Source organism: Bos mutus, chromosome 11, assembly GCF_027580195.1.
Source record: "Bos mutus isolate GX-2022 chromosome 11, NWIPB_WYAK_1.1, whole genome shotgun sequence".
Classification (NCBI taxonomy): domain Eukaryota; kingdom Metazoa; phylum Chordata; class Mammalia; order Artiodactyla; family Bovidae; genus Bos; species Bos mutus.
In genome coordinates this window covers 97,572,683-97,644,771 of record NC_091627.1, presented here as the reverse complement: position 1 = coordinate 97,644,771, position 72,089 = coordinate 97,572,683, and positions in this window count along the sequence as shown.

Here is a 72,089-nt window from a genome sequence, read left to right as displayed (position 1 = left end):
GGAAACTGCATTTTTTTTTTCTTGAACTTCAAGTCGGTTTTCCTTCTGGTGCACAATTTTGAATCACCTGCTAATAAATACAATGACTTCCAGAATCTGCCTTTTAGAAAAGTGCAAAAGAAAAATGTCAAATATTTTTGCATCATAGCATGAGTTAATGATGTTTATAAAATAAAATGAATTACCCTAAGTTATCGCGAGCCTGAAACCACTTCCCATGCACGCCCTGTGAGGCGGGTATTGTGTTTCAATTCAAACAGCGTTTCACAGACCTAAGAATCCAAGCATAGCCTTTTGTGTACATCTAAGAGGGGACGACAGAGATGGTCCTTTTTGTCCCTTCCCCTTGAGCCTCTGCCCGGTTTCTCTGAAGCTAGGCTCTTTCTTTGCAGTTTTAGAGAAGGCCCTTTCAATGGAGCAGGCCACAGGCGCGGGCGGGGGACCGCGCGGGGAGTGAGTTGGGCTGGTTTCCTCGTTTCCAGGAGGAAAAGTGAAGAGTGTGGCATCTGGGGCCAGCCTCCCTCGCTTCTCTGGGAAACACTCTCACGGGGACAGAACCGCAGCAACACACGTCCCGGACAAACACTAAGAAGCAGAAAGCTAGTGGCTCCAGAGGCGAGGCTGGAGTGGTACCCTGCTGCCCAAAGTATCGCCTCCTCCTAGAAGCTCTGCAGTCGCGCATCTCCCGGCCAAGCCACCGCTGCCCGCCCCGCCGGGGCCACGGCCCCTCTCCCGCAGAGCGGGGCCCAGCCCTCTTCCTATCTGGGCCGCCCTAGCCCCTGTGCCCACGTTCACCGGCTGCCTTTTGGTTCTTGGTCCCTTGTGCTTCAGTTCTTTTTACGGCAGATCTTCGGCGGGCACTGGTACTAAACCCCAGTAAGAACCACCACAGCGGCCAACTGCCTGGGGTCGGGGGTGGGCAGCCCGCATCCAGACGCGCGGCGCCTGCGGGGTACACAGCCTCCGGCTCCATCCCCGCTGCGCGCTCGGCCCCGCGCGCCGAGGAGAGATGCCCGCGCGCCTGACCGCCGGGATCGGGGAACAGGGGGCGCGCCGGAGCTGCGGGGACCTCGGGGGCCCCACCCCCTCCCGTGTTCGAAATTGGCTGCGCAAAGCCGAGGTCTCGGTAGTCCAGGGACCAAAAACTGCCGCTGAGGGCATGACTAGGCGAGTCAGGACCCGCCTGCCTGGAAAGAAGCGGCGCTTTTCCACATCTCCTTCTTGGGACTTAGAGCAGCAGAGGTTAGACAGGAGGGACAGTTGCAGGATCCAAGAGCGAATTCCCGGGGGAAGCGGGCCCCCTGGGCTCCCAGGTCGAGCAGAATGCAGAGGACAACAGCTGAAGTCCAGGGACCAAGGGGGCCATCCTGGCCCCAAAGCCTGGGGTGAGCCTTCTGCGCCACCCCAAGGAAGCTTGGCCCCAGTCTAAGCAGGAGAATCCTGCTGCTCGAAGAGGGTTTCTTCTCTTTTCTTTTCGTTTCCTTTTTCTTTCTTTCTTTTTTTGCCCTGTCTTTTTTTGAAAAGTATTTAAGTACAGATCTTGTCCGACAGGGACAAGATGGGAAAAATCACTAGATTGGGTGTTGTATGTGGGGTTTTTTCCCCCTTATGGAAGATATACATATAATGTGAAGTACCTTTTGAAGTGTTTTTATTTTAAACCAAAACAGTTTTCTAAGGAAAAAATACTGTTTTGTTGTTGTTGTTGTTCAATCTCAGGGAAATATATGACAACAGGTTGCTCATTCTGGTTTTTATTTTGCATCAATAGGGGTCTTTGTTTCTCCAGGGAACAGAAAGAGCAAAAGAAGCAGAAACAGTGGGGAAAGAAGGGGAAGCTTACAGGGAGAGGATTTAAGTGAGATTTTCAACCCATTGAAAAAATGGGTTTTTTAAAACGTTTGCCAAAACAACATCAATAAATGTTGCCAGATAGCTGGTTTAAATAAGATGATTCAGGTGTTTCAATCTATTGCTGGCTGGGGAGTGGGGGATGGGAGGAGTTCCAAAATCCTACACCAGGCGGTCCCCAAACTCAGGAATGTCAGTTAAATGAGCCCAAGAGTTGATTGCTGAACATAGTAAGTGTTTATCTCTGAAACTGTGTCTGCACGCTCTGGCTAGAGGAGGCATCTTCTTTTATCCCATTCTTTTGGGGATGAGAATGTGACCCTTGGAGGACAAAGGGTCAGCTGAGAACTGGACGTGGGGATGACAGTGTAGGTTTCTTGTACCTTTGTTCTTGTTATTTAGTTGTTAAGTTGTGTCGACTCTTTTGTGACCCCATGAACTGTAGCCTGCCAGGTTCCTCTGTCCATGGGATTTCCTGGATAAGAATACTAGAGTGGGTTGCCATTTCCTTTTCCAGGGGATCTTCCCGGCTCAGGGATGGAACCCACATCTCCTTCGTTGGCAGGTGGATTCTTTACCACTGACCCACCTGGGAAGCCCTAACACTAAGACTTGGGTGTGAACAACTCAGGCCAGTACTGAGCACTGTGCACCCCCCCACCCAGCTCCGTGTCTTTTCCCCTGAAAGGGTATAACTCACATCAGGCCGCTGAGACATGAGTCTGCAGACACTGACCTCCCTTGTCTCCCGGGTAAAGGGACCCACAGGTTTCCACTGCCCTGGGTCAGGGTGCAGACAATGCAGCAGCTGACCCCTCCCCTGCCCCACCTGCAGCTGCAGGCACCTGCCTTAGCACCAGGACACAGGCAGAGGGGAGGCAGACAGGGATGTGATGTCATCTACCCTCCTATCCCCACCACCACCCCCCAGAATGAAGGCAGGGGAAACCCACTGGAAACTGCAAACTGCATCTTTCACCTCCCTCCTTTGTCAAGTAGAGAGGGTGTGTGGCCATGAAAAGCTAGGAGTGGTGAGGCAAAGAGGCAGGAGGGGATTGGTAGCTAAAGAAGGGAGTTATGCTTTTGTTTTACTGGAATATGATTGCTTTATAATGTTTGTGTTTGTGCTGTACAATGAAGTAAATCAGCTATATGTATATATATATCCCCTCCCTCTTGAGCCTCCTTCCCACCTCCCACCCGCATCCCACCCTCTAGGTTATCATAGAGCACTGAGCTGAGCTTCCTGTGCTATACAACAGCTTCCTATCAGTTATCTATTTTACATGGCAGTGCATATATGTCAGTGCTGATTTCCCAGTTCACCCCACCCTCTCCTTCCCCACCTGCGTCCGCAAGTCTGTTCTCTACATCTGTGTCTCTGTCCCTTCCCTGCAAAGAGGTTCATCAGTACAATTTTTCTAGATTCCACATACATACATCCTTTAATATACAATATTTGTTTTTCTCTTGCTGCTTTACTTCACTATGACAGACTCTAGGTCCATCTGCGTCCCTGCAAATGACTCTGCTCTGTTCCTGTTGCTGGCTGAGTAACATTCCGTCTTACATGTGTGCCACATCTTCTTGACTTAGGGATAAGCTGAAGGATGCCTTGCTTGCTTGCTTGGTTTTCCAGTTTTATAACTCTCTGAAATCAAAGGCCTAAGGTTGCTTAAAAAAAAAAAAAAAAGGTGAGTTTTTCTTTCTATCTCCAATTTTCCTGGTGCAGGAAGAGCACTTTGAAATAAAGAGAAAGAGAATTTAGGTGGGAGGAGCTTCTCTAGGAAGAGATGGGCCCTCCTTCTCTTCATACAGAGCCAGTGAATTAGTTAAATATGTGTTTGAGTCTTACTTCTGGAAATCTGAAAAAGAAAACTTACTTCCAAGGTAAATAGGATTGGGTTCCCCTCTTAATATGATTACCTTCAAAGACATGGCTGCTTCCTGATAACTGAAATCTTCTCAGGGAAAGGATTGCTGAAAAAAACAGGCAAAAAACAAGGGTTGTGTTCCACATTTGGGCCCTACGTTAAGCTGAATAACCATCTTCCTCACATTCTTCAGATGCTTTTCAAAGATCCCTGTAAAAATCACATTTCCTCATAATGTATGAGTTGCAAGAGACACAGTTCGATCCCTGGGTTGGGAATATCCCCTGCAGAAGGAAGTGGGAAGCCACTCCAGTATTCTTGCCTGGGAAATCCCATGGACAGAGGAGCCTGGTGAGCTAAAGTCCATGGAGTCACAAAGAGACAGACACAACTGAACACACACACATTATTTATGAATACAGTATTGATTTCTCCAAAACATACCCAAATGCAGAATTCTCTAACCATTCCCAAAATCTTACACTGAAAGCTCCAGTGTTCCTTTTAGAAGGACATCGAAAAGAGTCTGTTCTCTGAGACGTGAAGCCAAGAAATCCTTTTCAACTAACAACCTTTATGCAACAGTTAATAGTATTTCTGTACCCTGGAGTAGCTTTTTAAAATGCTATATTACAAAATAAACCTGAAAGGTAACTGGAAATTCATATTCCTACAGACTTCTGCTGCAGTGACTCTAAACAATTAAAAGAACCTTTGAACTCACAGCACTTATTTGTGACACCATTAATATTCATTCTTCCCCTCTATTCTTTAAGCATATGTGAGTAGAGTGCATGTGTAGCTTTCTCACTCGAGTGCATTTCCCATCTGCTCGGGAAAAAGACTAGATCCACTTCTGGATTCTTCAATGATTCCACTCAAGCATTCCATGTAAAAAAGCTTGAATGACTTCTCCGTTTCCCACCTACTTCCAAGTTGTTGAAATAATACATTTTAAAAGAGAAAGACAAAATAGAAGAAAGGATATTATTATTCCGACCTTGTATTATAAGCATGTCACGTGTTCTTAAAGAATCCTTGGCAGAGTGAAGGAGTAACAAAACATGACAGGTGGAAGAAAGGAAACGCAGCCAAGGGGCCCTACTGCTGCTCGGTCTAAACAATAGGGAACCTCTAAGGATTCCCATCCGAGATCCTGGAGCTGCCGGCAGTGCTCTGTATGCCTTTGGGTAAGTCACTTAACCTTTCTGGCTCTCAGGTTCCCCACGGGCAAAATGGCAGTTATTATAATAGCACTCTTACCAGTATTTTGCAAAGAACAATGATTACAAATGAATGCAAATCATCCTGTGTGTGTTAAGAATGACATACAAGGGCTAAGAAATAGCATAAGCTTGTAGTTCACAATACACTTTTCCAGAAACAAGAGGATGTTGCAAGCGTGGCATGATAACAAGAATAAGCGGCCACCAAGCAAATTAGAACCAAGAGGATATTTTAGAAGGAATTCATGATGAGCCAGTGGTAGGAAAAGGAGAATGAACTCTCATTTCTTTCATGTAAATGATTGTCGAAAAAACAGTTTTGGCACAACAAACCATGAGGTATCTTTAATACAGTTAATCTAACATTATTGTGGAAATACTGGATGGGTGCTTTATGTTTGCATGTGGAAGATACATATGCAATTAGAGAAAGAATTTTCTGTTAAAAATATGAGATCTTGTTTAGTACTTATAATGCATATCTAGTCTGTGAGTGAGAAGGGTTTCACATGCAGCTTTTTAAGCGGATGAAAGACCATTTAATGATTAACTAAATCTTCTATAATGTTTTACTTGGGTTTACTTCTGAAGAATCAAAATTACCAGATTTAAAGGCAAGTTATATTTAAAAGCACAATGTAAGTCACATATTTCTATTTTTATAAAAACCTCAATTTTGAGGCAAATGACAACTTAGGAACATATTAACTATTTATGACAACTAAAAGTTAACAGCAGGCATGCAGGCAGAATTATTACAGACCGATTTTTTTAATGAATAATGTATTAGGGAAAAAAGGGCAACTGACATGAACAAGCAATTAACAAAATAACGTACAATTGTCTAACTCACATGTGAAAAAATGTTAACCTCAATAAGAAATAATTAAAATACTCTGTGCCACGCCTCGGGTGCAAAAGAATACCCTGACACCTTCTGAGGACTAACCAGAAGTCGTTATTAAACACTATAAAAAGTGCTGGGCCTTTATTCTGACTCCTTCACTTCTAGGAGATTATGTTAAAAAATATTATTTTGCCCCGAGATTTAACTATAAGGATGACTCTTACAGCACTGCCTGTTGTACTGTGTAATTGCAAACCACAACCATGACATGTGTATAAATAACTATTATCTAACGAGAAGAAAAGATGCCGTGGTTTTAAAGAATGCATGCTGAGAGGAAGGAGACCTGAAATGTGTTAGATGGAAAACTGGAGAGAAACAAGGCAAAAGGTACAATCCTATTTTGAGGAAAGAAAGAAGGATATCAGCCAGGATAGAGAAGGGAAAAAAGGAGCAGCAACAATTTGAAAGGAAAAATGTAAGACACACATACACGGGCAGACTTCTGCAGAGAGCTCAGTCTGCTTTGCTGGTGAACTGCTGTCTAACCTGGGCACGTCCCCATAGTATACTCACCCTCAGACACACTGGGGATCGGCCGGTTGATGGATGGCCCCACTTCTCCCAAAGAAAACTTTGTCGTTGCTGTTGTGCAGTTGGTCAGTCATGTTTGACTCTTTTGTGACCCCATGGACTTGCTTTCACTTTCACCAGCCTCCTCTGTCCATGGGATTCTCTAGACAAGAATACTGGAGTGGTTTGCCATTTCCTTCTCCAGGAGATCTTCCCTACCCAGGGATCGAATTCACGTCTCCTGAATCAGCAGGCAGATTCTTAATCACTGAGCCACCTGGGAAGCCCAAACGAAAGCTTCAGTTCAGTTCAGTTCAGTCGCTCAGTCGTGTCCGACCCTTTGCGACCCCATGAATCTCAGCACGCCAAGCCTCCCGGTCCATCACCAACTCCCGGAGTTCACTCAGACTCACGTCCATCGAGTCGGTGATGCCATCCAGCCATCTCGTCCTCTGTCGTCCCCTTCTCCTCCTGCCCCCAATCCCTCCCAGCATCAGGGTCTTTTCCAATGAGTCAACTCTTCACATGAGGTGGCCAAAGAACTGGAGTTTCAGCTTTAGCATCGGTCCTTCCAATGAACACCCAGGACTGATCTCCTTTAGGATGGACTGGTAAGACTCAGCAAATGTACGTCTGTGTTCTGATCAGTCCAAACATACTGAAAAACCTGGAATTACACCCTCCAGAAGCTTTCTTGTCTTCATCACTTGCTAATGGGACCCCATGTGATTTCAAATTCATTCCTTTCACTTATTTTTATTTTCAGATCATCTTTAAGAAACTAATAGTGGTCAAGATTGCTTGCCACATCCTTTGCAAAGGCCTTGAAACAACACACAGCCATACTAATTTCAGCTCCAGGACAGCAGGGTAACACACCCAGGAATCTGGAGGCAGACCACTGGGGTCTGAATTGCTGGCAGATCGATCTTTGACAGGTTGTGTGGCCTCTCTTCCTCTACTGATCCATCCACAAAATGGGGATAATATCCCTATGGTTTCCACAGGGCTGTGTGTAAAACTCCAAATCTCTAAAGAAGCAAAAATCCTGTTTTCAAATTCAAAATAAAGACTGAAGTCAGCCAGCTATGTGCCAATCTCCATCTGATGTTTAGGGAAACGATGGTATATTTCCTCCATCTTTTCTCATCCCTTCCTCCTTAAAAGAACTCTACCTTGCAGAACGAACTTGTGGACACAGCAGGGGAAGGAGAGAGTGGGACGAACTGAGAGAGTAGCCCTGAAACATGTACATTACCATGGGTAAAATGGATAGCTAGTGGGAAACTGCTGTATAACTCAGAGGCTCGGCCAGGTGCTCTGTGATGACCTAGAGGGGTGGGAGAACAGGGGAGGCAGTAGGAGGTTCAAGAGAGTGGGGACATATGTACACACAAGGCTGATTTGTGTTGTTGTACAGCAGAAATTCAGTCGTGTCCATCTCTTTGGGCCTCTTTGTGACCCCATAGACTATAGCCCACCAGGCTCCTCTGTCCATTGAATTCTCCAGGCGAGAATACTGGAGTGGGTTGCCATTCCTTTCTCCAGGGGATCTTTCCAATCCAGGGATCAAATCCAGGTCTCCTACACTGCAGGCAAATTCTTTGCCTGGTTTGGGAAGTTCTTCTGGAGGAGGAAATGGCAACCCACTCCAGTATCCCTTGCCTGGAGAATCCCATGGACAGAGGAGCCTGATGGGCTACAGTCATATGGGGTCACAAAGAGTCGGCCACAACTGAGCACAGTAGCACAACACAGCAGAAACTAGCACAGCATTGTGAAATCATTATCCTCCAATTAAAAATAAATCAGAAAGACAAAGAACTCTACCTTGGAACTATCCCCTCCCCCTCTTCATATTTGCGCAAGCCACTGATTTGTAAGGAGAAAAATACAAAGACTTTCACATTTTTGCAGCTCTATCTCCCAAATCAACACTCCACTGCTGAATTTAAGAAACCAAGCACCATTCCGTGTTTTAAGTGTGAATAGAATATATAAAAATTAGAATGGCTTTGACAAGTTAACATCAATTTGAATGAGACTAGAGAAATGAAATTCTGTAGATGAGTGTTTTCATTTTAAATGGTTTTACCAGCTTTCAAACGATTAGACAATTTTGTTTCATTCCCTCCAAATTTACAAATTAATATTTTTAAGAGGTGGCATTAATAACCAGTTGCATTAAAACATATTAAAAATAAAGGTTTCCTCAATTGAAGTTTGGAGTTTTGCTATATAAAACCGACTTAGAGTTACAATAAAAATAGCAATATCATGCAAGACTATGTTTGCATTTCTCAGTTCAATTGCTTTTTATTTTCAAACTATAGGCAACTAAGACATGCCTGAGTGAAACTTCCTAGGAGCCAAATAATTAGTCCAACATTTGTCCCTGACGCTGAACAAAAGTACAGACTTCTTCAAATGACTATCACACCTTTGATGGTGATATACAAATTGTTTTCAGCCTTAAGCTTAAAAAAAGTGTGTCGTAAAGTTTTCTGATTAATCAAGAAGAACACCTTGTAATTTGTTATGTTTGGAATGTAGGTACCTAACTCCCTGAATATTTTAACAAAATACTTGTAAAATTACACCACCAGAACTGTACCTCCACGGAGCAAAGGGACAGGAACAGTGCCAGTACCAACAGCCGGGATGAGGAGGATAAACCTCAGAAGATTCTAGCAGTTTCTGTGCACCGTGCACCTCAAAGTGAAATCAAGAATTGAAATGGATTATAGGCTTAAAATTCAATTAAAGTAAACACTTTAGACTCAATTATTTTACTATGTGGAATAAAAAAAAAATCTGGTCAAATGTTTTGGTTCTCTGCCTCTTTTTTAATTTTTTCATATGTGTGGTCTGATTTTAAAGTTCCACGGAGGCAATACACATATGCCAGCCAGAAAATGCCAATATTACGGGATTTTATTCATAACAGGCTAAATTTGTCTCTTGTGAAAGATAAAAACACTTTAAAGTTGATGAGTCTATGATTTTAAGTAAAATCCTCATTCAAATGTGATTGCTTTATAGGTTTAACTCTGGTCAGAGTAATTTGTGTTCTTTCTATATATATTACTCCAACGATAATAAAGCTGTTTATGCAAATGTGAAATTGTGGCTATTGCAGAATTTTTCCAACCATGTAAGGTTCTAATGTTAAACTCCCATTCAAGATCAAAATTCCACATATTTACAACCTGCAAACATCCAAAATTCACACTTCAACATCTGTGTGGCTGCCAATTTCTACGGCAATCATATCATGCTTTTTCAGAAGTGGAAGGAAAAAAAAACTTGAGGTAAGTACAATTCAATAATTATAGCAAATATTTACCAAATGTTTGCTATGACATAGATTTTATTAATTGATAACACTTACAAAGTGCATTAGGCATGCAAAAGCCTTGAAAGTTTGCAGAATTCTAACAGCAGACTGTGGTTCATATATTTAAAACCTGACAAAACCCCACAACGTGTACGACTCTCATACATAAACCTTAAAGGGTGTTTCATCTACACTTACATAGTTTCTCTAAATTCCTCTTATTAACTTTGACATTTTTCTGATAATGTGCATGTTTGCACTCAATAAAGGATTTGTTTTTGCATATTCCCTCCAATTGAAAAGTCAAAAATTTCCATCACATCTGTTAGACTAAGTGCCTCAAAGTGAAAGTGAAAGTGAAAGTCGCTCAGTCTCTTTGCAACCCCAGGGAGAGCCCATGGAATTCTCCAGGTCAGAATACTGGAGTGGGTTACCATTCCCTTCTCCAGGGGATCTTCCCAACCCAGGGATTGAACCCAGGTCTCCTGTATTGCAGACAGATTCTTTTTACCAGCTGAGCCATCAGGGAAGACCAAGAATACTGGAGTGGGTAGCCTATCCCTTCTCCAGGGGATCTTCCCAACCCAGGAATCGAACCGGGCCCTCCTGCATTGCAGGCGGATTCTTTACCAAATGAACTACTAGGGAAGCAAAATACCTTCAAAATCAATCATTTTAAATGATTTCGTTTGTAAACTATTGTTCTCAGATCTTCAATACCTTAACCAAGCAGTGAGGATTAAGATCACCAATAATTATTTTACTTTTACACAAGGTACCTCCCCATGTGATACACTGAGGACAACATATCACTTCTGTGGTATTCCTGAGAAAAATGTATAACCTGAGCTATGAGGCTGTATCAGAGAAACCTAGATTGAGAGACATCCTATCAACTAAGCGGCCAGATTCTTCCAAACTGTTAAGATTATGAGCGACTTAGAAACTGTAGCAGTTTGGAAAAGACTACAGATGTGAAACAAAATGCAACAAATAAACTGGACTAGATCCTGGACCAAAAAAGAACATATATGGGACAGCTGCTGAGATTTGAATAATGCCCCTAGATTAATTAACATTATTATATCAATACTAGTTTCCTGAGTTTGATCATTATACTGTGTGAAAGGTTAAAATCTGGGTAAGCTCAGCAAAGGATATACAGAAATGTGTATTCTTTCTGCAACTATTTTTTTTGTAAATTTTATAATATTTCAGAGTAAAACAGTTTTTAAAGGAATATAAATGCACTAAAAGTATACTTTCAAGGCTTTTTTTTAACTGTTTAAAAGATATTAACTTAAATATGGGTGATGAAAGCCCTTCCCATAATAACCATGGGCAACCCGATTTCTCTGCTCATTCTTTGCCTTCATCACCTCTGTTATTCCTTCAGTGGTAGTATTCTGGTCTCCCTGAATTTGGAATTAAAGGAGGGCAGTAGATTCTGAAGGAGCAGAGAGTAATGTGGTTTGCTGCTCAGACACAGGAGCCAATGGCTGACTTTGGAGGAGCGGGCATTACAAACTTCATAAGAAAAGTGACTCCGCCTTTCTGCCCATATATCTGATCAAACCCAGATGTCTTACTCTCCTTCCATGCTTGAGCCCGGCCATCCTAGCTACTCTGGCTCTCCACCTTGGAAGCCTCTCTACTCTTTCACCTACTCACCACAAGATTCAATTCATAATGCCACCTCTACCAAAGCTAACATCTCCTCCCATCACTGCCTTTCTAGAACCTCTGTCATTTTTTTGTTTTCAACTTTTTAAAAACTTTTTAATTCAAATGTATTTATTTTTAATTGGAGGATAATTGCTTTACGATACTGTGTTGGTTTCTGCCATATATCAACATGAATCAGTCACAGATATACATATATCCCCTCCCTTTTGAACCTCCCTCCCACCTCCCACCCCATCCCACCCCTCTAGGTTGTCACAGAGCACTGGGCTTGAGGTCCCTGCATCACAGAGCAAATTCCCACAGGCTATCTAATTTTCCATATGGTAATGTATACGTTTCCATGCTACCCTCTCAATTCGCCCCACCCTCTCCTTCCCCTGCTGCGTCCACAAGTCTCTTCTCAGTGTCTGCATCTCCACTGCTGCCCTGCAGAAAGGTTCATCGGTACCATCTTTCTAGATTCCATATATGTGCATTAATATACGATATTTGTCTTTCTCTTTCTGAACTTACTTCACTCTGTATAATAGGCTCTACCTTGGTAGAACTGAGTCAAATGTTTTCCTTTTTATGGCTGAGTAATATTCCATTGTATATATGTACCACAGCTTCTTCTGCATTGGTTCTAACATTGTCTCTGTGTGGCTATTAGTCATTTAGCCTCTCTGAGCCTGAGTTTGCTCATTGGTAAAATATGGACAAATGCAGGCCTACCTCCACATAAGTTTTGTATGCACTGGCAAACCAAAAAATTCATAAGATGGACTGTCTTATAATATTTGATTTATTGTAATAGCCTGCAACAGAATGTGCATAAACAGCCTCTGTGATAATAATAACATCTCCCTTGTTATTTATTTAGTTATTGCTACTTTTGTGATTCCCCTGTACCTCATTCACTGACAGAAGTTAATTTTGTACAATGACTAAATGCACTGAGAACATTGGGAAAAGACTATGGTGAGTTTTCTTTATCGTATGATGTGTTTTCCCCATATTTTCTAAAAGGAATTTTTGCTTAATATATAAATTTACATACTAAGAGCAAATGTTCATGAAATCATAGATAAGCAAAAGAGAAAGGAGGCTCTAGGGGAGGTCTCCCTGCAGAGGAGTGGAGGCCTGAGCAGCCCCAGCTGCATGCTGGTGTCCTGCCTGCTCGGGAGAATGACTCGGGACCCAACAGGCCCAGAGGGAGAGAGGGCCCTTACCCTGGAAGGAGGAGGGCCCTTACCCTGCAAGGAGGAGAAGGGTGGGGCTGAGACCCTCACTGAAGGCATCTCCTTCCTAGAGAGGAACAGGGACGCCCTTCCCAGAAAGAAAGGGCAAATGGATGAAGGGGCTTTGCTTAGAGGCACGGAGTGAGGGTACTGAAGAAATGCAGCTCAGGAGAAGCTGAGAGATGCAGCAGGGACCACTAGCCAGCTTTGGGAACGTCGTCAAGACCCAGCCTCCGGAATGGCAGCTTCATGCATGTTAGAGCCAGGCATTCTCTTTTTGAGTCTCCTCTTCTTCTTCTTCTTTTTAAATTAATTTTTATTGGAGTATGATTGTCTTACAAAGCTGCGCTGAGCCCCCTCATCTTTCCCTCATCCGAATTTGTCTAGTCATCCACTGAGCAACGGTCACGGTCAGAAGACCCCCCGCCTGAAGCATTCACATAACAGCTTCTTCGTGAAGGCATGATGGGCAGAATAAGATGGTGGCATTCTCAAATCCCACAGGTGAGCAGCAATCCACATGTGCTCATGAACTCTGGCTAAATCATAGCGGACGTATTTAGTGTCTCCTGTCCACAGAGGAGAAGATGCTCTAACTACAAGGTCAACCTCACAGCAGGTTTATCTCCTCTTTCTTCTCAAGAAGATAGCTTCTGAATCTCCTTCACAAACGTATTTGTTTTTCAGTCAAAGAAATACCTCACTTCATTTCTTTAAGTAAACTGCTTCTTCTAAATTTACCTGAATTTTCAAAACAGTCCAGAACTGAAACCTCCACTGTAGCCTGGTAGGAATGGGACTTCCTGAGAGTTTTGCCAGGAGTGCTTGGCCTCAGACAGACCAGGAATACCATAGTGCCCTTTATTACTAGGTTTCAGTATTTCCATTTCAAGCCCTGGTAAATACAGGGCTAGGAGAGAAAAAAAAAATTAATGGGAATATTTTCAAACCTTCGGAAAACTCAGGATTTGATATTTGGCAGGAGGGCTAAGAGGGTGGTTAAAGAAAAAAAGTGCAAATGCTCAAAACTTTCTTGAAGGTTGAGTCGGAGTCCAATTGACTCCGTTCTCTTTTCACACTGGTGCTAGTGAGGGTGCATTTTTTTTTCCCCCTGCTAACAACTCTTCTCTTATTCTATGGAATGTTTAATTTGCCCTTTGAAAGAAAGTATGATTTGTTCCATTTTTCCATGTGCAATTTCTGTGCTATTTACAGACTGAGATAAGAATCAAGAGGGATTCATATGCCAAAAGCAGAAATTCAAGGCTGAGCGAGGAATTCAGAGTCCCAAGTCCCAGCTTGAACCGACTCACTCGATTTCTCCCCGGGACAGGGCCTCTTAGCGCCCCGCTGTCGCTGGCCTCAGGGGCACACAGCGAGCCAACAGGGACGACGGTCCCCGGCAGCCACCGAGTCGAAGCACGGTCTACACCAAAATCAAAGCATTCGTCCAAGCGTCACGTGTTCTAGAAGATTTGCCATACAACGCTACCAAAGACGCACAGCAATTGCAGCGTGAGCCAGCCTGCCCTCGCTACTCAGTGATGACTGTGTGATTGGGAAACAGTCACTGTTTCACAGGTGAAGCACGACTGTCACCAAACAGTTCAAGTCAAAATCCAGCCCCACTGCAGGGAGGGAAGGGGAAATGGGGTGATTGGGGAGAATAGCACTGACACATATACACTACCATGCATAACCAACTGCTCAGCCACTAGTCCTGTTCCACCCTTACCCCCATGGACCACAGCCCACCAGGCTCCCCCGTCCCTGGGATTCTCCAGGCAAGAACACTGGAGTGGGTTGCCATTTCCTTCTCCAATGCATGAAAGTGAAAAGTGAAAGGGAAGTTGCTCAGTCGTGTCGGACTCTTAGCCCCATGGACCATACCCCGCCAGACTCCTCCGTTCATGGGATTTTCCAGGCAAGAGTACTGGAGTGGGCTGCCACTTCCTACTCCAGCGGATCTCCCTGACCCAGGGATTGAACCTATGTCTCTTATGTCTCCTGCATTGGCCGGCAGATTCTTCACTACACGCACCGCCTCAGAAGCCCCACGAATAAACCAGTTAGTTAGTGGGAAGCTGCAGTATAGCACCAGGGAGCTCAGCTGGGTGCTCTGTGATGACCTAGAGGGCTGGAAGGCAGGTCCATGAGGGAGGGGATCTATGGATACTTACAGCTGATTCACTTTGTTGTAAGGCAGAAACTAGCACAACATTGCAAAGCAATTATATTCCAATAAAAAATAAAGATAAAAAATTCATCCCTGTTGATATAAGACAACATCTAACTGGGGACTTCATTTTCATAAAACTGAAGAAACTCAAACTTGTGACCAAAACAACATGTTACACAAGTTAAGCAAAGTAGGAAGGAAACCAGGGAAATCTAATTTCACAGCACCGTTTTGTTAACCAATCCAGCTCTGAGTTCTGTTTACCCACGCTCTGCCTTCTCCTTGGCGTCTCGGTGATGGGTTGTTTCGTGGCTTTTCACCCTCCTGAAGAATTTACGTTCCAGTCCAGCCTGCCCTGGGCTGTCAGGCCCAACATGAGCACTGGCGGCCCCCACGCCAGCCTCCCCCATGCCACCCACTGTCCAGTCTAAGGGGGCAAGGTGCCCATCACTGCTCACAGCACAGAGAAACCACTCCTTGTTGGTTCACACAAATGTATGAATAGCCATCACACTCATAGCAAAAGGAGGGATTTTCCTTTTCACCCTGCTCTGTACACAAGCTGAGATTCAACACAAATCTCCATCTCACGGTCCCATGTGAGTCTTGTCTCTTCTGAACGCTGTTCACTCTTAGGAGATTGAGATTAACGTGTACGCACTGCTGTATATAATAGATAACTACTAAGGACCTGCTGTATCGCACAGGGAACCTACTCTACACTCTGTAACAACTATATGGGATAAGACTCTGAAAAAGAATGCACATATGTATCTCTATATATAGCTGAATCACTTTGCTGTACACCTGAAACGCAACATTGTACCTCAACTATACTCCAATAAAAAATTTTTAAATAAAGCTATAAGAAAATTATATCAGTAATTCAACACACCTACTGTGTGCCAGGCACTGAGAATGTAAAGATTTTCCCTTACCTCAGCTTTAGAATATTTGCTGAATACCTTTAAAAAATATACATTAACAATTAACTTTGAAAAAAACAGTATACACTCTTTCCAACAAACAAACAAACAAACAAAAAGCCTTGGCCGAATAAATGCACAGTGTATAGGGTTGGCCGAAAATTTGTTTCTGGTTTTTTCATAACATCCCATAACAACCCAATGAATTTTTTGGCCAACCCAATATATATTCATATAAAATGCACCATCACCATGGTGAATTTAACTTTTCATATTAGCCTGATCAGGTAAAGAGCAGGTGATCAGAGGGACTCAAAAATATCAGGGCATCTGTAAGTAGCAAGTACAGCATCTTACGACAAGGGGCAGTGCTCCTCAATTCAACTACTCTAACTCTATTACCAGCATCTTTTCTGCCATGGATTATTGGGAAGCACTGTAAATTTAAAAAAAGAAAGAAAAAAGAAAAAAAAAGATGTCATTTTTGATTCCTATTTAAATGTCAAGAGCAAATTCTTAGGCAAAGCCAATGGCATGGACCCAGAGTTGGTACCCAAGCATGAGTGAGATTAAAGGGGGTCTCCGTGCAGCAGAAACCATGCTCCCTAGTTCCTGGGGATGCACTGTCCTCCCACACGCAACAGGGAAAGTGGGACTCCTAGGGCCAAGGGGTGCAGATTAATCACCAAGTGAACGATATTAGTTCAATAAACATTTAAAAATAATGAAAAATTAAAAAATAAGAATGCTGTTCATAAAATAATTGCAAGCTGCATTTATTTTTTTCATACTTACATATTTATAGACTTTCAAGTTCATTTTAGTACTCCAGAATAATTTTCCAAAGGAAACCTGTCCTGAAGGTCTATTCTCCTGAGATCATCCAAAAGTCACTCCTAGAATCAAAACTGACAAATGGAAAGTTCTATCAGGTCTCTTGTCGTGAAGATGATGTGTGTGTTTAGTCGCTAAGCTGTGCATGCATATGATGCCATGGTCTGTAACACGCCAGGCTCTTCTGCCCATGGAATTTTCCAGGCAAGAATACTGGAGTGGGTTGTCATTTCCTCCTCCAGGGGATCTCCCCAACCCAGGGATCAAACCAGTGTCTCCTGCATTGGCAGGTGGATTCTTTACTGCTGACCCATCTGGGCCTCCAAAATCAGATTCTGTCCATTGCTCATTAACGGTCAAGGTGTGATAAAAACTCCTCTGTCTTACTGCAGAGAATATAAATTTAGGGCAAACTTCCTGGAACTCAGATTGGCACATGGATCAAGATTCTTACAAATGTTCTGATCCTTTGACCTAATAATTACGCTTCTTGGAATTTATCCCAAGGAAATTATCAGAGAAACAAAGAATTATGTACAAGGATGTTCACTGCGATGCTATTTATAATAGCAAAAAATCGTCACTGCCTAATTAACCAACAATAGAGACTGAGTTAAGAAAATTATACTAAATACATAGAATAGAATGCTATTCCACCATTAAAAGCCACGTGTTCAGAGAATATGAAATAGCTCAGGGAAATGCTGACGAGATAATACTGAGTTAAAAAGCAGGCCATGGCACATTCACTGCAGTGTGACCCCTCTTTTGTAAATACATACACATGTATATCGTATGCAATATGCACATGTAAAAACTGGAAGAAAGGATAAAAATAGCAGACTGAGTTTCCTAAGCACCAAAGAATGCGATAGAACTTTGAAGGAATTATTTCTTTTAGTCACGAAAATAAGTCACAGGAGGGATACTTTTCTGCTTTTTATTTCAACAGTGATGAAAGTCTAGCAAAGAGAGATTCAATTGTCTAGCATCACACAGCTAATGAGCAGTCAGTCAGTGTTGAATGCTAGACAATCTAAGTCCTACATAACCTTCTCCACCCTGCGTTCTAGTGCTTATTTTTTCCCTCCTATTATTTTTGTATCTGTCCAAATTTTCTCAATAAGCATTTTACTTTTGTAACCAGATTTTTAAAAGTTTATCATGGTGTATAGAGAGTAACTGACACAATGATTGAAATTAGGGCTTCCCAGGTGACACTAGTGGGAAAGAATCCACCTGCCAACGCAGGGGATGCAAAGAGTTGGACATGAATTAGAGACCGAACAACAACCAGTCACCAAGCAGAGAAGTAGATGCCGTGAACCCTGGGCCCTAAATCCAGAGGGCAGACCTAGCCTCCTCCTCTCCTGAATGCTATAACCTCAATCAAAATTTCTGGTGAAATATTTATTTTATTTTGCTTTTAAACTTTTTATTTTGTATTGAGGTATATAACCTCTACCTCAATAGGACCCAACTGAGCGACTGATCTGAACTGAACTGATATAACCTATTAACAATGTTGTGATAGTTTCAGGGAGAACAATGAAGGGACTCAACTATGCGTATACATGTATCTATTCCCCCCCAAACTCCCTTCCCATTCAAGCTGAACATTTCTGGCAAAACATTTAAATCTAAAAACTTAGTTTTATTTCCCCACAACCATTTCTTACATCTGTTTTCTGCACAATCAGATCTTAAGCAACCTGAAGCCAAGACAGTCGTGAAGATTTCACGGGGGAAGAATTTCACAGAGCATCTTTTGTTACCTACTGCTTAAGGAACTGACTCACTGGAAAAGATCCTGATGCTGGGAAAGATTGAGGGCAGGAGGACAAGAAGGCAGCAGAAGATGAGATGGTTGGATGGCATCACCAACTCAACGGATATGAGTTTGAGCAGACTCCAGGAGACGGTGAAGGACAGGGAAGCCTAGTGTGCTGCAGTCCATGGGCTGCAAAGAGTCAGACACAACTTAGCAACTCAACAACAACAAAGCCATACAGACCCACACCCTGAAGTACTCCATTCCAGCATCCTCCAGCTGCTCCTGGGGAGGCTATTTAAACACAGGGTATTTTCTAGAGCGCTACACTCTTAATGTGGATCCTTCATCGTATTCATTACAGCCCATTTACACTCATGTAAACTGATGCTCCCAGAGTAACCAAACTTTAAACTGTTAATATAAACATGATACCTCTTTTAATTGCAATAGACACATTCTTAAGTCATTTAATCCAACAGGACCCATTACCAGTAAACAAAAAGCACATTTTTGGCCGCTTCCCCGGACAGTACAAAGGAAGGAGGAAAGTAAACGTTTTCCCCAGTGAGTGGCCCTGTCCCCTCTGTGTTTTGAGTGGGGATTTGTAGATGTAAACTCTGGTTCCAGGCCAGTGGCATAGGAGATGGAGAAACTCAGGGAAGTGTGTGAACCGGCTAACTTCAGGCTCGTGGGTGAGGTGTGGGAAGGCACAAAGAAACTCTTCTCCACACCATCAAGGATGCTTACTGGACCTGTGGCCCAGACGGCACCCAGGTAGCCTGCAGTGGAGCCAGCCAGTGGGTAAATCCATCACCCCCCACCCCCCGGGGACCATCAAGCATAGACTGAGCTGACTGCTGCTCGTTTGGAGGGCTTAAATAATGTGCAGTTTCAAGGGAATTTGCTTTTATTAACTAGTTGGATAATTTGATGTGACGGGACTGTGTTCACACGTAGAAAACTGAGAGGCATTCTTGCCGTCCACTGAAGAGGCTGTTTGACTTTTTATTGCAATGGATTTCCTTTCTCGAAAGCTAAAAATCTTTTCAACATACTCCTGTGTCTACATGATTCAATTTAGGTTTTAGTAAACTAATTACCAGACAGTTACCATTAAATTGGTTTCTTCCTTTCCAATCTTGGTAGAATTGTCATTCTCCACCCTCCTCCCCACCCAACCCACCCAGACTGTGATGTTGGCACAGGACAGAGATCTTGAAAAATACAGGGCTTTGTTAATATCATTTTTAAACATTTATTGGAGTATAATTGCTCTACAACGTTGTGTTACTTTCTGCTGTACAGCTAAGTGAATCAGTTACAGGTATACATATATCCCCTCTTTTTTAAGGATTTCCTTCCCATTTCAGTGACCACAGAGCATTAGAGTTCCCTGAGCTATACAGTAGGTTCTCATTAGTTATTTATTTTATTCATAGTATCAATAGTGTATATGTGTCCATTCCAATCTCCCAATTCATCCCACCCACCCCCTTCCCCTTTGATATCCATATATTTGTTCTCTAGATCTGTGCATCTATTCCTGTTTTGCAAATAAGTTGATCTGTACCATTTTTCTAGAGTCCACATATATGTTTACTATATGACATTTGTTTTTCTCTTTCTGACTTATTTCACTCTGTATGACAGTCTCTAGGTCCATCCACGTCTCTGCCAATGGCACTGTTTCCTTCCTTTTGTGGCTGAGTAATATTCCATGTTACTCTCATAATACATGTACCACTTGGAGATCTGTGTGCTTCCACCAGCAACTGGTTTCTCAGAGCAGGTTCACTTTCAGTTCTGGGGTGCTGGCTTTGGCTAATTTGTGTATCCTCATTCTATTTCCAAATCCATCTCAGAAAGGCTCTCTTCTGCCCCAGTGATGGATCAAATTCAATGATTGTCAGTATGACATTCACGTCATTGCGTTGAGTGACACTGAGCATAAACGAGGTTTGAACCTGCCTCTGAGCTTTGAGAAAAGAGCAGCACAACTGCAAGCAGTGACACTATCACTTTGGTGTTTCCAAAAGTGGTCTTCCATCAACACTCGATGACAGCATCTCTCTTTAGATGGGCAGGCTCCATTGAAATATAATTTTTAATGTCATTCAGTGCAGTTCAGTTTAGTCGCTCAGTCGTGTCTGACTCTTTGTGACCCCATGAATCACAGCACGCCAGTCCTCCTTGTCCATCACCAACTACCGGAGTCAACCCAAACCCATGTCCATTGAGTCAGTGATGCCATCCAACATCTCATCCTCTGTCGTCCGCTTCTCCTCCTGCCCTCAATCTTTCCCAGCATCAGGGTCTTTTCAAATGAGTCGGTTCTTCACATCAGGTGGCCAAAGTATTGGAGTTTCAGCTTCAACATCAGTCCTACCAATGAACACCCAGGACTGGTCTCCTTTAGAATGGACTGGTTGGATCTCCTTGCAGTCCAAGGGACTCTCAAGAGTCTTCTCCAACACCACAGTTCAAAAGCATCAATTCTTCGGCGCTCAGCCTTCTTCACAGTCCAACTCTCACATCCATACATGACCACTGGAAAAACCATAGCCTTGACTAGACGGACCTTTGTGGGCAAAGTAATGTCTCTGCTTTTGAATATGCTATCTAGGTTGATCATAACTTTCCTTCCAAGGAGTAAGTGTCTTTTAATTTCATGGCTGCAGTCACCACCTGCAGTGATTTGGGAGACCAGAAAAATAAAGTCAGCCACTGTTTCCACTGTTTCCCCATCTATCTCCCATGAAGTGATAGGACCAGATGCCATGATCTTAGTTTTCTGAATGTTGCTCTTTAAGCCAACTTTTTCACTCTCCTCTTTCACTTTTATCAAGAGGCTCTTTAGTTCTTCTTCACTTTCTGCCATAAAGGTGGTATCATCTACATATTTGAGGTTATTGATATTTCTCCCGGCAATCTTGATTCCAGCTTGGGTTTCCTCCAGCCCAGCGTCTCTCATGATGTACTCTGCATAGAAGTTAAATAAGCAGGGTGACAATATACAGCCTTGACGTACTCCTTTTCCTATTTGGAACCAGTCCGCTGTTCCATGTCCATTTCTAACTGTTGCTTCCTGACCTGCATACAGGTTTCTCAAGAGGCAGGTCAGGTGGTCTGGTGTTCCCATCTCTTGAATAATTTCCACAGTTTATTGTGATCCACACAGTCAAAAGCTTTGGCATAGTCAATAAAGCAGAAATAGATGTTTTTCTGGAACTCTTGCTTTTTCAATGATCCAGAGGATGTTGGCAATTTGATTTCTTGTTCCTCTGCCTTTTCTAAAACCAGCTTGAACATCTGGAAGTTCACGGTTCGCATATTGCTGAAGCCTGGCTTGGAGAATTTTGAGCATTACTTTACTAGGATGTGAGATGAGTGCAATCATGCAGTAGTTTGAGCATTCTTTGGCATTGTCTTTGTTTGGGCTTGGAATGAAAACTGACCTGTTCCAGTCCTGTGGCCACTGCTGAGTTTTCCAAATTTGCTGGCATATTAAGTGCAGCACTTTCACAGCATCATCTTTTAGGATTTGAAATAGCTCAACTGGAATTCCAGCACCTCCACTAGCTTTGTTATCAAACTAACTACAAAACTGAAAATGTTAATATAAAATGGCTTGTATATAAAATATAAACATTTTTAAAAGGATGTTAACTTTAAAGAGGGAAAATTCTACCCAACCTTTATGAAATTCATCAAGTAAAGAACAAAATCATATTGCCTCACTGAAGTATAAATCTTGTAAAGGCAGAGAGAGACATAGCAATAATGTCAGGCAGGGGGTTAACAGAGAAGTACTGCAGAGACAGGCAAGGTACCGCTAGGATTTGTAACCATACATCCCTAAGGTTGCTCCACTGTTCTGGTGTTTGCCAAGAAGTAATTTTGTGATGCGGCAAAAACTAAGATCCAATCCCAAGTAATTCTCAGTCCAAAGAGCCATAGGAGCCAGTTAGAAGCAATGTGGAGATCCCTGAGGTCAAGCTCAGAAAATTGGGATTCAATGTTTCTTCAGTTCCAATTGTTCACGTGGTGAATCCAACTCCTTCATCTCAACATATTGATAACGACTTAGCAGCAAGAACTGGCGATCAGACACAGACAGTCATCACGAGCAAGGCAGCTGAACCTCAGGCTCCTTGGCTGAGTCCCTGAAGCGCTACTAGCCCCTCGCTCAGTCCAACAGGCAGAGCGTAAGGGGAGGGCTCCGGGCTGAAAGAGGGTGACCATAAAGGAACCAAATGGAGTGAGGAGACCACTTTAGACCTTGAAGGAGATGCAAAGTTGATGGAAGAATTAGACACTGAAAATAAGGAGCAAAAACCTCCTTCAAGATCCAGGACCTCAGTGTCACCAAGTAGCTCCACAGTGAGAAAAACTTTTGGCAAAACAGTGGAAATCAAGACAGAACTCCTGACCTCCCTCTGTTGCCGTCTGCTAAGTGTCTGTATTTAAATATCCTTTGTGATTGGTAACAATGAATAGAGTCCCTGTCAGTTTTCCTCATCCACAATCCATTCTCTTCTCTGAAGTGTGACTGTGAGAATAAATTTGACTATATCCACTAGGATTTGGACTTCCCTGATGGTCCAGTGGTTAGGAGTCCACGTGCCATTGCAGGGGACACAGGTTGGATCCCTGGTCTGCGGCGATTCCACACACCGAATCGTCTAAGATTTGTGTGCCACGGCTCCAGAACCAAAGCACCCTAGAGCCTGTGCCCGGCGATGAGAAGCCCTTGCACTGCAACTAGAGAAAGCCTTCTCAAAGCAAGGAAGACGCGGTGTAGCCAAAAATAAAGTAAGAGATTTAAATTCGCCTGTATATTTTAATACACGATAGTAAAAATTACATTTTACATTTAAATATAATAACAGTAGACATTTATTGAGCACTTACTATGTCCCAGGAATTGCTTTCAAAGCTTTCCAGATATTCATCCTCACAACCCTATGTGTGAGCTCTATCTCTAACCTCATCTTGCAGAAGCACAGAGAGGGTCCGTAACTTGCCCAGCATTGCCCAGCTGGTGAGTGAAAGAATCAAGATACAAACAGAGGCAGCTGGACCCTAGAGACTGAATTTGTTCACAACTACTTTGTTGTTTATTTATTTTCTTTTTGCAATGTTGTGTTAGTTTCTGCCATACAACAAAGTGAATCAGCTATATGTATACATACATCCCCTCCCTCATGTGCCTCCCTCCCACCACCCCACCCCCATCCCACCCCTCTAGGTAATCACAGAGCACCTAACTGAACTCCCTGTGCTATACAGCAGCTGCCCACCAGCTATCTACTTTACACATGGTTCAGCTACATCCTTCCTACACATATCTGCTAATATTTGCTTTCTAACTGAATCCTGGGTGCAAGGAAAACGTTAACATCTGCAGATACTTTCAAATAATGCAAGAAATAAAAACATGAAATTTCACCTGTGAATCGATCCAGAAAAAAAAAAATGAGGAAGAAGTAAAGTAAGTTTTTAAATGTGCTATGTGTTAAATTTGAAATCAAAGACATTTCTAAGAATCCTTTCCAAGGATACCACTCAGAGTACAGGTAACTAAAGGTGATCAGCTGTTTCTTGAGGCCCATTGATTCTGGGCTTCTGGTGTGATTAGGTGTAAGTAGCAAAGATTTAAAGATTGAACTACATACGGCTCTTCAACCCATGGTGGTATCCTGGTGCCATTTTTCATTAGCTCTTTGCAGTATCACGAGGTGTGCCCGATAAAACACACACCAGAGCTCCCTCTAAAAGAACCACTTCTACAATTACAGAGTTTAATATTTTCTAAATAGCACTAGGTTACTGTCAGTAGTAGGCTTCATTGATGGTTCAGATGGTAAAGAATCTGCCTGCAATGCAGGAGACCTGGGTTCGATCTGTGGGTCGGGAAGATCCCCTGGAAGAGGATGTGGCAACCCACTCTAGTACTCTCTTGTGTGGAGAATCGCCATGAACAGAGGAGCCTGGCAGGCTATAGTCCTTGGGATCTCAAAGAATCGGACATGGCTGAGCAACTAAAACTTCCTTTCACTGTCAGTAGTAAGGCATGCACCATTTCCTGAAATGATATACAAAAGTATTTCATTCGGACACATTGTTTTTCTTTTCCTTATCTATCACATAGTAGGGACTCAATAAAAATGGAATAAATTGAATTGATTTGAAAAGCAAATCCTAAGTCAAATACAAGGAATGATGGATTTCCTACAGGAATTATTACCCACAGACTTCAAGGGAAATGTTTTCAGATGTCTTTCTAAGGGATTAATTTTTTTCTTCTGTTTCTCAAAATTGTTATCTATGACTGATTTTTCATAGGTATAACTCAAAGTATATCAAATTATAGAGATTTGGGGAGTGGCTCTTGGCAATTCAAGCCTACATTTTCAGCCCCTGAGAAAACTTTAAATAGTTTCTCTGCAAGTTTATAATCACCTTGTTCATTTTCGGGTCCACAAAAACCCTATATGGAGGAACAAAGAAATATGCTTATTGAATAGGTGGCATCCTGAAAATAAAGAGTATTTGCTACCAATCCTGAAAAAGAATTTGACTAAAATGGTGGGTGTTGAACAAAGGTTACGCAGAACTAAGCAGATCAATAATGGAATGCAGGAGAGAAGCTGAACCGCCCCCCAAGGAATTCCCATTGGTTAGAATGTTCCTTAGCTTAGCATCCCTCTGTATGGTCTCCAGAGTTAATGTGCCATATTCTCCATGGTTTGATGAAGACTCCAGAGCCCTTAAGATATGAATTGCTATAATTCCTAAATCAAACAGCATTCAATTCAGTTCCAGACCACTGCAGGGTAATAAGACCGGTATTTCTTATTTTAATTAGTCATTTTCTACTTCTAACAACTTCTTTGACAATCTTGGATTACTTGTTTGTTTATATGTGATAAAAGCCATGTTTGGCTAAAAATATGAATGCCACATTTGAATGTCCATTTACATTTTAGTAGTTATAGAAATAAACTTTCTAGGCCTTTAGATTATAGCTTTTTATAGACACTGAATACAATCACCTAATCTATTTTAATATTATCCCTTTCAGCTGCCTCATGAGTATCTCCTAACACAGCAGAGAGATCAAGTTGATAATATAAATTCAAGACAAAATGCCTGAACACTCATCAGAAACTGTCTTTTAGTTTGCAGAGAAATTTGCTTGTGACATTTGGAATTTTCAAGACAAATTAAAAAGTCATGTGGCTACATAAAAGTATTGTGTGTTTTTACTGGATTGTATGCTCCTTAAGTGTGAAGACTATCTCAGGTTCCTGAGTCCTATCTCCTGCTCAATAAATATTTATTGCAGGAAGGAAGAGAGTTCATACCATTTTTCTCAAAGAGTATATGCCAAATAGTGAGAGCACCCCTGAAGCACACAGAACAGCTGCAGTTGCCCCTCTGTATCCACGGAGCGTTGGGTCCAGGACTGGTGGCCAAACTCTACCTACATTCTCATTCCGTAGCCCACCCTCAGCTCGTGTGGTTCTGCATCCCACAGAAGCTCATCGTGGCCCCCAGGGGATCAGACGTTTTTGCCTTCACAGGATTTTTCCTCCAGAAAAATAAGATTAAAAAATTGCATTTCCCAACTGTTTTTTAATATAAAAACAAATATGCATGCATGCTAAGTCACTGCAGTCGTGTCTGACTCTTTAGGATCCCATGGACTGCAGCCCGCCAGGTTTTTTCTGTTCATGGGATACTCTAGGTAAGAATACTGGAGTGGATTGCCATGCCCTCCTCCAGAGGATCTTCCCAACCCAGGGATCGAACCCACATCTCCTGCATTGCAGGCGGATTCTTAACCTGCTGAGCCACCTGGGAAGCCCCCAAACAAATATATTAATACTGTATAGCCAAATACTTTATTTGACTCAAAAGCTCATTATTTTTTTCTTCTGAACTTAAGAACTGAAAACATTTTTGTGAGCTCCTGAAAGCCCTGTGAGCTGTAGGCACAGCTCCCCTTCCCCACCCTCATCCCCATGTGCCTAGTAGGGTCCTCAGGCCTGGCCTCGGGAGGTCCCTGCTCTGGCCGTATTCCCCGTGGCTCTCTGCTGCTGTGTTTCCGTCCTCAAAACTGATAACTGATCGCAGGCATGCCGTATGTAAGCTCAAAGAATGAAAACCTCCAGTACTTCTCTATGATGTCAGAGAATTCTCAAACCTAGAGCCATGATTTTAATCTCTCTGCTTTTGTCACACACCCAACAGTTGAACTGTCACCAAATACGTTTGTATCACAAAATATCTTTAAATCAGCTGAGCTCACCCTTCCAGCTGTTGCAATAAATGAACAAACTAAAGGAAAACCAAAACCCCAAGTGATGAGGAATGATTGATTTCTATTTCTCTTTCCTCTTCCCCTGCGTTTGGCTGCATAGACTCCATTGCCTCCCAGTGTTTTTGGACCTTGAGTAAGAGCATGCCCTTGCCAATGTGAAGAAATTGAGCTCCATTTTCATGCCTTGGAATGAAGAGTACCATGAGTACTATGAACTCAGCCCCCAAGCCTTCTGAGCTTCAGCCGTAATTAGTTGCAATGTGTTTATGGGACCAGGAGAATTTATAACATGCAAGACATGAGTCCAGAAAGGATGATACCAAAATCCTTGTTTATTCTGGGTTTTAGTCTAATCTCATTGGGTTTTCAAATACATCATTGTTTTTCTTGAATATTAGTGACACGGGGAGGAAAAAAATCCCCACACAATTGATTCACTCAGGCCCGGTACCCAAATGAATCAGATTTAAAAGGGGAGGAGCTGATGTTGCTTTAAATTCACACCCTGGATATGGGCTCAGCCCTGAAAGGCCCTGTTTTGTTTTCCTTTCATTTGGCGAATAACCTGGTAAATATTTGCTCTCATGACCAAAAATCGTCTTGAAATGTATGTAAGCACGCTGAATGCCAACAAGAACAGGCATCCTTTGAAAAAGTGTGATGTCAGAAGCAAGTGTGACATCAGGAAGCTGGCTTCACTCTCTGCAGCCCTTAAAGCAGGCTGGCGTGAACTCTGCACACAGCGGTCCTCAATCCATGCTTGTTTCAATGACCCCTTGTAAATTCCTCCATCTTCCATACCTCACAAATGCTATGAACTTTTTTCTGAAAACTAAGCCAGGGGTGGTTTCAGAAAGCAGCAAAATAGACCACTAACTCCATAGTGTAATTTATGAACCTCCAAAAAACATACCCTTTCCCCAAGAGAGGCCATCCCACACTCCCCAAGTTTCCACCCCTCAGACTTACCACCAGGTCAAGATTTCATCGTTTAAAATATTACTCAGTCTTAAAAAAGAATTCAATTCGGACACAGACTACAACACAAATGAACCTTGAAGACATTGTGGGTGTGTGCTAAGTTGCTTTCAGTTGTATTTGACTCTTTGTGACCCATAGACCATAGCCCGCTGGGCTCCTCTGTCCATGGGATTCTCTAGACAAGAATACTGGAATGGGTTGCTGTGCCCTTCTCCAGGGTCTCTTCCTGACCCAGGGATCAAACCTGAGTGTTTTATGTCTCCAGCTTTGGCAGGCGGGTTCTTTACCACTAGCACCACTTGGGAAGACATTATACTCAGTGAAATAGGCCAGTCACAAAAAGACAAATGCTGTAGAATTCCACTTATAGGAGGTCCCTCGAACAGTCAGATTCACCCAGACAGAAAGGAGAATGGTGATTCTGAGGAAAAGAGAAGGCCTGGGGTTGCTGTCTAGCAGGGACGGGGTTTCAGTCTGGGAAGATGCAAACGTTCTGGAGATGGATGGTGATGATGTGAACAACAGTGTGAATATACTTAATTTTTTAGAACTGTATACTTAATCATCACGAGGGTCAGTTTTATGTTATATATATTTTGTTGTTGCTGTTCGGTCAATAAGCTGTATCCAACTCTTTGAGACACCATGGACTGTAACCCATCGGGCTCCTCTGTCCATGGTATTTCCCAGCCAAGAACACTGGCGTGGGTTGTCATTTCCTTCTCCAGGGGATCTTCCCTACCCAGGAATTGAACCTGCGCATCCTGCATTTGCAGGTGGATTCTTTACTACTGAGCCACCAGGGAAGCCCAATATATATTTTACTGCAGTTTTAAAAAAAAAGATTCCAGCATTGATGGAATCCCGAACCCACATCAGTCATCGATTTGTGCCTTGATCCACTTAATAAACGCAGAGATAGTAAGGCTGTCAAATACTGTCAACTTGACATTGAATTCCTCTTCATACCCTAACAATATCCAGCAAGCTTTTACAATTAACTAATTAAACAACTAACACATAACACTGAAAACTATTAAAACAAGAGTGAGCAACAGACAGCAAATAGCTGTGTTGAGGAGGAAAGTCTTGGCTTTCTTATCCTGAGTATCAACAGTCGCAGGTCTTTCTGGAAGCTCAGTTTCACTCAAATCTTTGGGGAAAAACTCCAGGTTATTTCATTGGCAAAGTCACACTTCAAGATTAGAACGTGTGCTGACATGTTTCAAGCTAGAATGTAAAAGATACATGGATTTTCATGCTTTGTAGCTATTCATTACATAAATTATATTGTGAAAAATTTTAAACATAAGCAAAAGTCGAGAGGCTTGCAATATAATAAATCCCTGTATATCCTTACAGACTCGACTATTATCAAGACGTTTGGGGACTTGCCTGGTGGTCATTGTGTTTAAGACTCTGAGTTTCTAATGCATGGAGTGCAGTTCAATCCCTGGTCAGGGAAATAAGATCCCACATGCTGCTCTGCTTGGCCAAAATTTTTTAAAAATTAAGACGTTTCTATCATTCGTTCCTTCCTTTCTCTCTTTCTCCCTCCTTTCCTGACTCCCTTTCTTCTTGTTTTAATTGGTAAAGAATTTCAAAATTTCAGGATGGATTTTCTTTTAAAAATAAAAAAATAAATTAAAAAAAAAAAAAGGAATTTCAAAATAAATTTCAATCCTCATGTCATTTCATTCCTGCTCATTTGCTCAGTCCAACTCTTTGCAGTCCCATGAACTGTAGCCCACCAGGTTCCTCTGTCCATGGGATTCTCCAGGCAAGAAGACTGGAGTGGGTTGCCATGCCCTCCTCCAGGGGATCTTCCTGACCCAGGAATCGAACCCACACCTCTTATGTCTCCTGCACTGGCAGGCAGATCCTTTTACCACTACACAGTTAGCATATATCTGTTTTCTTTTAATTTTGATTCTGAATGTTGTGTTTTTGCTGTTTGCTCCCTACATCCGTAATTGTATAACTGGATTTGTTTCTAGCCGCATGAAAGCTTTTAAGTTACAAATGGTTGCTCAAACTCCTGCTACTGCTGTAGCTTCCTCCAACTACTATTTGGGGCCCCTGGATAAGATTTCCTCAATATGAGGATTAGGAGAATATGTTGCCTCACCAATTTAGAGACAACACCCCTTGTCAGCTTAGAAGCAGTTATGGAACGAGAACGACGCCCCTTTTCCCTAGGCAACATAATTCTCCTAAAAGAAAAGGGGGGAATGAGAGAGTCAGTTCCTAGGCAGGTTGATAAGGAGTCTAGGGGTTCCCAAGGAAAGAGGGGTCTGGAATTCTCAAGGAGGAAGAAAAAACAAACTTTTTTTTCTTTCTCCACATTCCTTAGGATTATATAACAATAATGTATCCTGCCTAAGGACAGTCTTTGGATTCAACCTTCTGTTATCTTAAAATGTTAATTATGGGAGTAGACCTGGTCTTTACAAGGATGTATTTTGCCTGAGGACAGTGTTATCTTAAAATGTAAATTATGGGAGTAGGTCTGAGGAGGTCTTTACAACCTCCAGACATTCTTTGGATTATATAACCTCATTGTTAACACTAGCAAGCGGGTACTCTTTCTGCCCCCTTCTGATGCCTATGTCAGAAGCTTTCTCTATCTCCTTTATACTTTAATAAAACTTTATTACACAAAAAAATAAAAAAGAAAAAAAGAAAAACAGACACATCTTACTTAACCACCATGTCATTATCACAACCTCAAAAAATGAAAATAATTTCTTGGTGTCATGAAACAATCCATATTCTATCTCTTGGAGTGTCTCGGGTGTTCCCACAAGATCTGTACACAGCGTGGCTGAGTCCCTCTTTTCATCTAGAATCATCCCTCATCTTTCTCTGTGGTTGGCTCTGTGAAGATCAGCCAGGTCTGTATGCTGTAGAAGTCTCTCTCCCCAAACTCACTTCTTCACTTCTTCCCGTCTTTGAATTTGTGATTCCAGGGCTGTGTTTTCTCTAACTCAGAAGTGGGCTCCAGGGAATCCATCAGGTTCAGGTTCAACTCTGAATCTTTTTTTTTTTTAATGCAGTAAGATTTTATTAAACATCAGTGATAGAACCAGACAACCACCCACCCCCCCAAATATTTCTGAGCTCCTTAGAATTTTTGCTTCTTTTTTAAAATTTTTTATTTTGTACTGGGTTATAACATGGTGGCTCAGTGGTAAAGAACCCATCACAGTGAAGGAGACATAAGAGAAACAGGTTTGATTCCTGGGTCAGGAAGATACCCTGGAGGAAGAAGTGGCAACCCACTCCAGTAATTTTGCCTGGAGAATCCCATAGACAGAGGAGCCTGGCAGGCTACAGTCCATGGGGTTGCAAAGAGTTGGACGCAACTGAAGCAACTTAGCACACACATAACCGAATAACAGACAAAGTTATGATAGTTTCGGGTGGACAGCAAAGGGACTCAGCCATACATATACATGTGTCCATTCTCCCCCAGACTCCCCTCCCATCCAGGTCAACTCCAAATCTTTTGCATTTTGCATTTTTCACGAGAACATTTCATGGGTTGTTTCCTTCTTGTTGCCTCACACCTAGTTGCTGAACATCTGATGTTCAGATGGTGACAGTCTGCTCTTTCCAGAGTAAAAATTCCTACCCACCTTTCATGTGCATATTGATTTCCTCCTTGATACTCTGTGCCTGAACTGGATGCGTCACGAGAGACCACGAAACAGTGACTTTACAATTAGTTATTGCTACTGCATAACAAACAACCCCAAACTTAGTGGCTTTAAAACTGCAACCATTTTGTTTGCTCACCTTAATATGAATGACAGTTTGGGTGAGCTCAGGCAGGCAGTTTTTCCTGATCATTCTCGTGGCACTGGCTGGGGTCATTCATCCTACCAGATTCAGCTGGGCTGGGCTGGAGAGGTCAACACACTGCTAGGGTCCTAGCTCTCATGCAGCTGGTGTCTCCTTCCACATGCCTGGCTTGGGCTTCCCATGGCACCCTGGTCCCTGGGGAGACTTACAAGTCTCCTGGTTTTGAAGACTACTGGTTTTACAAGACTCCTGGCTTTACAAGACTACTGGTTTTGAAGACGGAGGGTTCCAGCTGACAAAGAAGCTGCAGGTCTCTGAAGGGCCAGTCCCAGAAGCCACGTAGCATGACTGTCACCTCATCTATTGGTCAGAACCAGTCCTGAGCCCAGCCTAGATCAACAGAGCTGGAAAGAGCTTCTCTCACAAGGCCACCCTGCCAAAGAGGCTGGGAGATGTTATTGAGGCCACCCTTGGAAGCACAATCTGTCACAGCAGTGTGTGGGTGGACCAGGTGGTGACAGGCTAATCCTTCCAGCATAAAGTTCCCATCACACTTTGACCGAGTGGTTTCCTCCATGGATGACCTTGGCCTGAGTCACATCATTCATTATACGCTGCAAAATGGTGACATTCTAATTCAGGCCAGTATTCCAGACATTTTGTAGAGTGTTCCTCCATCCACAAAAGCTACTACATTTGTGCACAAAAAGCAGGATACGCACATGATTCTTTTTCTTTTGTTGCCAGTGCTCAGATAGACCACTTGCCGTCCTAACTACCTGGAACGATTACCAAGAAACTGTTGTGTTTTGTTGAACACGTGTGCTTTTTCTTTTGTCCCGTTCTGTTGCTGATTTGGGCTCCCACTGCTATATTTAGTATCACTGACAATTAATGCATTTTCATATTCCCTGTATGAATATATCCCAGGTCACGATTTTTGGATGCTTCAACGGCTGTAACTTGGATCAGTGGTGCCCCTTCACAATATCCAGTGGGTCATTTTGCCATGAGTCCAATAGTCTTCAAAAGCTTTCTTTCTTCCTGGCACACCAAAATGTCCTGCCTCACTGGTGTGCTTTCTGTCCCAGAACTGGTTTCCCTCTGATGGGCAATTTCATTTCGAGACCACCATCTAGAGAAGCCTTTGCTTCTAGGCAGAGCCAGTCATTTTTTTTTCTTTTTTCTAGTTGAATATAGTTGACCTAGAGGAAAGTGAAAGTGTTAGTTGCTCAGTCTTGTCTGACTCTTTGCGACCCCATGGACTATACATCCCACCAGGTTCCTCTGTCCATGGGATCCTCTAGGCAAGAATACTGGAGTAGGTTGCCATGCCCCTCTCCAGGTCATCTTTCCAACCCAGGGATCGAACCTCTCAGGCATCTCCTGCATCGGCGGGCGGATTCTTTACCACTGAGCCACCTGGGAAGCCCACTTATTCCCACAGGCCCTGTTAATGGAGACAGCTGGGTTGCATACCACTTTATACTTTTATCATGAATGTATTATCTGTTTTCTTACAGCCTCACCCACAAATTATGCTGACACAGTTTTTTTGTGTTGTTTTTTTTTTGCTAGTTATGTCTAAACATTGTCTGACTTTGCTTTTCTTTCACCATGAAGGAGGCTGATCACATTTTCATGTGTTTAAGGGCCATTTCATCTTTTCTACCAAGTGTCTGCTGAACTCTTTAACCCACTCTGCCATCAGATTGTTCATCTTTTTCATCTCAGAATTTAGGAGCTCTTTGCTACTAACAGTATCAGCTGCTTAGGATACCAGCTGGCCATGTTTGTCTTTTGAATTTGTGTGTGGTGGGTTCTGACCACATGGGGGTTTTTTTATCCTTAATATATATATTTTATTTAAGTGTAATTGACTTACAATGTTTCAGGTGCACAGCAAAGTGATGCAGTTATACATGTACACATATATTACTTTTCGGATTACTTTCCATTGTGGGTTATTACAAGATATTAACTAGAGTTCCCTGTGCCATACGGTAAGCCTTTGTGGGTTTTTGAGATGACACCCAGTGTCCTCTGGCCAAGCCAGCACACCAGTGAGGTTCTGTGCAAAAGTCTGAGAAACTGCTGCATAGACTCAGTTAAGCTACTACAGCTGACAGCCAGACTCAGCTCTTGGGCACTTGGCAACCTTTTGATTTCAGGAGCTGAAAACTCCACCCTTGGATCATGCTAACTGTTCCTGCTTTTTAACATGCTGAAGCCCAGTGACCGCAGGAGCAGAGCCCTAGGATGACGGGCAGAAAGAGTGTGTCATGGCTGTCCTTTCTGTTCCACAGGAAATAGATGTCATATTCAGGTGACATGGAGCCCAGGGAGATAACATTTAGGCCAGAGAAAGAAAGAACATGGATACAACTGTCATCATCTTGTCCATTTTCAGCCCTACACATGAGCCCACGATTCCTAAGGAGGTAGACAAACCTAGAGCCTATTGTATGGAGTGAAATAAGTCATAAAGAGAAAGACAAATATTGTATATTAACACATGTCTATGGAATCTAGGGGCTTCCCTGGTGGTTCAGACAGTAAAGAATCCACCTGCAATGCAGTATACCCGGGTTCAATCTCTGGGTTGGGAAGATCCCCTGGAGAAAGGAATAGCAACCCACTCCAGTATTCTTGCCTGGAGAACCCCATGGACAGAGGGGCCTCGGGCTGCAATCCATGGGGCCGCAAAGAGTCAGACACACTGAGCACCTAAGCATGCATGCGTGCGTGGAATCGAGAAAGATGGCACTGCTGAGCCTGTCTGCAGGGCGGCGGTGGAGGCGCAGACGCGGAGAACAGACTCGCGGGCGCGGTGGGGGAGGGAGCGGGCGGGGCGAATGGAGAGGGTCGCGTGGAAACATACATCACCACGTGTGGAATAGAGAGCCAGTGGGGATTTGCTGTGTGACTCAGGGAGCTCAACCCAGTCCTCTATGCCAGCCTAGAGGGGTGGGAGCGGGTGGGAGGGAGGCTCAAGGGGGAGGGGACATATGTATATCTGTGGCTGATTCATGCTGATGTATGGCAGAAACCAGCACAATATTGTAATGCAAATATCGTGCAATAAAAATGTTTTTAAAAAGAAATGAAATCACAAGACACAGCTCTGTACTGTGTTTTAAAATCCACGAAGCATTTTCACAGTGTTGCTCACGCCAAGGAGATGAGTGTGCGGGAGGCAAGTGTAAAGGACATTCAGGCAGGGTCTTCTCTTGCAGTCCAGGGGCTAGGAGTTCACCTTCTAATGCAGGGAGTGTGGGTTCGATCCCTAGCTCGGGACCTAAGATCCCACATGCCTCCCAGCCAAAAAACCAAAACACAAAACACAAGCAATATTGTAACAAATTCAATAAAGACTTAAAAAAATTATTTTGGGTTATGGGGAAAGGGAGTAAATGTTTAAAGGGGAAAAAATAAAGGATGCAGGAGAAGATCAGAAAACCAACGCCAGGGAAGTGCAATGAAGCCAGCCAGGACCACAGACACACCAGCCCACACTTAAAAGGACCCCCGCTTGGTTCTGGACTCTGCTGTTTTGTTTTTTGGTTTGGGTTTGGGTTTTGTTTAGATTTTTTATTTTTGGAAAAAAAGGCTCTTTGCACAAAGCCCCACCAACCACAGAATCAGACCCATCCAAACTCCATGTTTTCTCTTCTAAGAATTAAAGTACCAAATCAAGATGTACTGAAGCAAGATTTCTTGAACATATTTTGTTTCAAATAGAATCGATAATTTAGGCTCTGTTTAAAAAAATGGTCGGATGCATTGAAAACCCTGACACCCACCCCAGGGAACTCTGACTGCCTCTCCAGATTTAGGCCCCAGCACTGGGCCATGAGCAGGTGGGTACCTGATGATCCCCGTAGATAATATTCTTCAGTGTCTAAAACATGCGGGACATAGCTCCTTTGTATAAATCAGGCGAGAAACCTTTTAAAAAACAAGAAAGCCTAATACAGGGTTTGTTTTTAAAAAAAAGGAAAAAGGAAAATGTTTATTTTCCTGGAATTTTATTAACTTGAGTATTAATATGTGGGCCATGATATGGAGCTTCCCAGGTGGCACTAGTGGTAAAGAATCTGCCTGCCAGTGCAGGAGATGCAAGAGACATGGGTTCCATCCCTGGGTCACAAAGATCCCCTGAAGGAGGAAATGGCAACCCACTCCAGTATTCTTGCCTGGGAAATCCCCATGGACGGAGAAGCCTGGTGAGCTACACAGTCCATGGGGTCACAAAGAGTCAGACACGACTAAAAGACTGAGCACAGACCATCATCAGTTTAGTTCAGTCACTCAGTCCTATTTGACTTTGAAATCCCATGGACTGCAGGATGCCAGGCCTCCCTGTCCATCACCAACTCCCAGAGTTTACCCAAACTCATGTCCATTGAGTCAGTGATGCCATCCAACCATCTCATCCTCTGTCATCCACTTCTTCTCCTGCCCCCAATCCCTCCCAGCATCAGAGTCTTTTCCAATGAGTCAAATCTTCGCAAGAGGTGGCCAAAGTATTGGAGTTTCAACTTCAGCATCAGTCCTTCCAATGAACACTCAGGACTGAACTCCTTTAGGATGGACTGGTTGGATCTCCTTGCTGTCCAAGGGACTCTCAAGAGTCTTCTCCAACACCACAGTTCAAAAGCATCAATTCTTCTGAGCTCAGCTTTCTTTATAGTCCAACTCTCAGATCCATGCATGACTACTGGATAAACCATAGCTTTGACTAGACGGACCTTTGTTGAAAAGTAATGTCTCTGCTTTTTAATATGCTTTCTAGGTTGGTCATAACTTTCCTTCCAAGGAATAAGCGTCTTTTAATTTCATGGCTGCAATCACCATCTGCAGTGATTTTGGAGCCCCCAAAAATAAAGTCTGACACTGTTTCCACTGTTTCCCCATCTATTTGCCATGAAGTGATGGGACCGGATGCCATGGTCTTAGATCTCTAAATGCTGAGCTTTAAGCCAAATTTTTCAGTCTCCTCTTTCACTTTCATCAAGATGCTCTTTAGTTCTTCTTCACTTTCTGCCATACGGGTGGTGTCATCTGCATATCTGAGGTTATTGATATTTCTCCCGGCAATCTTGATTCCAGCTTGTGCTTCTTCCAGCCCAGCGTCTCTCATGATGTACTCTGCATAGAAGTTAAATAAGCAGGGTGACAATATACAGCCTTGACGTACTCCTTTTCCTATTTGGAACCAGTCTGTTGTCCAGTTCTAACTGTTGCTTCCTGACTTGCATATAGATTTCTGAAGAGACAGGTCAGGTGGTCTGGTATTCCCAACTCTTTCAGAATTTTCCACAGTTTATTATGATCCAGACAGTCAAAGGCTTTGGCATAGTCAATTAAGCAGAAATAGATGTTTTTCTGGAACTCTCTTGCTGTTTTGATGATCCAGCAGATGTTGGCAATTTGACCTCTGGTTCCTCTGCCTTTTCTAAAACCAGCTTGAACATCTGGAAGTTCACAGTTCACATAGTGTTGAAGCCTGAGCTTGGAGAATTTTGAACATCACTTTGCCAGCATGTCAGATGAGTACAATTGTGCAGTAGTTTGAGCATTCTTTGGCCTTGCCTTTGTTTGGGATTGGAGTGAAAACTGACCTTTTCCAGTCCTGTGGCCACTGCTGAGTTTTCCAAATTTGTTGGCATATTGAGTGCAGCACTTTCACAGCATCATCCTTCAGGATTTGGAATAGCTCAACTGGAATTCCATCACCTCCACTAGCTTTGTTTGTGGTGATGCTTCCTAAGGCCCGCTTGACTTCACATGCCAGGATGTCTGGCTCTAGGTGAGTGATCACACCATCATGATTATCTGGTTCATGAAGATCTTTTTTGTGCAGTTCTTCTGTGTATTCTTGCCACCTTTTCTTAATATCTTCTGCTTCTGTTAGGTCCATACCATTTCCTTCCTCTATTGAGCCCATCTTTGCATGAAATGTTCCCTTGGTATTTCTAATTTTTTTTGAAGAGATCTCTAGTCTTTCCCATTCTATTGTTTTCCTCTATTTCTTTGCACTGATCATTGAGGAAGGCTTTCTTATATCTCCTTGCTATTCTTTGGAACTTGCATTCAAATGGGTATATCTTTCTTTTTCTCCTTTGCTTTTTGCTTCTCTTCTTTTCACAGCTATTTGTAAGGCCTCCTCAGACAGCCATTTTGCTTTTTTGCATTTCTTTTTCTTGGGGATGGTCTTGATCCCTGTCTCCTGTACAATGTCACGAACCTCCATCCATAGTTCATCAGGTACTCTATCTATCAGATCTAGTCCCCTAAATCTATTTCTCACTTCCACTGTATATTCATAAGGGATTTGATTTAGGTCATACCTGAACGGTCTAGTGGTTTTCCCTACTTTCTTCAGTTTAAGTCTGAATTTGTCCATAAGGAGTTCATGATCTGATCCACAGTCAGTTCCCAGTCTTGTTTTTGCTGACTGTATAGAGCTTCTCCATCTTTGGCTGCAAAGAATATAATCAATTTGATTTCAGTGTTGACCATCTGGTGATGTCCATGTGTAGAGTCTTTTCTTGTGTTGTTGGAACAGAATGATCTCTGTTCGTTTCCAAGGCAAACCATTCAATATCACAGTAATCCAAGTCTATGCCCTGACCAGTAATGTTGAAGAAGCTGAAATTGAATGGTTCTATGAAGACTTACAAGACCTTTTAGAACTAACACCCAAAAAAGATGTCCTTTTCATTATAGGGGACTGGAATGCAAAAGTAGGAAGTCAAGAAACACCTGGAATAACAGGCAAATTTGGCCTTGGAGTACAGAATGAAGCAGAGCAAAGGCTAATAGAGTTTTGCCAAGAAAATGCACTGGCCATAGCAAAACCCTCTTCCAACAACAAAAGAGAAGACTCCACACATGGACAGACCATCATACGGAGCTCTAAAATCTTTTTTAAATAAAGAACCATATATGAAAGCCCTGTTTGTGTCCATAAGATTTAATCAGCCACCCCCCACTAACCCCCCTCCCCCCACCTTGCCAGTGAGCTAGGAGAGTCCTTGCCACTTTGAAAGCTACCTGACATGACAGGGAGACCTAGAGAAGTCTGACTGTCATCTTAAGATCATAAAAGCTTTCCACTTACAGTGTAGCTCTAATTTTTCTCCAAAAATGTGTATAGGTTGCAATCTAACATTTGAAAATTCACTGAGTAATTAATTTAAAGATGGCAAGAGGAAAAAAAGAGAGAGAGAAAATGAACAGCATCAGTTAAAGATTTTAAAAGCCCAATCGATGGGTCAACTTAAAAATAGTTACAACCTAAAAGCTGAGAGTTAGGCTTCAGGACTTCAAGCCCAGGACACAGCATCTCAAGTGACCCTGAGAGGAGGTGAGGGGAGGAGCCAGGTTATATAGAAGTTTCATAATAAAAGGCAGGTAGTCTGAACATCGAAAGATTATTGTTATTTAAAGAAAACCAGAATTCCCAACTGAAGGAATTTAGCTGTTTTCTATGTGTGGGAAGATGTAAGAGTCTGGGCTCCTTTGACATCAAAGAAATCCTGGGCCAGTATCCCGTGGTTTTTTTTTTTTTTTTTTCATCCTGACCTCCCCTGGGGCTCACTGTAGGGAGTGGCTGAAGTCTGATGGCTGCTAGATGGCAGGTATTCTCCTTCCTGAGTGCCCTCAGAGCTCACTAGCTCACCTTAGGGGGCTGAAATAGCTGATGAGTGTGACATCCTTGTTTACTGATATGGCAGGAAATATTCCATTTCTCAGATGTATAGTTGCTTATTCCAATAACATTTTCTATGTTCTAGACCCTTAACTAAACACTGAGATTCAGAAAGAAATAATATCAATATAAAATATTTCCTAGTAAATATAACTGAGTGGGTCCTAACAACCTATGGAATATACCAAGGGTCCATTTTTTTTTCTTTGCTATCCTGGGTATTCTGCTAAAACAGTGTATAAATTTGAAAAGAGAGGAAAAGGCTTGCTAACAGCCATGAGTTGAAACAGTGTGATGACCAATTCAACCAGTTTCTTAAGTCAATTAGAGAAGATCTTTAAGATATCCAATTTGATGTATTATTCACTTGGGAATTAACAGAGAATGGATCTTGATATAAATTCCTCGAGGTTTTATTATATTGACATTTCAGTGGATAGATAATTTATAGAACCCCTGGGTATGTTACTATCAAGGATGCTATTGATCCTATCAGCAGTATTAGCTTGCAATTTTCCCTCATAACTATTTATGCAGCGCCCCATGATTTGTAATTCAGCAGGAATCATTGTCTGTGGCTGTTGCAATTTGCTTTCCATAGAGTACTGAGAATGTGTCCCGAAACGAGGCTTGATTTTAAGCCCAAAGATTTGGGGTTTTGTTTTAGGAAATCAGAGAGTTGATCAAGGAAGTTTTAGAATTAGAAGTCATCGTTAAGGATGAGAAGGAAACATTAGTCTTTTATTAGTTTCGTGAGGTGGATCAGAGATAAGCAGTGGCAAAGTGGGAGAACGCAGATAAAATCAGAGCATTTCCATGAGGGCAGAGTGAGAGGAAATGAGCAGGAATCTGATGCTTGAACAAAGTTGTCTCTTACTTTTCCTTGACCTCAAGGCTGCTGGCTCGTCTGGGAGCTGCTACTGCATTTCTGCAGACGAGGACACGGGGCCGGACCGGGATCTGGGAGCCAGGCTGAGGGAGAGGTTCGGCTTTCCTGGCTTAGTTGAAGGATGGCAACATCAAGGTGATGACACAAAACGTGCTCAGTGACTTTTCCCTCTCTCTGGTGAGGACAAAATGAAAGGACACGGACTTAGAAGGATATTGAAGCTCAGAGTGATGCAGAATGGGAGAGGTGTGTTCACAGTTCAAGGTGCATGCCTAGGAAGCTTCAGGGTGCTCTAGGGCAGGGGTCCCCAACCTCTAGGATCTAACACTTGATGATCTGAGGTGGGAATAATGTAATAATAATAGAGATAAAGTGCACAATAAATGTAGCATGCTCATATCATCCCAAAACCATCCTCCGCACGCCCCCAGTCTGTGGAAAAATTGTCTTCCGTGAAACCAGTCTCCGGTGCCAACAAGGTTGAGGACCAATCCTTTCGGGGATTGGACAGGAATGCACTGATTTAGGTCTTCATGACTGAGGGTAGCAAAAATCCCAGAGCTATAACTCATGCTTTTGCTGGAACTTCATCTCCGAGATAACAGGTTCCCACTCACAGAAGCCTGTCAGTGTATTTAAAGCAAAGGTAACGTGTAAGTCTGCACCACAGGGCAGCCGGCCACGAGCACACACAGTGGCCTTGTTCTCCTGCAGCTTGAATTGGTCCGAGAACATGATACCTCCTGGCTACATGGGACCAACGCATGTTCGCATATCAGAGTCCACCTGGACCAGGGCTCGCAGATGCCTGTCCTTTGTATAGCGTGACTCAGTGGAGAGACTTCTGGCAAAGCCTCATCAGGAATGTTATTTCCCTTCCCTGCACACTCCTGCTAGAACAGAGAGGCAAGACACCATTAACATTTGCTTTCTTAATCTAAGGGATGCACGGAGCCCCTTGTCTTGTAATACACAGTCTGTCTCATTCATAAAGTCTTGTCCTGGGAAATGCCTCATTCATTTCTGCAGAAGCCCCGCAGTTGGGTGAGCAGGGGCATTGAAAACCTTGGGAGCTGGAGGACAATAGTGGAGTCTTGGCAGTGGCCCCAAGGCTGCTCTAGCAACGTGCGCCAACGCCAGGGAGCAGATAAACGCCACGGTTGTTTACTGGTCTCTCTGGAGCAAAAGCATCTCTTTGCCTGGAATAAAGATGCCAGATCCTAGGGACCCCTAGAAAATGATGAGCTTTGCCGCGGATGGGCACGAAGCCGTGGACCGCAGGACAGTGGGGCATTCTGCCTGAAAGCACTTGCTGTTCAGAGAGCAGACAGGGACTGTGGGACTCGGCTGTTGGTCAAGGGTGAGCCGTCTGCCTCTCCCACTGGGTATTACACGGGGGTGCCACCGCATGCTCCTGGGAGAGCTGACCTCCTCCTCCTCTGCCACCAAAGATACACGGCTCTCTTTCAGAATCTCATCACAGGCAACTTCCATCTTTCCAATGAGGCCCATGTTAGTAATTGCAAAATAATAAACATGACAAAATTCAGATTGATAGAGCATCCGGCATCGGTCCTGGGGTGGAGAGAGCCTTGTGGAATCTGAAGCCTAATAGATCTGTGTGTATTTCTCCCACGGCCACATAATGTGACTGAATTACAAGAGTTTAACTCAAGTGTTAATCTGACAGTGACGGAGAGCTCCTCGCCTGAGCGTCACTTGCACTATCATATTAGTTGCCTCCTCTATTAAAGCAGCGCGGTCGATAATTGGGATGCTTGTACATCTAGTGGTTCTGACAAGTCTCTCCCCGAGTCACAGATGGGCGGTCTGGCTCTCTGCTCAGCCCAACGGCGGCCCATCCTTTCCACTGAGAAAGGATTGTTCTCCTTGCATTGTGGAACAAGGGCAGTTCAGGGAAAGTGAGACTGTGCGTGGCTACCTGCTGGTGTGGAGTAAAATAAGATGGACATGATACTGGGCTGGGAGGACAATTAAATCTATTTTGCACCAATGTGTGGCCGGACAGATGACTTTCCACATGGCAGAGCTTTATGATCTTTAAGGTAGACTGAACTAATAGATTGGTGTGGAACGCGCTAAAGTTACCAAGGATGAGAAAGCAGACAGGAGTGCATTTGAACTGCAGGTTTCTCATATGGTCCGCGCCCTGCTGAGTTTTTATAGTTCCTGGCTTTCAAAAAGCCTGTTTCAAAGAGGTTTGCGCTAGACTGGGCATGCAGTTTTGCTCTGCAGATATTGTCGCTACCGATTTAGTGGAATGCAATTAGGAAGCCTAAATTAAGTGGTAATGGAGAACCAGCTCTTGAAACTGGGGTTTCCACGGCAACCACTGCTTACAATACAGCCTTCAGTTAGTTTTCCCACTTTATCTGCAAAATGCACAATTGAGCTTTAAAACAGCTCGGCGCTGGAAAACGCACTGTAAACAACTGTTTGCGATGAGAGTTTTACACTGTCTTTAAATACAACAAACTATCACATAAAATTGGCTTGTCCGCACTCATAAAGCAAAATCTGAGTTACCAATTGGTGAGTGATTTTTTTTTGAAGGTATTTATTCTTTTTTCCCACTGGGGGGTTTGTTTTTAATGCAAGACGTCACGAGTCATCAGGTCTCTTTAACGGTGGTCATTCCTGCTCCCCTGACAATCTCCAGATCCCAACAGGCCCTCGATAAAATGCATTTTTCATGCCAGCAAATGCAGAGTTGACTTAAGTAAATGCTCAGTGTTCTCCTTCCCAAGTTTCCTTTCATATTTTGATACCATTTCCAAGATTTTTCTTGTATTTCCTCTTTGCAACATGTTGCCTCTCAAGACTTTCCTGTTTACTGACTTGTGTTTGGATTACTATTCTTTTGTAATTTTTTTTTAAAAAACACTTAAAAAAATTTTTTTAATTAAAAGAAAATTTTTAAATTTTATTGGAGTATAGTTGCTTTACAGTGTTGAGTTAGTTTCTAAAGTATGGCAAAGTGAATCAGTTATACGTACACATATATGCCTCTTTTTTATATTTCCTTCCGGTTTAGGTCACCACAGAGCTCAGAGTAGAGTTCCCCATGGTAAACAGTAGGTTCCTGTTGGTTATCTATTTCATATATAGTATCAATAGTGCGCATGTGTCAGTACTAATCTCCTAATTCATCCCATTTCCCTCTTCCCCCTTGGTATTCATGATTTGTTCTTTGTATCTGTGTCTCTACTTCTGCTTTGTAAATATTTAATAAGATTGTCTATACCAATTTTCTCAGATTCCACATATACACATTAATATACGATATTTGTTTTCCTTTCTAGCCTCCTGAAGCTCAAGCTTCATCTCTCCATACATTCAAGGGTTAACCATCTTGGAACTTCTTATGCCAACAAAGGTAGATAAGACAGAGTTCAAAGAGCATATCAAAGTAGGTGTATTTTTAAACACATGGGTGTTTAACCATGGAGAATTTGTACTTTTGTAAACTCCCTTTTCTTTCAGAGTAGGGAATCCATATTTTATTATAGGGCTGTCACATTTGTTCAGGTGTATTAGGAATATACATAAACACACATAGACAGCTATGTGGACGAATGAAGTATTTTAGTAGGGAAAAAAGTCAAATTGGGTTCCACAAAGAGGAAGAGAATATGGAATGAAATTTGGGGTCTTCTAGCTGGAACCCTGTGTTTAATTGCCAGTCGTAACAGGATGAGCAATGGAACATGTCCGGACAGATCCAGACAGCTGGGGAAAACTCAGGACTCCTGAGCAGCACAGACAGTCTCATTTCTCCTGGCAGTTTAAGCTCTGTCCAGGCTGTCGTGTTACATGTGTGCTACTGAGAACACGCAGAGAGGGGCAGGAATCTTGTGTGTGTCATTAGAGTGCTTCCCATTTATGTGGCTTTGGGTGTCAGGGGTCGTTTCTGCCTCTCTGTCTGATGTATTCACCGCAGCCCTGCTTCTCCAGGTGAGGAGCGTGTCCTTCCCAGCCAGCCCGGACCTTCCCGAGTGGAGCCCGGCTCTTTGAATTCTGACTTATTGCAGTCTCAGTGCTGACCTAAAGCGGATTTAGGTGGTACCGGTGCTTTATAGAAAACTGTTTTTCTCACTACTCAGGACTACTGTGGAAGCGGGTTCTACCATTTCCACAGTTTTAGAATGTAACTGTTAAATAAACCAAAGAATCCCCTAAAAAAAATGGGGGCCGATATTTTAACAAGGCTTGTAGTATTTTGAAAAGGATTTTTGCTGCATATCCTGACATTTTTGTAAACTCAACCAGAGCTTTATTGTAGCTCTTTGTTATGAAAATATGTCTGTCAACTTAAATCTTTAAGAATCAAAACTGGAGAAATTGTACACATCCTTTGGTTCAGTCACTGATAAACTTGAGAGATATCGTGCAACTACCGATGAAACACTGTTTAAAAATGTTAATTCAATGAGCTTTAAATTTTTTTTTTTTTAATGAGCTTTAAATTAAAATCTTCCACGGAGAAGGAAATGGCAGCCCACTCCAATATTCTTGCCTGGAAAATCCTATGGACAGAGGAGCCTGGCAGGCTACAGTCCATGGGATCACAAAAAAGTCAGTTGTTTGAGTAACTTAGCAAAAACACGTGGGGAGAACCCCGAAGTAGACCTGTGGTCACAACTCTTGGTCAGCATCTTTCAACATGGCTGGTACTTTCTCCAGAATCAGAAGGACACACAGAATTCTCATCCTCTGGCAACAATCTGCATGCTGATGTTTATGAGCAAAGGGGAGGTTTCTGTGTAAGGAAATAGCTTGCATGCGTGCTAAGTCGCCTCAGTCGTCTCTGACTCATGTGACCCTATGGACCATAGCCCACCAGGCTCCTCTGTCCATGGGATTCTCCAGGCAAGAATACCGGAGTGGGTTGCCATGCCCTCCTCCAGGGGATCTTCCCAACCCAGCGATGGAACCCCCGTCTTTTGTGTCTCCTGCATTGGTAGGCCAAGTCCTTTACCACTAGGGCCACCTGGATTGATAAAGGAATAGCTTAGCATATGCCAAAACTATGCTTTTTGAAAAGTGCATTTTTAGACTAAACATAACTTCACTGATTTGCCCTTTCCAGGGAGCAGATTTTAATTCAGGTCTCAAAGGCTACATCACAGCAAAGGTCACATGAAATCAGAAGGTCCCAGAGCATTTTACTACAGAGCTCTCCTCCTTACTGTACAAAAACACCCCACGCACTCCAGGATCAGGGTGTCTGGGACCCCCAGGGACCTACCTTACACATGTCTGCCTATGAGCACACGCCCCTGCTTCCCTGGGAAGAATGGTCACCACAAACATTCAGCTCCTGCCCAGCTTCCAGCCCTAGAAAATCATGCCCTGAAAAGAAAAGCATCACCACCAAATTCTTATAAAGTTACGACTATCCCCTTTAACTCTTTTAATTTCCTTCTTCTACTACTTAAACTTTAATTTCAGATATCTTCTATATAACACGGAAGTCACGTTCCGGACTGAATGAAAAGGAAAATTAACTTGAAGCATAGGATGGACGTTTTTTGCCTTATATTTCATCTTAATAAGTCAAAGTCAACCTGAATAATGGGGATGTTATTAATCTATCTCCACTTTTCTACTTTAAGTCACAACTTACATTTTGGTTCCGATTGGTGTTATTTTAATTAGGGTAATGAATGTTTCACATTTTATTATGAGGGCAGCACGTATAAAAGTGTGCTGGGGAAGTTCTATTGGATCTTTGTGATTCATTTCAGTTTTGAGAATTAACTGTGTGTTTCATCTTTTAATGAATATGTAAGTGTTGAATTTATTTTGGAAACTATGGCTAAGTTATTGTGTCAAATTATTATATTTCATTCTGTCTCCACTGACGGGGAAGAGGGTGCTGAGGGTGGATGTGCGAATTTTTTCTTAAGCTATGTTCTTTTTATGTATGTAAGGAGCCCAAAGGTTAAAGCATATAAAAATGCTGTCTGCCATGAACCTGCGAAATTGAAATAAATATGGTTGGTAAAAGAAGATGATCTCTGTTTTGATTACACAGAAATGCCTTTGTAGTCCTTTTCTTTCAGGTGAAATAAACATCTATGCAATAAGCATAATAAATATGTTTCTAAGCATGGTGTATTATCATTGTAATTAGCTCTGCCTCTTACAAGGTGGCACGCATCAGATTACATCTAATTACTCCCTAGCAGTTCACTGGTTTCCTATTTTTGTGCAAAGTTTCACAATACATCTTTAAAACCATAAAGACACTTATGCCTTATACTGAGGGCTCTATGGGCAACTTGCATTCTTGTTCTTTATATCTGAGGGAAAAATGAGAGGTGAGCATCATCACAGATCTCCTTCTGCACCAGGCAGTCTGTGCAGACTGGAGAATCAAAGCCTGATAGACTGGCAGATATTCAGTAATAAATTCTTGTGTTTATAGGCTTTTTCTTGACAAAGTAGCTGGTGATGCCATAGAAGTTGATTATTTGTGATGTTCTTATCACTGCTTAAAATATCTAATTACTTTTACACCACGGATTTGGATTTGACTCTCTGAAAACAGAGAAATTAATAAAGTCTTTTAACTGGACAGACCGTCCCAGGGCACAGGGTGTTGATAGGGAACCTGACCTGAACAAATGGCGTCGTATTTTATTTCAATGAAATTTAAGATCTCAGAAATTAAGACACAACCGAGTTTTCTATGCTTCAGAAGCTTCTTTCATTTTCTGGTCTTATTTAAATTTTTATTTTTAAAATTTTTAATTGGAGGATAATTGGGATTTTCCTGGTGGCTCAGTGGTAAAGAAACCATGAGCCAATGCAGGAGGTGTGGGCTCGATCCGTGGGTTGGACAGATCCCCTGGAGAAGAGAATAGCAACCCACTGCAGTATTCTTGCCTGGAGAATCCCATGGACAGAGGAGCCTGGCAGGCTACAGTCCCATGGTATCACAAAGAGTAGGACATGACTTAGCAACTAAATAACAACAAAATTACTTTGCAATGTTGTGTTTGTTTCTGCTGTACAACAACCTGAATCAGCTAAATGTATACATTTGCTCCTCCCTCTTGAGCCTCCCTCCCCCACCACGCCCCAACCCCACCTCCCACCATCTGGGTCGTCACAGAGCACTGAGCTGAGCTTCCTGTGCTATACAGCAAAAAGTTTCTTTTAATAAAGACTTTATACCCAATAGAAAGTGTTCATAGTGTATAGCATTACTTAAAACACATGGGCATTTCTAAATGTATTTTCCATAGATATAACATACCCTATAATGTTTATTTTAATTAGCACACGGTAAGTGACTTGGGATTCTGTGGATGATCTTAAATGAGTATAGAAGTTAACAAAACTAAAAAGCTAATTAAAATGAAAGACAGAAAGGTAAGTGAAAAGGACTAATCTTCCAGAAAAAAATAACATGATCACAGAGCAATAATCTAATATCAATAGTTGTTGCTAAGTCATGTCTGACTCTTTGCAACCCCATGGACTGTAGCCCATCAGGCTCCTGTGTCCATGGGATTTCCCAGGCAAGAATCCTGGAGTGAGTTGCCATTTCCTTCTCCAGGGGATCTTCCCAACCCAGGGATCGAACCTGCATCTCCTGCATTGGCAGGTGGATTATTTACCACTGAGTCACCAGGGAAGCCCATCCTAATTGTAACTACACTTAATTATCCAATTTAACAGTTCTAGATATTACCTGCTCTCTTGATTACATAGCAATATATCAATTCATAACTAAATATTATGTCAATACCTTTCAATACCTTTCGGAGAAGGCAATGGCACCCCACTCCAGTACTCTTGCCTGGAAAATCCCAGGGACGGGGGAGCCTGGTGGGCTGCCGTCTATGGGGTCACACAGTTGGACACGACTGAAGCGAATTAGCAGCAGCAGCAGCAGCCCCAGTATTATAAGTTGATGCTCTTGACTTACAGTGATCTAACAATCAGGCTATATATCTTAACCACTCAGTTATGTACAACTCTTTGTACAACTACCCCATAGACTGTAGTCTGCCAGGCTCCTCTGTCCATGAGATTTTCCAGGCAAGAAATACTGGAGTGGGTAGCCATTCCCTTCTCCAGGGGATCTTCCCAACCCAGGGATCAAACCCGGGTCCCCTTCACTGCAGGTGGATTCTTTACTCTCTGAGCTACCAATTAGGGATTGAGTTGAACCAACTGCCTTCTGTCCTAGTTGGAAATAGCTCCATCGATCCTTCAACCTGAGCATGTCTGCCTTGATAAGCTCAGAGGAAATTTTTATTCTTGCTAAAACTTCATAGATGAATTCCTTAGGTGAGCCCTCCTAAAACATAGTCCCAAGCTAAGTCTGCTTCCACCTTCCTTACCCTTATTACTCTGCAAACCTAGGACCCTCTCAGCAAATCTTCTTCTCTTCTTTTATCCTTAAGTAAAGTGTAGTTGATCTACGATGTAAATTTCTGCTGTACAGCAAAATGATTCAGTTATCATATACATTCTTTTCCATTGTGGTTTATCACAAGGTACTGAATATGGTGCCCTGTGCTCTCCAGTTGGACCTTGTTGTTTATCCTTCCTCTACATAATAGTTGGCATCTACTCACCCCCACCCCCCACTCCATCCCTCCTTCAGCCCCTCCTCCTTGGCAATCACAGGTCCGTTCTCTATGTCTGCGAGCCTGTTTCTGTTTTACAGATAAGTTCATTTTGTCATATGTTAGATTCCACAGACAAGCAGCATCATACGGTGTTTTTCTTTTGCTGGCTCATTTCACTTAGTATGATAGTCTCTAGGTGCATCTGTGTTGCTGCAAATGGCACCGCTTCATTTTTGTGGCTGAGTAGTATTTCACGGTATGTATGTGCCGCATCTTTGTGCCACATCCGCTGCTCTGCTGATGGACATTTAGGTTGCTTCCATGTCTTGGCTACTGTGAATGGTGCTGCTATGAACATAGAGGTGCAGGTATGTTTTCGAATTATGGTTTTGTCCCACAAGCACTGATCATCTCACAGTTTCTGAGGCTCAGGCATCCAGGAGGGAGTCGGCTGGCCAGGTCTGGCTCCAGATCTCTTGTGAGGACACAGTTGCTGTGTCCACTGATGGCTTGTCTGGGGCAGAGGACCAGCTCCCATGCATACCCAGGTGCTGTGGGCCCAAGTCTTCCCCTGGCTGTTCACAGAGGCCTCAGTGCCACACTGCCTGGCCTTCCCTACAGGACTGCTGGCCACAGAGCAGCTGGCTTCACACCCCATCCGATGACCCAAGAAAGAGCAGGTGACCATGATGGAAACCACAGTGTCTTAGACACAAGTCTCAAAATTGACCACCATCACTCTGTTGGGGTCTATTGCTCATGCAGACCCACCCTGATGCCAACTCTCCACAAGACTGGGGCACCGCCATGAGGTAGGGCTTATCGGGGGCAATCCTAGAGCCTGGCAAGCGCACCAAATTTTCATTTTGCTGAATCTTTTATTAATATCTGATGTCACAATTGCTTCATAAATACAGATGAAACTAATTATAAAATGCTAAAATATAATACTGATATGTGAGCAATATTCCACCTTAATTTCATACAGCTATATGAAAAACACATTACTTTCTCCTTGTTTTTCTAACTTTGCCAAGAACAAGTCTGTATCTGCTGGCTTTATTTACCATCACCTATTACCCCAGCTAGAACAGGTATTCTGTCTCTAACTGACTGCTAGATACCCCGTGGCAACAACAGTCATGAATATAAAGTAGGAGACATAGAAACGTTCCTCAAATGAATGAATGACGAACACATTACCTTGGGTTGGTAATTAGCCACAGATGAAAGATCAAAACAGTGATCTTGGGCCTCAACCTGAAGCCATTCTTTTTTTTTTTTAAGGATGATTATTCAAGTATGAAGTTCTTACTCTATACATAAAATGGTGTAATTTTATTTTCTATCTCCATCTCATTTTTTTTTTAATTTTTACTGGAATATAATTATTTTACAATGTTGTGTTAGTTTCTGGTGTACAGCAAAGTGAATCAGCTGTAAGTATGTGTATATATGCCCTCTTTTTTTGGATTTCTTTCCCATTTAGGTCACCACAGAGCACTGAGTAGACTTCCCTGTGCTGCACAGCTGAAATCATTCTTTACAACCAAAAGGACAGAATTGGTCCGGCTGAATGCGTGCATGGTGAACTAAATCCATGGTCTCACAGAGCCTCAACTTAGACACACATCTCACAGGCACACCTAGGAACTATTTGCAAGGTACCGAGGGCAGGAATATGTCAAGACTGAGGAATAACGTTCATGTGATTTCATCTTTAGATGAAATGTACATCTAAGTGCATATATTGAGAAACATAGTCTTAAAGGAAAGACTGTGGCTGAAATTCTCATCTTAGCTGAATTTCCATGTCAATTTGAAGGGTTATATAACCAAGATAGGAGAAGGCAATGGCACCCCACTCCAGTACTCTTGCCTGGAAAATCCCATGGATGGAGGAGCCTGGTGGGCTGCAGTCATGGGGTCGCAAAGAGTCTGACATGACTGAGAGACTTCACTTTCACTTTTCACTTTCCTGCATTGGAGAATGAAATGGCAACCCACTCCAGTGTTCTTGCCTGGAGAATCCCAGGGACGGGGGAGCCTGGTGGGCTGCTGTCTATGGGGTCACCCAGAGTCAGACACGACTGAAGCGACTTAGCAGCAGCAGCAGCAGCATAACCAAGATGGAGAAGACTCGAGAGTCCCTTGAACTGCAAGGAGATCAAACCAGTCAATCCTAAAGGAAATGAACCCTGAATATTCACTGGAAGGACTGATGCTGAAGCTGAAGCTCCAATACTTTGGCCACCTGATGTGACGAGCCGACTCATTGGAAAAGACCCTGATGCTGGGAAAGATTGAGGGCAGGAGAAGAAGGGGGTGATAGAGGATGAAATGGTTGGATGGCATCACTGACTCAATGGACATGAGTTTGAGCAAACTCTGAGAGATAGTGAAAGTCAGGGAAGCCTGGCATGCTGCAGTTCATGGGGTTGCAAAGAGTCAGACACGACTGAGTGACTGAACAACAACCATACCGAGGCCAGGTGGGGTAATATTTCTGTTCCAGGTCACAGAGTCAGATTCAATCAAGATTTCTCCCCCTCTTGCTCTTCACTAGCTGGGATCATGCCCACCCCACACTCCCTCCCACTTCAGGATGGGAAAGATCAGCCTGGGGTGGCCCTGGGGTCCACAGACATTTGCCCTCCCCTCTCCCCAGTCCAAAGCAGGAAGTCAGGGCAGCCCCACCACCCATATGTACCTGGAGGCCCCGCATACCCACCCCCCATCAATTCTAAGAAGCCAGAGCCAAGGTGAGCTCAGCTTTTACGGTTCATTGCTGAGAAACCCTCCCCTCCCAAAGAAAGCTTAGTAAAGTGAGTTATAACTCAGTCTACAAATGTGCTTGACAAACCCTTCTGCTGTTCTTCATTCTGACACACCCTGTCTAATGCAACAGGTGTGTTCCTTTAAAAAAGGAAAAAGGAATTAATTTTAAAAAACACACTAATAATTTAAATTCACTAGAGAGTTAGCTATTTAGAGGAAACCTGTTGTAAATCCTTTCACAAACTGAAGACCATTTAAGTAATTACCCTCTAATTTACGTGCTCTGCTAGGTCAACTATTTAAATGTCTGACTTTCTTAACTCGAGGCACACCTGCACTTACAGACCCGCTTTAAAACTCATTATAGCTAACAAAAGTATTTCCTTCTTTTCTTTAACAGAAAAAAAGAAACAGTATTTTGGTGAAATAGGCAGAAGATTTCTATTTTCCTGGCAACTCTTCTAACACCAGCAAAGAAGATTTCTAACTGATCTAGACAATATGATCTAAAATCAAATTATCTTATATCACAGGTTTTATATATTATATCTTTAAAATGTATTGTGAACACATACATCTTAAGTTCCTACAATTTGTATTTAATCTTTAAACTCCTATCATTTGTATTTAACCAGGTTCTCCTGTCCCATCACTTCATGGCAAGTAGATGGGGAAACAGTGGAAACAGTGTCAGACTTTATTTTTGGGGGCTTCAAAATCACTGCAGATGGTGACTGCAGCCATAAAATTAAAAGACACTTACTCCCTGGAAGGAAAGTTATGACCAAACTAGACAGCGTATTAAAAAACAAAGACATTACTTTGCCAACAAAGGTCCGTCTAGTCGAGGCTATGGTTTATCCAGTAGTCATGCATGGATCTGAGAGTTGGACTATAAAGAAAGCTGAGTTCAGAAGAATTGATGCTTTTGAACTGTGGTGTTGGAGAAGACTCTTAAGAGTCCCTTGGACTGCAAGGAGATCCAACCAGTCCATCCTAAAGGAGATCAGTCCTGAATGTTCATTGGAAGGACTGATGTTGAAGCTGAAACTCCAATACTTTGGCCACCTGATGCAAAGAACTGACTCATCTGAAAAGACCCTGATGCTGGGAAAGATTGAGGGCAGGAGGAAAAGGGGACGACAGAGGATGAGATGTTGGATGGCATCATCGACTCAATAGGCATGAGTTTGGGTAAACTCTGGGAGTTGGTGATGGACAGGGAGGCCTGGCGTCCTGCAGTTCATGGGGTCAAAAAGAGTCGGACACGACTGAGCAACAGAAATGAACTGAACTAATGCCTACAGTGGTGAACCATGACATGTTTTTATTTCTTCATAAACTTAATTTTTAAAAAGCAATCCACTAGATTAAGTTCATAATAAGAAAATTAGAAATATTTGAAAATACTCTTTTAAAAAGTTAGCTCCTGCATGTCATTAAGCCAAAATAAAAACACTCAGTAATAATGTGGTCTTCCAATCTTGGTCTTTTTCTGATGAACAAAAACTTGCCACAGCACAGAATACCAGAATTCCCAAACTCAGAAGAAACAAAATACTGTCTGTAATGAGGGTTTGGAGCTAGCTACTTGGCCATGAAAGAGAAGACCTTGAAAGAGCAAAAGCAACAGAGGCAGGGCTTCACTGATGGCTCAGTGGTAAAGAATCTGCCTGCCAATGCAGGAGGCTCCGGTGAAATCCCTGGCCCGGAAACCTCCCACGTGCCGGTGAGCAACTAAGCCCATGCGCCACAACTCCTGAGCTAGAGCCTGGGAGCTGCAGCTACTGAGTCTGTGCACAGCAACTACCGAAGCCCACATGCCCCCGAGCCCATGCTCCACGCCAAGAGGAGCCACCACAATGAAAAGCCGGCACACAGCAACTACAGAGCAGCTCCTGCTCTGGACAACTAGAGAACGCCCACACAGCAGTAGCCCACCCCCGAAAAAAAATCCACTGTCCTTCCCTTGAAATGGCTGCAGAAGCCTCTTTGGCTCTGACAGAAAAAACAAAAACAAAAAACAGAAGGCACAGGGTGCTGCTGAGTCCTGTGGACAAGACCTAGGGGACCAGAAAAACGCAGGTCTTCCTGCGACCGGCCCAGACAGGCCACCGCTGACCTCCCGAGATGCCCTTCACCTGAAGTCTAGCGTGCATGGCGCCCCCTAGAGCGCAGGTCGGGAACAGCTCCCCACCCAGGTGACCCAGACTCGGCTCAGAGGCTCAGGCCTAAACACAGGCTGGAGGAAGGGTGTTGTGGTGACCGCCCCAGTGCCCTGAGCTGCACTCAGAATCACGTGGTGTATGGGCAACCCCAGACAACATGAGCTTTAACTCTTCTACACAACCAGCAACTGCTGCGGACACCCAGTGTGACCTCTGGATGTGGTCAGTGTGCATGACCTTTAAGGGCAAACGGGTGAAGCATCCATACGGCCAGAGAGTCTGATGAGCCCCGTAGATAGGACCGTGCGGGTTCAGAGCCGCATGTGTCACAAATCTGACCTGTAGTGGGGATGGCACTCAGACAGGGGACTGCCCAACTGGCTGACATCAGGAAGCGGCACCCAGGATACTTCCAAAGTGTGTGACCACCTCCCAGGGGAGGGACATGCACGCAGTCTGTCCAGTGACACTTGGCTCTTTCTGCTCCAGGTGTGAATAGTGACCACACCTTCATCATCACCGTCACAGCTAACATTCCTGTAGAGCAAGGGTCCCCAACCCTCGGGATCTAGTGCCTGACCATCTGAGGTGGGGCTGATGTAATAATCATAGAAATAAAGTGCACAGGAAATGTAGTGCACTTGAGTCATCTCAAAACCATCCCCCCCACCACCACATCCCTGTCCTGGACCATGGAACCACTGTCTTCCATGAAGCCCATCCCTGGTGCCAAACACGCTGGGGACCGCTGCTTTAGAGTGCTTTGAGCACTTACCTGCTGACTGTACACCACCCCGTGAGCATCCGCAGCATCCCCACTCCAGCCCAACTGCCGTTCATCGTGGATGCAGCACTTCACTCCTGCTCCTCACACCTCTGACCTCTGGCCCCAAGGCCCTCCCTGAGGCTGCAAGGAGAGCCCGCAGAACCCAGTTCAGCACTCGCCATATGCAACTGAGAAGCCGAGAGCACGGACCACCCTGGGTCAGAGGCATCCAGTTCTGAGATCCTGCATGGCCTAAGGTCCTGGAGCCTCAGCTGCTGGTGGGAGCTCTTTCTCCCCTACCAGGCCTCTCTCCCCACAACCTCCCAATCCTGCTCCCAGAAAGAACTCGTATGTCAGCCTTTGGTTTTGGCTTAGCTGGGATGGCTGGTGACAGGGCAGCCCTGGAGAGCAGAGGCTCAGAAGAAGACCTGGGAGCTGGATAACCAGCCAGTCAGATGGCAGTAAGGATGCCTGTTCTGTCACAGGCGCTGGGATTCCGGTCTGTGATTGGTGGGGCTGCGGAGCATGTGGGCATGAAGCGGAGCTTAGCAACGGCCATGGCATTGAAACGGCATGGGGCAAGCATCACTGTAAATATCATGGAGGGGTTTTTTCCATTGCTTTGAAAATCTCAAAAAAGAAAAACAGGTCACTATGCACCTTTCAGAATGTAAAGAATGAACAACCCGAAGAGTGAACCCTGATGTAAGCTGTGGACTTTAGTTAATAATATCATTGATATTATCAATATTATTGAACCAATCAATATTGGCTCATCAATGTTAACAAATGCACCACATTAATGCAAGATGTTACTAGTGGAGGAGACTAGCTGGGGAGACTCGGTGGGGTAGGGAGGGGAGGGGGTACAGGGGCCTTCTCTGCAATGTTAGTAAATCACAAACACTATCCCTCTTTGAGGTAAGTAAAAAGTATCTGAAATTGGTGAATTCTTGATTTCCTAAAAAATTGTTTTACCAACTTAATTTTTCTGAGATAACCACTTTTATAAGACTAAAATTGTTTTACAAATTAAAACATATATTGTTTTATTAATACTGTCATCAGATATCTGCTTCAGAAAAAACAGACAGCTTAGTTATTTTCTATCATGGGTGACTTTTGAGGTTGTCTCTTGATCTTGGGATAAACACACACACTTTGTCAACATGGTATACATAAAGAAAGATTTTGTGCAAGGGGTTAGATCTCCATTTACTTTTGGTGTTGTTACTATCTGGCTATATGACACTGGACAAGTCTTTAGCCTTGTGTAGTATTTAAGGTTACTCTGTATTTCCTAAAAACTATTAGTTTGGTCTGTGACTAAGCATGGAAGTGTCAGTCAAGTGGCATAAATTCCTGAAAGTTACCAAGAAGTGAAAACGGGAGTTCTGCTGCCTGTTACTTTAAATTTTTAAATATTAACCAAGCTTGAGCTTTTCTGAAAATTAACCTGAGAACCAGAAGGGCAAGTTATTGCTGCAAACCCAACTCTAATTAAGCCTGTCCGTGAAAAAGCGGGAACAGAGGCAGCGGGCCGTTCTGTGATTTGCCAGAATTAGAATTAAGAATTAGAATAATAATTGGAATTGAGATCCTTATTCCCAAATGTAACAAAGAATTTTGCCACTTCCATCTCGCAGTCCCATCCCCATAACACAGTCGGAGAACGCTGTCACACAGCCGTGCTCTCAAGGTGGGACAATTTGGGTCACAAATCACCCAGACTCTAAGGGGCGATGACTCACCTGGCTCCTTATCACTGCCTCCTTTGCTGTGGCTGTGTATTTTTATCTGGGCTCCACCCCCACTCCCCTTCCAGCACTGATTACTTACCCTCACTCCTCACCCTTTCTTATTAATTTATTAAAGTAGGGGTCCTAGCAGAATCAGGAGAACCCACTTAAGTTAAGAGAACCTTTCCAAGACCCACTGACTCAAGGCAGCCACAACACCAGCCTAACTCAGCTCCCTCTCAGGCAGAACCCTCAGCCACCAGAGCACCAAGCAACTTGTTGCTAAGAGCCAGGCATCCATCTGTTGTTTACTTGGTAACGTGTTGATTGCCTGCTTTTTCCCACACTTGGACTCCACCCTCAAGTGTAGCGTGGGGAGAGAAACACATAACAGATCAAAATCATCCTCCAAGGTGCTGGGACACACGTGAATTATGGTAGAGACACAAAGCAGGGTTGTAAAGCACCTTGGAAAGTCAAGAAAAGATTCCTGGAGGGTGACACCTAGATAGACCTAGGAGACGCAAAGAAGGTTCTAAGGTTCTAAGACTGGGAGGGTTAGATGGGAAAGAGGTCAGCCACAAAAATAAAAGAAATGAGGCTGGAGACACTGGTGGGCTCCAAACCATGAGAGGTTCAGACTTCACCATGCATTGATGGATGATTCAGAAGGACAGGCCAAGCTTAGATGCGCTTCAAAAGCTCATTCCGTTTTGCAAAATGGCAGATGGGGTCAAGAAGAGCAAGACTCTCCTTGATAACAAAATTTTTTAGATTAAAAGATTTTAAAAATTTAAAAAGAGCAAGACCCTCCTTTATAATGAATTTAAAAAATTAAAAACAAATTAAAAATAATAAATTTAAAAAGAAGAGCAAGACCCTCCTTAATGAAATTTTTAAAATTAAAAAAAAGTTGATAAAAAATTTAAAAAGACGAGCAAGACCCCAGAGAGAGATGGATTATTAGGCCATAGCAAGAAGTCAAACTGATTCAATTACTTCTCCAACAAAAATACAAAGTTAACTTCTACTCTATGCCAGATAGCCGGACAATGAGAATCAAAATGGGCCCAGTTCCTGCTCTTGGGAGCCCACGTTTACAGAGAGATCAGCAGCAAGTTTACGATTATCAGTTCAGTTCAGATCAGTTCAGTCGCTCAGTTGTGTCCTACTCTTTGTGACCCCATGAATCACAGCACACCAGGCTTCCTTGTCCATCGCCAGCTACCGGAGTTCACTCAAACTCGGAGTTCATCAAGTCAGTGATGCCATCCAGCCATCTCATCCTCTGTCGTCCCCTTCTCCTCCTGCCCCCAATCCCTCCCAGCATCAGAGTCTTTTCCAACAAGCCAACTCTTCGCATGAGGTGGCCAAAGTTTCAGCTTCAGCTTCAGTCCTTCCAAAGAACACACAGGACTGATCTCCTTTAAGATGGACTGGTTGGATCTCCTTGCTGTTCAAGGGATTCTCAAGAGTCTTCTCCATCACCACAATTCAAAAGCATCAATTCTTCAGTGCTCAGCTTTCTTCACAGTCCAACTCTCACATCCATACATGACCACCGGAAAAACCATAGCCTTGACTAGATGGACCTTTGTTGGCAAAGTAATGTCTCTGCTTGTGAATATGCTATCTAGGTTGGTCATAACTTTCCTTCCAAGGAATAAGCGTCTGTTAATTTCATGGCTGCAATCACCATCTGCAGTGATTTTGGAGCCCAGAAAAATAAAGTCTGACACTGTTTCTACTGTTTCCCCATCTATTTCCCATGAAGTGATGGGACCAGATGCCATGATCTTCGTTTTCTGAACGTTGAGCTTTAAGCCAGCTTTTTCACTCTCCTCTTTCACTTTCATCAAGAGGCTTTTTAATTCCTCTTCACTTTCTGCCATAAGGGTGGTGTCATCTGCATATCTGAGGTGATTGATATTTCTCCCAGCAGTCTTGATTTCCGCTTGTGCTTCTTCCAGCCCAGTGTTTCTCATGATGTACTCTGCATATAAGTTAAATAAGCAGGGTGACAATATACAGCCTTGACGTACTCCTTTTCCTATTTGGAACCAGTCTGCTGTTCCATGTCCAGTTCTAACTGTTGCTTCCTGACCTGCATATAGGTTTCTCAAGAGGCAAGTCAAGTGGTCTGGTATTCCCATCTCTTTCAGAATTTTCCACAGTTTATTGTGATCCACACAGTCAAAGGCTTTGGCATAGTCAATAAAGCAGAAATAGATGTTTTTCTGGAGCTCTCTTGCTTTTTCCATGATCCAGCGGATGTTGACAATTTGATCTCTGGTTCCTCTGCCTTTTCTAAAATCAGCTTGAACATCTGGAAGTTCACGGTTCATGTATTGCTGAAGCCTGGCTTGGAGAATTTTGAGCATTACTTTACTAGCATGTGAGATGAGTGCAATTGTGTGGTAGTTTGAGCATTCTTTGGCATTGCCTTTCTTTGGGATTGGAATGAAAACGGACCTTTTCCAGTCCTGTGGCCACTGCTGAGTTTTCCAAATTTGCTGGCATATTGAGTGCAACACTTTCACAGCATCATCTTTAAGGATTTGAAAGAGCACAACTGGAATTCTATCACCTCCACTAGCTTTGTTCATAGTGATGCTTTCTAAGGCCCACTTGACTTCACATTCCAGGATGTCTGGCTCTAGGTGAGCGATCACACCATCGTGATTATCTGGGTTGTGAAGCTCTTTTTTGTACAGTTCTTCTGTGTATTCTTGCCACCTCTTCTTAATATCTTCTGCTTCTGTTAGGTCCATACCATTTCTGTCCTTTATCAAGCCCATCTTTGCATGAAATGTTCCCTTGGTATCTCTAATTTTCTTGAAGAGATCTCTAGTCTTTCCCATTCTGTTGTTTTCCTCTATTTCTTTGCATTGATCACTGAGGAAGGCTTTCTTATCTCTCCTTGCTATTCTTTGGAACTCTGCATTCAGATGCTTATATCTTTCCTTTTCTCCTTTGCTTTTTGTTTCTCTTCTTTTCACAGCTATTTGTAAGGCCTCCTCAGACAGCCATTTTGCTTTTTTGCATTTATTTTCCATGAGGATGGTCTTGATCCCTGTCTCCTGTACAGTGTCACAAACCTCCGTCCGTAGTTCATCGGGCACTCTATCTATCAGATCTAGGCCCTTCAATCTATTTCTCACTTCCACTGTATAATCATAAGGGATTTGATTTAGGTCATTCCTGAATGGTCTAGTGGTTTTCCCTACTTTCTTCAATTTCAGTCTGAATTTGGCAATAAGGAGTTCATGATCTGAGCCACAGTCAGCTCCCGGTCTTGTTTTTGCTGACTGTGTAGAGCTTCTCCATCTTTGGCTGCAAAGAATATAATCAATCTGATTTTGGTGTTGACCATCTGGTGATGTCCATGTGTATAAACCAAGGTAAATGCTATGGAGGTCTGGGCAGGAGGTGAAGTGGGGAACTTTAAGGAAAGGCCAGGAGATAATGATGGAGGCCTGAGACAAAGTGGTCTCAGGGGAGACGAGGGTCTGACTGATACACAGCTGATCCATCAACCGATGGACTGTGGGGAGTTGAGAGAAGGGAACTCTTGGCTGTCTAGACAGAGAAGGAACACTGTTGAAGGTGTGGATTTAGAAGGAAGAGGCGAAAAATAAAGTGATAAAGTGAGATTTAGACCCTGAATTTGAGGGCTTATGAGAGATTCAAATGAAGATCTTAATAAAGAAGGAAATCTGAAGATGCACCTGAATTTTAAGGGAAAGCTTCCCACAAAAGGGGTCAGGTCTAGAATATAAGTGAAATAGAAACCACTGGAATGGATGAGATTTCCTAGGACAGGAGCCTAAGGAAAAAATCGTGATTGCCCAGAAGACATCAGGAGGAAATCCCACATTCCAGAGGTGAACAGACTCAGCAGAGTCTGGCCGCAGTGATGCACCTCACCTCTCTCTCCCACTCCTGTTTGGCAGTAGTTGAAATGAGCATGGGCTTTCCAGGTGGTGCTAGTGGTAAAGAACCCACCTGCCAATGCAGGAGACATAAGAGACTCAGGTTTGATCTCTGGGTCAGAAAGATCCCCTGGAGAAGGGCATGGCAACCCACTCAGTATTCTTGCCTGGAGAATTCCATGGACAGAGGAACCTGGTGGGCTACAGTCCGTGGGGTCGCAAAGAGTCAGACACGACTGAGCACGCACACACAAAGAGAAAGGCTTTGTATAGGGCACAGACCTAGAAATGTCTCCCATCTCTTCTGCTCACATTTCATTGGCAAGAACCTAAACACAAGACTAAGACTTAAAATACAGTCCCCAGCCCAGAGGCCACACACATGCCTACAGCTAGATTATCACCTTGGAAGAATGGGAAAATAGATTTGGTGAGCAGCCAACCACCTTCACACCAGGATATACCCACAATTCTTGGTTACAAGAACGTGGACCAGGAGTCCGCCCTACACAAAAGCTACAGGAAATCAAGGAAAGAGGATCTAATGAGTTCAAATAAACAATAAACAAAACGCTATTTTACCCAAGTACAAGACTGTGAGCCTGAAGTTTTCACCTATTTACCACAAATCTCCGTTTCACTTAGAACAACCTTTTGAGAACGAAAGACCACACCTTTCTAAGCATATGAAATGGGATTCATCTCAGAAGAAAACTGTTGGATAATAAAAATATTGCTTCGTGACACAGAGGGGTCAAGAATGTGGCCAGGTTGCCTCTGAATCTGCAAATGATGCTGAGCTGGGAATCAAAAAAGTCGAAGGCTCTCCAAACCCTAACATACGGGCCCTAGACACACATATGGTTTCCATCTCCAGCTGATGGAGCTGGATCTAAATGGAGTTGCAAAGCACATATGCAGCTTCATAAACAGAACTAGGTAGATGAGGATACCTTCCAACCCAATGTCCTTTACACGACTCAAGTTTGCTTCTCTGAAATCTAGGCTTTGTTAAAGTTTCCTGGCTGGTCTTGGAGCCTCATAAAATTTGGTTTTCACATGTGCTGGGAAGCTTTAAAGGGCTTGCTTTGTGAGAAGGATAATGAGAAGGCCAGAATTTTCATTTGGGGATAAAGTACATAAAGTAAGCCATCCATAATTTGAACATGTGAAAAGCACCTCAATTATACAAAATTTGGGGATTGACCTTTCCATAAAGCATATTTTCCATCGAAAGAGGTTGACCAATGGAACGGTGATCAATGGAAAAACTAAGACATGTCTATGGTCAAGAAAAATTTTACAGAATTAGAATTGTAGGTTTTCCAGATCCTCTGTTAAAAAGCAGTATTCAGCCTCCCCTAAGGACCATAAACATGGAAATATAAAGAAAAATCTAAAATTATGACTCTAAACTGAGTAAGGGAGTTATGAGGATGTACCCTGGGGACCTAATTCTCCATATTTGCTCTAAATTTAGCTAGCTGCTGGTCCATTCTCAGTTTTATCAAGGTAACGGAGACATACACAGGAAAAGCCCTTGCTGAGGGATTGTAGATGGAAATTTTATATCCTATTTTAATTCATAAATGTGCTATATTAACACATTATGTTCCATTAAGCCTCTGTTTGATTTGGGGATGGTTTTAATGGTTTAATTTTTAACTACTTTTGGACTGAGATTGGCTGACTTTACAAGCCCAGTTTCATGATATGATTCCTCTAATTGCTATGGAGCTAGAAAGAAAAAAAAGGATGACTAAAATGATGCTTCTCCTTCCATTGATAAATTGACAAATACAATAATTTTAATAGATTTCTACCCAATCAGCACTATCTAAATACAATAGCTACCAAAATCCTTAATGAAAATATTCCACTGAGGTCTCTCATATTAACCATATCAGCTGTACAAAAACCAAATTTCTCAGAAAATTTCCAACCTCTCTCCTTTGCTTTGTGATGTGCAGGCCTGACAGTAATTGTCTGGATTAATCAATCTACTTTGCTGGGAGAAGGCTAGAGGCCAGCTAGTGTGCAGATCTTATGGTTAAGTTATTGAAACTGTCTTCCTATGAAATAAAGATAGTGTAATTAGTGAATTCAGAGCTCTTCCAAACCAGTCTACAAAATCACACCTCAAGAGCGGACAAATGCATGTTTTCCAGTATGTGTGTTCTGCTCTCTTAAGATTTATCCGATCTGGTAGTTAGGAGCTTGTTCAGTCTGCCTTCCTCTCAACGGTTGATGAGACTGAGATTCGGAGAAGTGAGGTACTTGCCCCCGTTTACGACATCTTTTGACCCCTCCCCCAATGCTCCTTCCCCGTCACAAAGCTCGCTGCCAAACTCTTTCCAGCACCCATCTGGAGGAAAACTCGTTGTGGGAACCCCAAGACCACACAGTCATTGCTAGAATAGCTTTAGTTTCTAGTCAACCATTTCAAAAGCTGAGAGGATGTCACACGAGTGGAAAATGTGGCCGTCACAAGATATTACAGAAAGAAGAGGAAATTTTCCAGGGTCACAGGCTCACGCACAGGCGGCTGCTCTTCTGAGTCAGGCATTTGGGACTCTTCCCAGGGAGAAAAAAAAGGGAAAGATTTTTTTTTATTTGCTCTCTTTTCTCAATAAGACAAGTAAATGTCTCATTTCCAGCCCGCCCACCCAGAAAATGAATGTCATAGCCCCTGGGTCCCATGAACGTTCATCTGCCAAAGACAGGGTCACCTAATCCACGTACAGAGCCTGACGCTCCTCATCAAGGGGTGAAAACCAGCCTTTACCTCTCTACTAGGTGTCAGCTCAGGACAGTCTTCTCCTTCTTTGAAAATGAAATTCTGAAAATCAGCTGAGAAAGGTGGCATTTAGTGAGACAGTCCCCCTGGCTGTTTGTCCAGCAGTTAGAAAGAGCTTTCCTTTTTAAAGAAGAACACTCTCTAGCCCAGAGTTCCTTGGTGTTTCCCTCTCTATCAAGGGGGTTTCTAAACGCACCGCAGATGGTACGAGTGGGCTGCCCCCGTGCCCCTTCACCAGCAGTTCGGATTCATCACTAGAATGAAGGCCTCCAAATACAACCAGCTGCCCCTCTGTGGCTGGAACGCCCTTGTCCTCAGGAACAGCATCAGAGAGTGGAGGACAGAAAAGAGCTTCCCTGGTGGCTCAGGGGTGAAGAATCCACCTGCCGGTGCAGGAGGTACGGGTCTGATAGCTGATCCGGGAAGATTCCGCATGCTGCAGAGCAATTAAGCCCACGTTGTTTAGTCGCTCAGTCGTATCTGATTCTTTGCGACCCCATGGACTGTAGCCCACCAGGTTCCTCTGTCCGTGGGATTTCCCCAGGCAAGAATACTAGAGTGGGTTGCCATTTCATCCTCTGGGGGATCTCCCCAGCCTGGGGATCAAACCCACAAAACGTGCATCGCAGGCAGATTCTTTACCACTGAGCCACCAGGGAAGACCAAGTAAGCCCCTGCACCACACTATTGAGCCTGTGCTCTGGAGCCCAAGGGCTGCAACCGTCAAGCCACAACTACTGAAGCCCGAGGGCCCTAGAGCCCGTGCTCTGCAAGACGAGAAGCCACTGCAATGAGAAGCATGCACACCTCAACTGGAGAGTAGCTCCCACGCACTGCAGTTAGATAAAGCCTGCACAGCAGTGAAGACCCAGCACAGCCAAAAGATAAATAAATAAAATATTTTTTAAATTCAATTAAAAAAATATATATATATATACATAGGACAGAGAGAAAACCCTGAGGCCCAACGGGTGGTCAAGCCTCTTTCCTCACCAGCCATCATGCCCTCTCTCTCTTACTGAAGATACGGATTCACTTCTCTGTAGCCTGCCAGCCACCAAAACTTCAAGAGAGAAAGGAGCCAGGAGGGCGGGACCCGCCTCTCACTTTCACAGGGCTGTCCAGGATGGGTCTGAGAAATACGCCTGCTGACACACCCAGGCTAGCGAAGGAGCATGGAAGGAAGGGGTGGGGAATAGCTCCAGCCAGGTGACCCTCAACACCCAGCTGGTCCATATGCCATTATCCTCCAAGACTGATGGGAGGCCATCTGACAGGGGTCAGCCCCCCACTCCCTGTGACTACAACTGCTGAGCATCCCAAGTTTGTCCAGGGATTCCAGCTCATCTATTGTTTAATTGGCAGCGATTTTTGTAAATAGCTGTACAGTTACACTGTTGTCTTCTTTTACCAGCCTTAGTAGGTACTACTGAGTCACCTCTTCATAAGAGCTTGTAGACAGAAGCCATGAAAGATGATATTCTTGGTGTTTCCAATGGAGGAGAATGGCCAACCACACCACAAGAAAAGCATGTGTATTGGAAGACTGGGCTTCACTGAGACCTTGCCCAGGGGTAGCAGGACAGGTGAGCTTGGGGAGCTGTGATGCAAGCCTGCGGGGAGGCGTCTGCAGCAGCTTTCCAGGGCACCCCTCCACTCTGCCTTCCTCCTGCCTTCTGAGCTCGGGGTGGAGGCTCAGTCTTCACAGGTGGGGCCAACCCCACACAAGACAGACCCGGGGCTGACGCATCACGTTCCTGCCTCTCTGAGGGCCCAGAAATTACTTGAAATTTGAATTCAATCTGCCTTACTTTGGTCATTTGATGGCTTTATCATTAAAGATGGAAAACAGGAAGAATTTCTTCTGCTTGCAGCATAAGTGGTAAATGCCACAAATGGCCAAAATGCATGAGAGTCTGCTGTCTCTGCCTTTTACAGAGTAAGAGAACATTTGCACTGAAATAGGAAGTGTATCATTTAGAAGTTATGAGAGAAGGGGGACCAAAAAAGCCTGTGCTGAAAGAATAAGTCAAATTTTTACTGTTTTCAAGCACAAGACTCTCCATCAGGGAATACAGCGTGTGTCCAGGTAACAGTCTTAATGGAGGGGTAGCTTGCGGCCCGAGTGTAGGATGGTGTGAACACCACAAAGGTAAGTGCTGAGGAGTCCAGGGCATCCTGGCTGTTCTTTCCAGGTGGGCATAAGCGAGCACCATGTGTCATGCCGCATGCTTGCCTCTGCTGTGATGTCAGCACCAACAGGCAGGGGAGGTTGTGATTAAGTGAAGAGGACGGGGGACCCGTACTGGGGTTAACCCTCCAGGGCAGAAGCAGCCGGAAGTCAGCATCCTGGCCACACGTGCCAGCAGGAGGCACCCGTGCGAGGCACCATGAAGTCAGCCAGATTAAGCAGCACGACCACATCTAGAAAGTATTTTCTAGAAACTCGAAAGGTCTTTAGCGACAGATGGACTTTTGGTTTTCAGAAACCGTAAACCGGGGAGACAATGCAACATGCGTGGAGAATTGATGTCAGTTGTGTTTATGCCTTTTTCTCTTTTGCCAAGAAACAGTAAATACAGTCTTCTTATGGGATGAAGGCTATACTCTGTTTTCTTTAAAATCTAATAATACTTTGAGTAACAGTAGGAAAAACAGAATCTTCCTTGATTTCTTTTAGAAAAGTGATCAGAGCTTATTTATGAACAGGCATTCGTTTATCATGATGTTAAGAAAGCAGAATTGGAGACTTCCCTGGCAGTCCAGTGGTTAAGACTCCGTGCTTCCAGTGCAAGGGGCATGGGTTCGATCCCTGGTGGGGGAACTAAGATCCCACAGGCCACACAGGAGCAGTCAAATTAAAAAAAAAAAAAAAGAATTGTTTGTTGAATTCCCACTCTGTGCCAGGAGTTGACTGTTTGCATTCAGTTTTTTTTGCTAAACTCTCCCCAAGGTGGGTTTCATTGGAACCATTTTACAGATGATGAAGCTGAGGTCTGGAAAAAAAATAACAATTTTTCTAAAATCAGACAACTTGTAAGGGTTACAGCTGAAATTCAAAAGTTAGAAGGACAAAGCCCAGGTCAGCATCTCTGAGATCTGGGGTATTTTTAGTCTTCCTATGACCCATGTCAGTGTTGGGAAGACTCTTACACAGGCCAAAGGTAACGGTATATAATAAACCTAATTGTTCTTTTTTTTTTTTTTTTTGATGTGGACCCTTTTTTGTCTTTATTTAATTTATTACCATATTGTTTCTGTTTTACGTTTTGCTTTCTTGACCACAAACTATGTGGGATCTTAGCTGCACAAACTGGAAATGAACCTGCACCCCCTGCCTTGGAAGGCAAAGTCTTAACCACTGGACCCCAGGGAGGTCCCAAACCTAACTGCTCTGGAGGGTTAATGTGTGCCAGCTGCCATATTTGCACTGTTTGGGAGGGTCTAGACTAAATCCTTGGTGCACCATGTACCTTGCTGTGCACACTCCCTGAGGCTGGTGGGGGTATTTCTTGTGCATCCCCCCACACCCTCCCACCCATCCATGTTCATACCCATTGTAGAGACAAGGAGAGTTGAACCCACAAGAGCACATAACTCACGTAGTATCTTACACAAATCAACAAGTGCCAGAGCCCAGGGAGATGCACCAAATTGTCTTAAATTCCAAAGCCTTACCCTATGTTTCATGAATCCATCCTTAAACAAAGAAAAGACCTTGAAAAGTGAAAGTGAAAAGCGCTCAGTCGTATCTGACTCTTTGCGACCCCATGGATTATACAGTCCTTGGAATTCTCTAGGCCAGAATACTGGAGTAGGTTAGCCTATCCCTTCTCCAGCAGATCTTGCCAATCCAGGAATCAACCCGGGGTCTCCTGCACTGCAGGTGGATTCTTTACCAACTGAGCTATCAGGGAAACCCAGAAAAGACCTTCAGTTCAGTTCAGTTCAGTTCAGTCGCTCAGTCGTGTCCAACTCTTTGCGACCCCATGAATCGCAACACACCAGGCACGGTCTTCCAAATCCCTTCATTTACTTATTTAAAAGTGGAGCTCCCCCCCAAAAAAAGTGGAGCTCCTAAGAAAGGAGCAGCCAAGGTCAGAGGCAGGTGGCTTCTGCTCCTGGGAATGGGATCGTCCAGGCAGGCATGCTCCACAAATGAGGAAGTTAAAGCATCGCATGCCACCAGGGCCTCAGAAGGAATTTACAGCATTTTATTTAGAAAACTACACAAGGACTCGACGAGAGGCGTTGTGGATAGAAAGGGATGGAACTTTTACATGAGATATGGGCTCAGAAATGTTCGCAGGTGACCAGTGTTCCTGAATAGTGAGTCCAGAGCCCTCAGCCATCGGTCCGAAATGTAAATGGATGAAGGAAGGTGTGGCCTGGTGCTGTCATTCAGGATGATGTCATTCATCCTGAGGTCAATCAGGATGATTCTGGTGATATGACTGAAGTGATGGACCTGCAGCTCCTGCCCCTGGAAAAGACTCAGACACGCAGGCAGAGCAAGGCCACTGGACAAAGGACCCGGAACCCTCTTCCTGACTCTGACCTGCTTCTGGCTTCATGTTCATGGCCCTGTTCCCAAGAGATGCTAAAAAATGAAGACTGTCATACAGAGTGAAGTTAGTTAGAATTTTATCTTTCAAATATCGTATATTAACATATATATGTGGAATCTAGAAAAATGGTTCTCACGTGCAAAGCAGAAATAAGAGACCCAGAGGTAGAAAACAAACACATGGACATCAAGCAGGGGATGAATTAGGAGCTTGGGATTGACATATACACACTTTTGATACTATGTATAAAATAGATAACTAATGAGAACTTACTGTACAGCACAGGGAACTCTACTCTGTGCCCTGTGGTGACCTAAATGGGAAGGAAATCCAGAAAGAGGGGATATGGGTAGACATATGGCTGATTCACTTTCTGTACAAAACTAACACAACATTCTTACTATATTGGAGCAACTATGAATCCTGTGGTCAGAGGAGCCTGGTAGGCTGCTGTTGATGCTGCTGCCGCTAAGTCACGTCAGTCGCGTTCGACTCTGTGCGACCCCATAGACGGCAGCCCACCAGGCTCCCCCGTCCCTGGGATTCTCCAGGCAAGAACACTGGAGTGAGTTACCATTTCCTTCTCCAATGCAGGAAAGTGAAAAGTGAAAGTGAAGTCGCTCAGTCGTGTCCGACTCTTAGCGACCCCATGGACTGTAGCCTACCAGGCTCCTCTGTCCATGGGATTTTCCAGGCAAGAGTACTGGAGTGGGGTGCCATCGCCTTCTCCACTGCTGTCCATAGGGTCGCACAGAGTCGGACATGACTGAAGCAACTTAGCACGCATGCGTGCATTAGAGAAGGAAATGGCAACCCACTCCAGTATTCTTGCCTGGAGAATCCCAGGGACAGAGGAGACTGGTGGGCTGCCATCTATGGGGTTACACAGAGTCAGACACAACTGAAGCGACTTAGCAGCAGCAGCAGCATACTCCAATAAAAGTTGATTTAAAAAAAAAAAAAGATGAGGAACGAGTGCGCTTGAGGGAGCAAAACCACCCAGGAAAACATCACCTGACTAAGTGCGGAGGACACATGGGAAAGCCTTTTTTCCCTTATGCTTTCTTGCTTCTTGAAAAGAAACAAATCTCTTATCTCTCCTCCCTCCCTTCTTCCCTAAATTCTCTGGAGCTCTTCCTGCAAGTGGTTCTATGTGACTCAAAGACAAGCAAGCACCTCACAGACTCGATGGAGCAAAAACAGAAGATGACTCAGCAGGCAGAGGCCAGTGAAGGGACCTCCTGTACCTTACCCGCAGGGGAAATGCAGCGGCCGAGAATACGAGTAAGTACAGTCTGCACAAGACAAGATGCTTCTCCAGCAAAACACGGATCAGAAATGTCTGTTCTGGAAAAACATGACAGCTTGGCGTTCACATCACAGCATCTTAGACCTGGAACACATAACTGCACCCGGCGCAGCCTGGTACAGGTATTCGCTCAGTCACTCAGTTGTGTCCAGCTCTTGGCGATCCCGTAGCTGTAGCCCGCCAGGCTCCTCTGTCCATGGGATTTCCCAGGCAAGAATACCAGAGTGGGTTGCCATTCCCTTCTCGAGGTATCTTTCCAACCCAGGGATCAAACCCACATCTCCTGCATTGCAGGCAGATTCTTTACGGACTGAGCCACCAGGGAAGTCCATATGAATAGGATCTCCTAAAAATGCACAAAATTAATCCACAGTGGAAATAAAAATCGCACAGACATGGAAGCCTCTTCTCTTAGGTGGTAGAAACTGCGATGGGGCCTACATTTTCCCAAGGTTAAAAGTCTAGACCTTGGGCTTCCCTGGTGGTCCAGTGGTTAAGACTCGGTGCTTCCACTGCTTGGGGTGTAGGTTTGATCCCAGGTTAGAGAACTAAGATCCTTCATGCCCAGTGGCAGGACTAAATAAATAAAATTCATTTTAAAAATGAAAAATAAAACCTAGGTCCTGATGCCTTAAGATTAGAGAGAGACTATCACATAACTCTTCAGTTCATGGATGCTTTCTTTCCAAAAATCATATAAGAAGAAGCTCTAGTTTGTAAGCTCAAAAGTTTATTGGTGAAACTCTAAAACTCCATAATTTTTTATGGTTATTAAGGTTTTTTTAATTTTTATTTTGTATTGGAGTATAGCTGATTAACAATGTTGTGATGGTTTCAGGTGGACAGCAAAGGGACTCAGCTGAACATACACATGTATCCATTCTCCCCCAAACTCCCCTCCCACCCAGGCTGCTACATAACATGAGCAGAGTTTCCTGTGCCGAACAGTAGGTCCCTGTTGGTTATCCATTTTAAATACAGCAGTGTGTACATGTCTATCCCAAACTCTTTAACTATCTCTTCCCCCTGAACTTCCCACCTGGCAACCAATAAGTTCATAAAACTCCATAATTTAAGGACCCACTATTTCATTGCAAAATGTACTTATGGAAATGGTATCAACTAAGAAAAATTATTATAGAGAAATTGAAGATTAATTTATAATTAATCTGGGGGATGTTTTCCAAAGGAAAATAAAAATAATCCTAAAGGCAGAACTCTTTGGATGGTTGCTGTGAAGGCATATAGAGGAACTGGGTTGGTTGGGATCTGTATGGGTGTGTGTGTGTGTTCATCCTTCAAAGAACTGAGGATTTATACACAGAATATTGCAACCAGCTGTTCTTCACCAACATCTAGGAAGAAGTGAGAAGCCAGGGCTTAAACTTGAGTGAGAAGGTATGAGTTCAATAGGAAGAAATGTGGCCTGACAATGAGGATGGTTAGGATGGTGGTGTGGCGGCTGCGAAGCAGGGAGGCGCGTCCTTCCTGGAGGACGTCACCATTCCTGCAGATCCTCATCTGTCTAGGCGGGCTGACCCACCCCAGCCTCTCCAAGGAGTCCACCCAAGAGGAGAGTAAGCAGACAGTTCATCCCACATCTTCCCAGGAGGAGAATGCCTCAAGGGAGGGACCTCAGGGGCCCAGGGCCAGCTCAGCCTCTTGCCAGCTATGAAATCTTGGGACAGTCACATATCTGCCCTCAGTCTCAACTTTTCAGCCTCACAATAAACATGGTTATAATGTACATCCCTCCCAGGCTTACAGTGAAGGGAAAAGTAGACCTAAAATGCCCATGATTGTGGGCCTCCTGTGGGGCTTTCCAGGTGGCTCAGTGGTAAAGAACCTGCCTGCCAAGCCAGGAGATTCAGGAGACTTGGGTTCAATCCCTGGGTTGGGAAGATCCCCTGGAGAAGGAAATGGAAACCCACTCCAGTTTTTTTGCCTGGGAAATTCCCATGGACAGAGGAGCCTGGTGGGCTATAGTCCGTGGGGTCACAAAGAGTCAGACGGGACTGAGCGACTGAGCTCACAGGCACGTGGGCCTCCTGTAGGTCTTGGTCCTTACCGGATGCTGTGGGAAACACCCAGATTGAAAGTCACAGTTCCTGACCCCCAGGAGATTAAAGACCTGAAGAGTTACTGATAATGAAGTATCCAGGTCTTTAGGTCTAAATTGCAGTTTTCTTCCATATATGAGAAATGGATTAAGTTGTTCAAATATGCGACTCAAAGACCAAAGTAGCACCTGGTCCATTGTGAATGACCAAGGCTCTAAGAAAGGCCACCGTGTCCTTGAGCAGTGATCTCAGGCAGCGTGGACTCAGCGTCCATTCACCAAGACCCTCATGAGCCCTTCACTCTAACCATGTCAGTGGGTCCCCCACCCTGGCTTCCTGGGTCAAGCCCCTTGGCACCCCCTCTTCAGAGAAGCCTGGCAGAGCCATCAAGATCTTCACACCCACCTGGAGAAGGTGGGTTAGAGTGAGCCCCTGGCAAATTCTTTTTTTTTTTTTTAATATTTATTTAATTACTACTCTGCACCAGGTCTCAGTTGTAGCATGTGGGATCTAGTTCCTGACCAGGGATCAAACCCAGGCCCCCTGCATTGGGAGCCCTGAATCTTAGCCCCTGCACCACTAGGGAAGTCCCTCGACAGGCAAATTCTGATGCAAGCACCTCTCAAACCCAAGACAAGCCCAAGCCAACCCCCCAGACCTCACTACTCACTTCCCTTTGAACACTTTCTGCATTTCTTCTCAACAACCCCTCAGATCACCGACTGAAAGCCACAACCATGATGACAAAAATATCTGCGTGTCTTTCGTCATCTGTGATTTTCCTTTGAACTTGTCTTCATGGCCTCGGGCCAGGATAATTCACTTGAAGTTGTCAGAAATGGGAGAAGACAGCAGGAATCGGTTCTATAAGACTGATTTTCATGATCTGATCTCAGAGCTAAGATGGTGTCTGGAGGAGAACTGACTGAATGCCAGCGGGGAAGGGGGAAGAAACTGGTTGCTGCCCTCTTGAGAGGGGACCAAGGAGAAAGCTGAGCAAGGTCGCCCCTGTCAACTACACACTGGCACTGCCATGGGCCCTTGCCATCTCCCTCTCAAGGACTGAATCAGGTGCTGCCGCAGCTGCTAACCTTCAGCACTCCCTGAAAGGAGTTCAGGGTGGAGAGCAGAAACGAGGCACTCTGTCCTCTGGTAGAACAAGCCTTTAGATAGCCAGATATTTCCAGAAGACAATTTTATGAGCCAAATTCTTGTACCTCCTTATATATAGAAAAGCACTAAAATACTTCATGGTGATGACTGTTCCTCATGACCGCAGAAACCTGCAAAAAAGTGCAATGGCCTGTATCCCCCTTCTC